Source organism: Gymnoscopelus braueri, assembly GCF_963280865.1.
Source record: "Gymnoscopelus braueri genome assembly, chromosome: 16".
NCBI lineage: Eukaryota > Metazoa > Chordata > Actinopteri > Myctophiformes > Myctophidae > Gymnoscopelus > Gymnoscopelus braueri.
In genome coordinates, this window is record NC_137616.1 from 821,297 (window position 1) to 893,385 (window position 72,089).

Here is a 72,089-nt window from a genome sequence, read left to right on the forward strand (position 1 = left end):
CTGTGCAGAAAGCTCACACACGGTCAGAACACTTCTCTGTTTACAATCGATCACTTACCTTCTACAATGAAGGTGCTTTACAGTAATGAAAAACACTATTCTCTCTGTGTTCCTGTGGTTTTAATAACTTTTTTTTGTTCCTTCAGTATTGTGTCCCTGCTGATTCCCACACACAAGTAGCGGCATCAGCCCGCTGCACATCGCCGCAGAGCACAATTGCAATAACATCATGGAACTTCTCCTGGAGGCAGGATTTGACCCCAACTGCCAGCTGTCTGAAGAAAGACGTAAAAATTATGAGGACAAACGCAGCACGGCGCTCTACTTTTCCGTCTATAACAGTAACCTGGAAGCCGCTGAGATGCTGCTGGAAGCTGGAGCCAACCCCAAAATGGACCTGTTCAACCCCCTGCTAGTTGCCGTCAGGAGAGAATCTATGGAGATGGCGTCCCTCCTCCTGAATTTCGGAGCTGACGTGAATGCCTCCATCTCCACCCAGCCCTCTGCATTTCCCTCTGCGGTGCTCCTTAGCATGGAACACCTCCCCATGCTCAAACTGCTGCTGGATTACGGCTGCAACGCTCGCTCCTGTTTCCACTGCGTTTACGGCAGCAAGACTCATCCCACACAAACACACAGTGAAGAGCAGAGGAACTGGAACCGTGATGCTCCATGGAGCCGTCTCCAGGTTAAACCACTCTTACGTTTCTATTCAAGGTCACTCTGTTTGTTTCCATTGTTGTCATAGTCATGGATTGGAGTAAGCAGAGGAAGCATGGACAGCAAACAACAGGTACATGGTCAGATAAGTAGAGTGCAGTGAGAACAATATAGTGCCTCAAAGAAACTAGGAGAGGGGAGTGCTAGGGGCTGAGGTAGAGTCTGAATAGGTGAGTCTTCGTGAAGCGTTTAGGGTGGTTGAAATCCAGGCGTGCTGTGACATTCTGGATCATTTGGAGGGTCTTACGTGAGCATGCTCGGAGGCCAATAAGGAGGGAGTTAGAGTAGTCAAGCTTGGAGATGACTGAGGCCTGGATAAGGAGCTGGGTATAGTCTCCTGTGTGAGGAAGGGTCTGATCCTTTGGATGTTACAGAGTGTAAACCTACAGGAAAGAGTGACTGCTGCAATATGTGTGTTGAAGGACAGCTGACTGTCCCAGGACTACACTCAGGCTCTTGGCATGAATAGAAGCCATCAGGGAGTAGTTGATGGAAACAGTGAGATCCTACATGGACTTACCTGGGAAGAAGAGATGATCAGTCTTATCTGAGTTGAGCTTGATGTGGTGGGAAGACATCCACTGTGTTAGATGTCAGCCAGGCATGCAGCGATGTACTCTTCAGCCTGAGTGGTGGGGAGGGGGGGGGGGGAGAACAACAGCATTTTCAAAAGTTTTTGTCAAAAGGACTTATACCAGTCAATAGTTCTTGATGTAAGAAGGGAGGAGAATGTGCAAAAGACACTGGCATGCTGGCTTGGAAGAGAGAGGGCAGTGACAGTCAAACACAGATGAAATAGTGGAGAGAAAGGAGGAGGTTGCAGAATCAGTTGAGATTGAGAGGGAGGGAAAGGAATCAGAGGAGGGGAGAGAGAGGAGAGGATAGAGGAAGAGAGAGAGAGAGAGAGAGAAAGAGAGACAGAGAGGATTATCTTAGATCTGTAGGGGGGTAACAGAGAGGTTAGAGGGATAGTAGCAGCACAGTTTTCTAGGCTGTCTGGTTGTGTGTTTTCTACTCTGTATAGTTTTGTGTTTTCTATCCTGTCTAGTTGTGTGTTTTCTATCCTGTCTAGTTCTGTGAGGCTGTGTCCAAGCCGTCCATCAGTCACTTGGTGGGGCCTCTCGTTTCTCTGCTGTTAAACTACATCAGCCACGTCAGGCTGTGTTCCAGACTGATGGAACATCTGGTCTCTTCTCCACTCTGGACCGATATCAAGATCAGAGCAGGTACGTTTATTATCTAGTCTCCAAGAAAACAGACAGCTGAGAGAGGCTTTTTAAAGAACTAGTTACAGTGATATGACATTATACTGTGTGTGTGTGCGTGCGTGCGTGCTTGCGGTTGTTTACAGTGCCTCCTCATCCTCTCATGCAGCTGTGCAGACTGAGGATCAGACATCTGGTTGGTGTTGGCAGGTTAAAGCTCCTCAGGGATTTAGATCTTCCTTCCAGACTCATCAAGTTTCTCTGCTATGAAGTGGACTGTTCACTGGACCTGGACACTTAGACAAACCAATGGATTAAACCACTGGTCATTCAAAGATCTCTGCCCACTGAAACGTCTCGGGTAATAAAATAAAACTAGAAAAAGTGCTCCTCGGAGCCACTTCAGGTCAGGTAGGTTATTGTGGGCCAGCAATGTTCAGAATTTGCCAGTCAGGATGGAATATAAAAAATCGTACGGAACCATCTTGATCACTTGCCTAAAGAGATAATGTGTACTGATTTGCATGATGTTTGGACAAACTTTGTAGGAGTAATATAAAAAAGAAAAATCGGCCTCCTGGTGGCGCTATAATAGGGCAATTTTAAAAGGGTGGCGTTTGTTCTTCAACGTAGTGCGAATGTACGTGCAAAGTTCCACCGCAATCGGACGCTGCGTTCATGATTTGCGGCATTTTGTTCAAAACGGGCCACTCCTGCAAACTTTAGATGTCAATGTTAGCCAATCAGGATGGAATATGAAAAATCTAACAGATCCATCTTGATCACATGACTAATTGACTATAGAGATCATGTGTACTGATTTGCGTGACATTTGGATAAGATCTGAAGGCTTAATCTCAAAATATGTATTTTACATAAGTCGGCCTCCTGGTGGCGCTATAAAGGCTAATGTGAAAAATGCAGGCCAGATGTTTTTCCTTGGCCTCTAGGGAGTATGCGTGCAAAGTTTCACGCAGATCGGTGCAGTTACAGTTAAAAACGAAATTTGGCCTTTTATAGCGCCACCATGAGGCTGATTTGAAAATTTTAAATGGGAATGTGAGTGTGAAATATCACGGAAATCGCAAGCTGCGTTCATGATTTGAGGCATTTATCCTGCAAACTTTGGAAGCCAACCTTAGCCAATCAGGATGGAATATGGAAAATCAGACAGATCCGTGTTGATCACATGACTATAGAGATACTGTGTAATGATTTGCGTGATGTTTGGATAAAATCTGTAGGAGTAATATCAAAAAATAGATTTTGCACAAATAGGCCTCCTGGTGGGGCTATAACAGGCCAATCTGAAAAATTTGGGCCAGAGGTTCTGAATTGGCATCCAGGGAGTATGTGTGCACAGTTTCGCAGCGGCCGGGCCAACGGTGCCGGAGATTAGCCGCTCGCAGACAGATGGACACACGGACGGACGGACGGACGGACACACGGACGGACGGACACACGGACGGACGGACGGACAGGGGGTAAAACATACTCTCTCGCCATGCCTTTCGGCCTGGCGGAGACAATAAACGTAATATTATATGATTTGTCTTCAAAGCAGTGGGCGTAGGTTTGTCAGCAGCTGTTCTCACCACTGTTCTAGCTCCTACTGTACATTTAATTTTCCCCAGATGTTATTAGGTGGAGATGTCTTATCATTTGTCTACGTGAGACTAGTAGACTAGTAGTCACTAAACCCTGGTCTTCTAGAACTGCTGGTTTTATATCCTACTAGTACTTCTAGTGCTGCTGGTTTTCTGTCCTACCAGGACCTCTAGTACTGCTAGTTTCTTATTCTACCAGTACTGTTAGTACTGCTGATTTACTCCTACTAGGACTTCTAGTGCTGCTGGTTTTCTATCCTAACAGGACCTCTATTAATGCTGGTTTTCTATCCTATTACTCCTTGTATTAGAGGTCCTGGTAGGATAGAAAACCAGCATTACAAGAACATCTTGAGGAACAGGGATAACCAGTGTTTTACAGTGAATTCAAGCAATTCTGATTTTTAAAATGTTTTATTAGAGCCTGAGCACTGCACCATTGCAAAGCCCTATTGAAATTTCAAAGATACTTCTTCTTATTATTAAGGGTTCGAGGCCTATAAGGCTCGAAGCCTTATTGCATCTCTTGGCTTTCTCTTTCTTCCGCCGTTTTTGCAGTTCTGGCCTAACCGTGTGGTCACTTTTTACGAAACTCAGCAATATGTTAGAGGGCTATGCCAAACGGCCAAGGCCCGAAACTCACAACCATTGGCCAAAGGGTGGCGCTATAGCACTCAATTGAAAATGCCAACTTTGAACAGGTACAACTCATGCCCTGTTTGACCTACAGCCATGAAACTTCGATACACACATGCGTCTCATCATGCCTGACAACTTTCATACTCTGACTTTTGACCTCTGACCTTTAGATCTCCCACCATTTTGAATTATATGAAATGCAGTTAAAATCTCCTCCTGGGATCTTTGAGCAATCTGCACAAAACGTTTTACACATGAGCTTTGGACCTATGCCGACAAACTGGGGACGCGGATTTTCCATAAGTGAAAAAATGAAGCTTTTATGAGCCAATGAATATTGCAGTTTTATGAAAATTATTCGTCTGCCCCTAACACATACATGCAGACTCACATTTGTTTGAAACTTTGCAGTAATGTAAAGGGTCATTCCAAGTATCACTGAAACCAATCTTACTCCAATTGGTCAAAGGGGGGCGTTATAGCAATTTTTTTGAAAATGCAAACTTTAAACAGGCAAAAGTCATGCCTCGTTTGGCCGACAGCCGTGAAACTTGCTTACACATGTGCCTTGACTCATGAGGAACACATCTAACACTTTGACCAGTAAGCTCCGCCCTTAGATTTTCTGCCATATTGAGCAGTTTGAAAAACATTTAAACCCAGGATTTCTGAGCAATTTGTGTGAAACTGTGTCATCAGTTTGAACTCCTTTTTCACCAGTTTAGGTCTGTTGGTCCAATGGCTGATTGGTAAACCATATGCCTTGCAACCACAGGGTCGCCGGTTCGAGTCCCACCTCATGCAGACTTCATCTCAATTGCATTGCACAAGGCATGACTGTATTAATGAATAAAAGTGCAATAGTTAGGGGAATTTTAGCAAAATATTTGGACCATCTGTGAAAAAATTTACTACCAATAGCTTTCTTCACCAATGTGTTCTTATAGGTGTCTAGAATCACCTCTCAAAAAGTGCAACCCCAAATCCTCGTGGAAAATCCTGGAGAGCCAATCAAAGTTAAGGAGCCCAGAGGGCTTGGGTGAAAAATATGAAAAGAAATAAAAGTCTTGTGAGGTGTCTAACTAGGGGTTTTCAGGGGTGCTGAACTTCAAGTCACCAACTTCAAGTCACCAGTCATCACCTCGTCGCTTTGCTCTCTGCATCAAACTCCTTTCAGTTGGTCCTGGTAGACATTATCAGGTGCACGATACAACTGCCGAGCTCTGTCTGGATAAAAGGTAGCCACATACAGTATGTGCATGATTAAATGATTCTACTTTGAGTGGAAGCCTACAATGAGGAGCAAGAAAAACAATTATCAAAATTCATTTGAATCTTACATACAAAAGTCTTACCAGGGTTTCTTTTCAATGTGCCAGCATTGATACCTTCATTGCAAAGGATGCAAGTATTATGGTAGATCAAGTGTGCCAGCTAGCACTTGAACTACTTGACCCAGACAATGCCCTGCGTCTTTTCTTCCTGTCTGGCCGTTGGTCTTGCTCATCTTGCTCTAAAGAATAGATTATGTTTAAAGTTTTTATTAAATTATGATGTCACTCACAACATAGAATAGGATTGAAATCTGCAAGTGGCAACTTTCATCACATTGAAAAAAACGTACGATTTCCAGTGGATATACCTCTTGCACGACTGTATAGCTCGGTTTTGCATTCCAAATGGTATCTTAGTTTGGGGTCATCTCAGTTTTTCCAGTCCTCATGTAGTCTTCTGATTATTGCTGCATCATCCACACTCTCAGAATAAGACAACATCTGTGCATAGCCTTTTTGGGTGACTTTTGAGAGCTTTTGAATCTCAGTCTCAGGACCACCACAGATGAAGCACCTTAAGCCACAAGCTACAGAATCCTCTTCCATGTTGTCTACTAAAAGACAAGTGTCATGATTGTTTAACTAATGATTGTTCAATGTAAGCAATAGGCTAGAGAAAATTGACATCTAAATTCACAGTAATCAAAAGTTTTGCCAGCAGAGGAAAATAAATGCCAAAAAGTAGATAAACTACCGTACCTTAAAATCGTCCAGACATATTTGCCAGGATGCAACACTCCCGCTCCTTCCCCACATGCAGACAGTGTATCCCACTGAGCATGTGCACAGTAGGTGTACACTCTTATCAAGTGTTTAGCAATATTTTCTTATTTTATTTTTCAAAATAGAATCAATTCAACAACACCCCAATCCCCTACCATTGATTATACACTGATTATACACTAACAATAACCAATATACCAATATTAGATGGCCAGGGAGACATTTTTACTCAAAAATAATGGTTGGAATGGATTCAGCACCCCTGAAAACCCCTAGTTAGACACCTCACAAGACTTTTATTTCTTTTCATATTTTTCACCCAAGCCCTCTGGGCTCCTTAACTTTGATTGGCTCTCCAGGATTTTCCACGAGGATTTGGGGTTGCACTTTTTGAGAGGTGATTCTAGACACCTATAAGAACACATTGGTGAAGAAAGCTATTGGTAGTAAATTTTTTCACAGATGGTCCAAATATTTTGCTAAAATTCCCTAACTATATGCACAGCAGCCATATTGGAAATAAATTGGGCCTCTAACTTACTTCCTTCACAGGTGTTACCAATGATACTAATGAAGGCTCTATTCCATTCTGGTCAGGGTGCTGATATCGTGCATGTTGGTTCACTAGAATCACTCCATTTTGGTTCCCAATTGGCCCCTTATGGTGGGTGTGTAACTCTGAGTGTACAAATGGAACCAAATGGACCTGTAAGGGTCCATTTGGTTCCATTTGTACACTCTCAGAGTTATGGGGGTCCTTGAAAATAAGACAACCACTATGCCACACTAAATGGAACAGAGCCATAATTAGTATCATTGGTAACACCTGTGAAGGAAGTAAGGAAGGGGCCCAATTCATTCCCAATATGGCTGCTGTGCATAGAGCTTGTTGTTAAATATAACATGAAACGCATATTTGAGAGTAGTTATTTTCAATGTATGACGTACTTCATTTTGTTTTGTTTTGTTCGATTCTCCTTTCTCACTGACTAAGGCTGTAGATTGAATAGCTCAATCAGTAAAGTGTTAGCCTCTTGTTCCGAAGGTCCCCGGTTTGAACCCCACTCAATGCAGGTTACATTTAAATTGCATTATACAAAGACATGACCCTGTTAATTCAGGCATGTGCAATTTTTAAAAAATAACATGAAATGCTTTTTTGAGAGTAGTTGTTTTTATACTTTCTTGTGAAAATAGCCGATCTACAATCTCACAACTTTTCGGTAACACTTTCTATGAAGGTCGCCTCTATAATGCTTCATAAGCTCATTTATAATGCATTATAATGCCCTTATAAGGCATTATAATGCTCGTTATAAATGTTTGTAATCATGTATAACGACTTATTACCACGTTTATAACGTATTATAACTGCTGGTCATAATGCATTATTATGCTCAGTGGAACAGCACATTATAACTACCCTAACTTAGTCAGTTGTAAAGGCTCATAGAGAAGTGCTGTAATGTGTCATAACGCATTATAACCAAATGTTTATTAAATGGAATAATGTCGGTAGCAATTATGAAGTATTATAATACTTGACATTATAAGTCATTATAACATGCTGTATAATGTGTTATGATTGCATTATACGTTGTTATGAGTATTTATAACTGTAATCATCACGTGTTATAAGCATAATACAATACATTTATACTTGAACTTATAAGTCATTATAACAAGCTTTATAATGTGTTATGGTTATGGTTATAAAGCATGATGATTATTTATCAGCTCTTATAAATATGATTATAAAGGATTATGATCAGATTACAATGCCTTATAAGCATGTGTATAAAGCGTTATACACATGGGATGCATAGCAAGTGCTACCAATGTTTTCCTGTCATGTTTTCCATAATACCATTACCAGGATCAACCCTGATTAACCCATATCAGTTTACCCCTATCAGCAACATTACAATCAACCAATAGCAAAGGAGTACAAGGATCAGATCCTAGATCAGTACAAGGTTCAGATCAGACATTGGATGAGGTGGGGTTGAGATGGGGTGGTGGGTGGTTTCTGATCTACTTGACTAAAACATATTTGTACACCATATTTCTGGCTGATTCTGAGTTGTACGGTAGTACTGTAAATTTGTGTGTGAGTGTGTGTGCGGGGGGGTTCTAAAACTCATGAGACATGCTGTGACATAAAACATTGTTGAATATTGTACATTATGCCACATTTTTACTGATTTTGACCTGTAATGCACCTACTGTAGTATTGTTAATTTTTTTGGCATTATTCATTTAGGCTGGGGCAGCATTTTGACTGAAATGAGAACAAAGTGTTGTTTTTAGCAGATGCAATCTGCTCTACAAAGAGGCAGACCTACTACTCATCATTCGACAGATTACAGATTTGCATTCGACAGACAGATTAGCATTCGACAGATTTGCGTCATTGGCTGTCCTTACAGATTTGCATTCGACAGATTTGCGTCATTGGCTGTCCTTTAAGCCAATGGGGATATTTTCCCATTTTCCCATACTCTGAACGGGGGCGGCCTCGTCCTCCCAAGCTATGGGACTAGACACGCCTCTTGCCTCTATGCCTAGTACTACACACGCCTGCTGTCGGATGCGCGCTTATACAGTACTTGAGTAAATGTACTTAGTTACTTTACACCTCTGTGTTGTAGGCAGACAGACAGAACATTTTCGCTGACGACTTCACATCGCTCGTCCCCGCAGGGAAGGGGGGTCCCTGGCACAAAATAGATATGAGGGGGGCCTGTGGACATATGGGGGGGGGGGCTGTGGACAAATACATATTAATCTGAGGGTACTTACTTACTTTACGCGAACGGCGTTCTCCTATTTCGCCGACTGTGTTTTTGACGGACAACAGATGCACGCTTATACAGTACTTGAGTAAATGTACTTAGTTACTTTACACCTCCTCTGTGTTGTATGCAGACAGACAGAACATTTATTTTTCGCCGACTTCACATCGCCCGTCCCCGCAGGGAAGGGGGTTCCCTGCCACAAAATAGATGGGGGGGGGGGGCTGTTGACAAATACATATTAATCTGGGGGTCCATGAACATGTTTGAGCACGCGAAAGGCGTTTTCCTTTCGCCTCCGGGGCACCTAAGTAACCCAGTAGAGACGTGAAAGGAGTTGGGGAGAGAGCCTGGCTGTGTTGTTGACGGACAACAGATGCACGCTTTTATGCGAAACAACAAAAATACAACCTGGCGCAACAGTTGCGTGCATTAGCGCAAGATGAGGACAAAGGAAACTTTTTTTATTTTCTCATTTGTTTTCCGAGGCGAACTTGTCCGTCCAGCCCAATACTTATGGAATACTTTCATTGCCGTAAGCAAGGAAATACTTCGTTTTGTTGTTACTTTTGGGTAAATGTATTTATGTATTTATTAAGTAGCCGTGTAATAAGTGGGATAATGCATGGGGAGGTAGTCATTATTGAAATTTAAAGCCCTTCAGGGCGATTAGGCGAGAAACAAGCAGGTCTATGATAACAATCACACACACACGCTGACAAGCCGCACACACACGGCGCGCACACACACACACACACACACACACACACACACACACACACACACACACACACACACACACACACACACACACACACACACACACACACACACACACAATACAGCATGCATCTGCTAATAATATGACTGTCAAGTCATATTCATTCTTGTTTATTTCTCTTCCTCTCATTACACAGTAGGTTCTGACATTTTGTATGTATGGAATGTGTGTTTAGCAAAATGTACCATGTGTAATGTTTATTTGTGTTTAAGGGTGCCAATCATACTACAGCTTTGCAACATTTTCACATAAAGATTAGTACGAAAGTCTCCTGGTTGGCTGGCACAAAAATTTCCCGTAGCCAGTGTTCCATACAAATACTCCAAATTGAACCTACCACTGGTTATGTGCACAGCGTTTCACTTGCCCTATAAGCATTCAGAATCTCAACAAAAGGTGACACAAAGTGTTTATAAAAACTGTACACTTTGACAAGAAAGAGGCAGAGGAGAAAATGGTAAAATCAGCTCGGGCAGTTTGGGCCTCCATGAAATTACTGCCCTGCTGGTTTCAGACATGTATTGCGGGAGGACCAATGATTGACAGTTATATCTGCCTCTGAAAATAAATGATGCTACGCCTTTGATATCAAAGCCTGGATGGAAAATTTACTTCCCTGGTTTCCGACACGTGAAACCATGACATGTGTTGTGGGAGGACCAATGATTAACAGTTACATCTGCCTCTGGAAAGAAATGATGCTACACCTTTGATATCAAAGCCTGGATGGCAGTACTTTTTTTTGTTTTTAACTTTTATTGATGGTAAAAACTGAGGTCATGAGTTTTGGACCCAGTGAACAAATTAACCTGGGCTCCCTGGTACCCTATGTGAAGTTCTATGTGAAGTCCACCATCAAAATGGACAGCACTTTTAAATAGGCTAAACATCAAATTTGCCTTCTTTCTGCTAGGCATTTATACGAAGGTCAAGGCCTTTTTATCTTTTGCTGATTTTGAAAGGGTTAGACATGCGTTCTATACAACTCACCTTGACTATTGTAGTGCCATTCAGGTTGCTATTAGTCAGGCCTCCCTTTCACACCACAGCTGGTACAAAATGCTGCTGCACATATTTTAAAAGTGAGAGCACATCTATATATATATTCTAATAGTTCTATTGGATTAGCGTCTGCATACACTTCTTGTGTTGTTCAAATGTATGTCCCCTCAATGTCACTTGAGTTCAGCTCACCAGTTGTTGTTTGGCATCCCTACCATGGGATGTTTTGAAATGTAGTTGGGATGTTTTGAATATAGTTGGATTGGATTGTATTGGTTAAAGGGTCTGAAATCATGTGACAGTCTAAGAATAAAGTAAGAGAAACAGAAACAGTCTGCAAGTCAGACAGAGAAGAGGAGAGCAACCTTCATTGTAAATGTAAGAACCTCTAACATTAATACTGTGGATAGTTATTAATAGTATGTTTACTTAACATTATCACTGTGGTTAGTTGAATACAATGGTTACTTAACATCAATATTGTGGTTAGTAGAGTTACTCTAAGATATTATTCATTATTTAACATTAATACTGTGGTTAATTTTGAATATTATTGTTACTTAAAGGTAGGGTAAGTGATATTTGTTGGTTAAAACAAAAAGTTTTTTGTTAAAAGGTTAAAGCACTTTAATCTGATAGTAAGCATTGCTATAGAGTGTTTGTTCAGTAACAGGGGTCTCCCTGTCTCTGCAGCTAATAAACAGAACATACATTTTAAGGTAGGTGACACAATTTCAGCCAATCAGGAGAGAGCACCCATTCATCAGCTTCATTTTTTATAGTGTTCCAGTTCCAATTTTGTCTGCTCATTTCTTTGTGTCATCACTTCCAATTTCACTTGTTTAATCTGTAGCTTGTCTGAGTTCTCTATCCTGATTGGATAAAATTGGTATCCTGACCTGAAAATGCATTTTCTGTTTATTAATGAGCTGGAGAGACATGGAGACCAAAGTAACTGAACAATCACTCTGTAGCAATGAGTACTATCAGAATATAGAGCTATTTAACACTTATTGCAACCAAAGAAAATCACTTACCCTACCTTTAACATTAATACCGTGGTTAGTTATTGGAACAGATGGGGTGTGGGGTTGGATCATGTCCTGAATGTGCAGGGGTGCCAAGCCCTTGATTGCCTTGTAGGACATTACCAGTGCGGTGCCAAGTCAATTGTTCCAACAGCCCATTATTCTGACGCCACGTTGGTCCGACTGGCCCCATTATAACTGACCCTATCCCTAACCCTAACCTCACACTAACCTAATGGTCAGAATAATGTCAGAATCATGAGCTGACCCCACCAGTGCTTTGTACTGGCTGCGGGCAGCAACCAGAAGTCAGTAAGAGAGCGAAGAATGGGGGGACATTCTGGATTATATGGAGGGGCTTCAGTGAGCTTGCCTGGAGCAGGAGCTCGACAGACTCTTGCGGAAGCGTCTGATCTTTCGGATGCTGTAAAGGCCGTACATCCGATTCCCGAAGGCTATGCTTTTCTTGTTGTTTACAACTAGGCTAGTGACAATGGCCCCCAATTTTTTTAAAACCCTATACTTGAGGTAGGCCCAAACACAACATTGTTTTTCTTCATCTCTAAAGCTGCATACACACCAAAAAAAAAGCTAAACATAAAAAAAAGCAGAAGTACAGTAGGATAAGCTTTTTTTTTTATCAATAATTGGGCGTGTCCAAAGGTCACTCAAGTCTCAGCTGTTGTGCCTGTTCGGCCATGCGAAGAAACAGGCCGTTTGAACAGGAGCACATTTTGAAATCTAAAATGTAAAATAGCTGCTGTAGATGAGAAATAAGTCTATATTTAGTTACTGCATAACCTATTTATGGATAAAAGAAAGTATAGAACTTTCATACACAAGCTGCTAAATAACTGAACGAGCCGTCTGCTCGGTACCACTGCCTGCTCTCCAGGGAGTCCGTCTGAGGAGACACTCTCACCTCGAAGCACCACTGTCCTTCCTTCCCTCTGCCAGAACCACTGTCCCTCCCCTCCGCCCTCTCCCCCACTGCCGACCGTTGTTCAGCAAGACAAAACAGGCTGTTTGAACAGGAGCGCATTTTGAAATGTAAAATAGCAGCGGTAGATGAGAAATAAATCTATATTTAGTTACTACGTAACCTATTTATGGATTCAAAATGAATAGAACGTAAACAAGCTGCTAAATAACTGAACGAGCCGTCTGCTGTCCCCCACGGCTCACCGTTCTTCGGGGGTGGGGGGGGGGGGAGTTCAGACCACCGCGGCTGGAGGTGCTCGACTCCTTGTTACATTGTTTAGTTCTATCGATCAGTGGTGTAAAGTAACTAAGTACACTTACTCAAGTACATTACTTAAGTACAATTTTAGGGTACTTTTACTTTACTGGAGCATTTCCAATTTTCATTACTTTTACTTCTTTTACTTTTACTCCACTTACTTTTACTCCACTACATCCCAGAGGCAAATATGTAACTAATATTTAGTTACTAGTTACTTTGTAGATTTTGATTATTATTACAAAACATACATTAACCACTTCAACCCTATTATACATTTCGCCCGTTTGAAAATAGCTGATCTACAAGCTCACAATGCGTCGCTTTGCGATGCATTGTGAGCTTGTAGATCTGCTATTTTCAAAAGATATGTATACATGTTGAACACTTGTCAAAAAGGACATTCTGCATAATGAGTACTTTCTACTTTTGGTACTTTAAGTACATTTTGATACCAATACTTTTGTACTTTTACTCGAGTACATTTTTAATACCGGACCGAGCAGGGTACACTGCTGTTTCCCCTGGAGCCACGCCACTATTCTCGGGTTAGGGGGGTGGGAGAGGTGGGCTGGTCACACAATGTGCATTGCAACCGATTTATTTTAGTCCTCTGTGCTCAGTGACAGACTTTGAGAGTTGGTTCAGAGTGATCACAGATCAAACATCTGATTAGGGCTGTCTCGATTACACATTTAAGTTTAACGATTTAATTGTGTGTTTGGCATTGAACATTGGGACGTATGAATACAAATTAAATTTCTGTTTGCCTTTTAGGCTTTGTAATAAAAAAATGCACAGGGGGGCAGTATTATGACAAATAACTTCAATATACAAAGAAATTATTGACATATTTAATAATTTTATACATGTAAAATATCAGAAATAGCTGATCTACAAGCTTACAACGTGTCATGAAGTGACGCATAGTAAGCTTGTAGATCTACTACAGAATGAGCTAATCCCCGCCATCTCAGATCATGCTGTGCACCGATTGGCTAGCCTTCAGCTTTTAAAAGCTGAAGGCTAGAAACCACTTTAAAAAGCTGCTTCAAAAATCTGGTCTAGGGAGAGAAAAAAAGCAAGCTTTTATATTTTAGCTTTAAAAGGCTGATGTAACAATTTAAATGCAGATTTGCATATAGATTACATTGAAATAAAAGCTGATTAATTTGTTTGCTTTTCTTGGTGTGTAGGGGGCTTAAGGCTTCCCATACATGAATTGGATTCTTGTATTATAAATATTTCACTGCAAAAGTGGTGAAATTGATATGTAAAGTTATACACCCCCAAACAAAACATAAAGCCTAGTTGTCTGGCGGGATGAGGCATATAAACTCATTCTATAACCGCCTTCCACAATTTATGGGCCCTGGGTAGATAACCTGGCTTGGCGGAGACCTGCGCTCCGAGGAGCACACTTTCCTAGTCTGTTTTGTTTCCTCATCATGGCCTTGTGGTTGGGGTTGACACACCTGCACTTGGTCGGATAAGCCCACGCAACGCTAAGCGTTGGATTTTGGGTGAACATGTGGTTATAATATACATGGTGGTTACATGATGACCAATCATAGACATGTGTCAATCATTTGTTTAGAACAGGTCAGTAATATCAGATTATTAGTGTGTTGTCTTGTTATTCTCCCTTATCAGCATCGTCATGGAGACAGCTGGACTTTCTGTGTCGGGGGCCTCTGGTCCATCGTTGGGGTTTGAAGACTATTCTGTCTTCACCAACCTGTCTGATGAGGAGCTGATCCAGATAGCCATCGAACGCAGCCTCAGTGAAGACCACAATAAAACTCCGTCCACAGATACCGGACAAACTCCATGTCCACCCGATGCAGAAGTCAGATGGCCCAGCACCCCACATCTTCACACCACCAGCACTCAACCCAGCACCCTACAAGATCACATTGTCAATGCTCACTACAGTTCTCCCAATCCTCCGACCACAAAGCGTGCTGATCGGTAGGTGCCTGATAGACGTCATTTTGTTCTTATTGACCGAACAAAGATGGTGTTTGGTAGGACTATGCTGCAGCTTTATCTTCAATGGGAACGTGACAGTCACGTGTGGCGTATTGCAGTGCTAATGGAAACAATAATACATGTTTCCCGAGAAACAGAGGAGTGAGTTGAAACAGACACACCAGTAACACAGACCAAATCAATAACACAATAAAACAACTTGTGTCCTCTGCATCCCATCCAAAGTATCCGGAACAGTGGCCACTACAGGGCCAGTGCCTCGGGGAGCAGTTAGGGGCTAAGTTACTTGCTCAGGGACACTTCGATACGTAGGACGGGGCCGGGTCCCGAACCGGGGACCTTTTGTTTGTTTCCCAGGTGGCCTCTCTACCCAGCGAGCTACGGCCGCCCTTTAAAAAAAAGGAGAAAAAAGATTATCCTCCTTGGAGGAGGTCAAGTAAAAGATCAAAATCAATTCAAAATGGCTTCCTGTTAGGTTTTTAGGTCATGGCATCAAGAGGCTTTTTGAAATCTTAATATGATACTGTGCATGTGGTTGAAACCGTATTATTAAAGTTTGATATTTGTTAGAGGGGGGGGGGTACTTTGCACTGTCCATTTTCGAGACCCATAAAATACATAAATCTTTTGGTGCAAAGGATACCCCTTGCATTTCAGTAGGGTTTCGCAGGGGTCATTACAGTGTATGTGGTGCATTGTTTTCTAGGGTGGAGGATCCTCTGTTAGCAGCGATAAAGACTGGTGACACTAACAGAGTCAAAAAGCTAGTTAACGTCCCAGGATGCAACCGGATGCCCAGTAAGCCTGGCTGGCTGGCAATCCACCAGGCAGCAGCCTATGGCCAGGAAGCCTGTCTCAGAGTGCTGCTGACAGGTAACACAAACGTTAGGATTCCGAACGTAACCCCTGTTCTTTGAATATTACGAGACAGAGGAGTGAGTTGAAACAGACACACCAGTAACACAGACCAAATCAATAACACAATAAAACAACTTGTGTCCTCTGCATCCCTGGCATGATCACAGGAGCTTTATTTATACACTCCAGACAATTCCATTGGCTGGACCAAGGTCTGGAGTTATCAGCAAGGACCACCACCCCTTATGCTATATAAGCACTTGCTTATATATTGGTGAATATCTCGCTCGTAATATTCAAATAACATTATTTTATCATATTACTCACTTAATATTCACTGGGATGGTTTGGTCAAAGATTTTATCCGACTGTAAAGGAAATTAATGTCTTTTGTGTCCAGCAGACTTGATAAACTCCCGTATTGCCCAGACTAATTATCTCAAAGTCTTGCCTTGACAGCCTCAAGAGGGAAGGTAATCCCCCTTTTATCTGGAGTTCACACTAAGGACTGCGTGTGCCAGAGGCGGTGCAGTCACATCTAGTCTGTAGAACTTGGCAAAAGCACATTTTGCCACAGCACAAATATCCTGAACAGTAAGCCTTTAAACAGGGCCCAGGAAGTAGATGCTCCTCTAGTGGAATGTTCACGGAGCCCTTCAGGCGGCCGTTGACCCTTACTAGAGTAAGACAATTGGATAGCCTCCACTATCCAGTGGGAAAGTCCCTGCTTAGTTATGGGCTTGCCAATATGTTGTGTATCATATTACTGACACAAATTTCATATTCACCCCTCTTAGAGGTTCAAATGGTGGTTGAGAGTGAGAATCCAATACCAAATCCCAGGATGGGACCAGGGGATTCGTCACTGGGTGAAGGCGACGGCCTCCCTTCATAAAGCGACATATTAGTTGCTGTGACACCACTGATACCGCCTTCAAAACCTACATGGCAGGCCGAGATAGCTAATACTTACACATTAACATTAAAATATCCAACATTTCTTGTAGAAAGGAGAGAATTTTTTTGGGGCGGTTCTGGGCGGTTTTGGCAGTTTTTTGGGGCGGTTCTGGCCGTTTTTTTGGGCAAAAATGGGTGGATTTTGTGTGGATTTTGTAACTGTTTTTTTTTAACTTTATTTCGGTTTTAAGGTTAGGGTTAGGGTTAGGTTAGGGTTATGTTATTTAATTATTTTGGGGGAGCCATTCTTCAAAATAACCTCTCTCATGTCTATAATGTCAGAAGAACCCTTATTTGCCACGGAGACATATGTTCCTGCTTTGCAAACAGTACACTCTGCTTCGCATTTGTCACGACCCAGACGAAAACACGGGTACTTTTTGCGCATTTCATCCGTGAAGTTACATTTGCGTTTCGGCATTTTCTCCGCCTCTGTCTGTCTGTGTAACTTTTTCGGGGAGCAATGATAGGCAGCGCTGAGCGCGACACTGTTCCGTGTGTGTCTGTGTGAGTGAGTGAGTGAGTGTGTGTGTGTGAGTGTGTGTGTTTGGTCACGTCTGCTGACAGGCTGCTGGAGGCACACGTGAGTCACGTGTGCCTCCAGCAGCCTGTCAGCAGCCGTGTTGCGAACCAGGGTTACGGAAGGACCATATTTAGCGCTTTCAGTGTAAAAAAATAAATAAATCCCAAAACACCGGACATTTGAAGGATTTTATAAACTCCCCCCGGACAGGCCGGACAGCACCTCAAAAGAGGACATGTCCGGGTAAAAGAGGACGTATGGTCACCCTATATGAAATTGATGGATTGAGGTGACATCAGTACGCTTTTCACTTGATTTATCATAAAGCCCACATGAGGTGACTTACCACCTCCCTGGTTTGTTCTCGAGCGGCCACTGCTGAGTCGACCAGCAAGAGTCAAACGTCTATATGGCTTAGTGATAAGCCAAACAGGAGGACTCTGTATTCGTATACTTGACCTTGGAACCCCAACCTCCGGAATGTCCTGTGTGGTGGGGATATTGGTATGTGGAAATACGCATCCTTTAGGTCTATTGATGTAAAATAATCCAGGTGTCTCACCATGCCCAGCAGGATTGAATTTGTCAACATTTAGAACTTGTACGTCCTTAGACAGCGGTTGAGGGCAAAATAATCCAGGATAGGACACAGGTACGAGGAAATACCGGGAGTAAAACCCGCAAAGACTTTGATATTGTCGCCCTTTTTGGCTGCCTGTCCACTGGCATGAGAAAAGAATACTTTCTTTGGGGGGGCTTTGAGGCAAACTGGAGTCTGTAACCCCTGGCAATCGTGCGTAGCACTCAGGGGTGTGGATTGCATTTTTCTCAGGGCTCTAGGTGTAGAGACAACGGGGAGAGTACCTACTCGTTCGAGGGAAATGCAAAGTGTCCTCTATCGACAGGGCGAGGTCGCACAGGCCTGCCTATTTGAGGGTGCTCACTGCTCATGTCCTTTCCACTTGGCCCTCAGGGACAGAGTGAGCTTCGCCCGTCACTACGGTGACTCTTCGAAACATTCGTAATGACGGGCTCATATTTCTGGGTTTTATCTCACAAATGTTTCCACCTCTACCCTTGACAACATGCCTGGCTGCAACAGGGTCATTTAATCTTAGTCTTAATGAAACAACATGGGTGGGAAAGACATTCGTATTTGACACATTTTGAACAGATAAATTGTGCAATAAAACAGTCTTTCTTTTCTTTGCTGGACTGTGATCCGTGATTTACGGTTTGTCCGAACGGGGTCGATTACGGCTCAAATGTAGAAATAATTGTAAATTAATTCTGCTTATTTGTTGGCTCGAAAAAATTACAATATCGACTTTTGCAGCACAAGCGTTAGCTTTCGATGCTTAACATTGGATGCTTAACATTAGAAACTCTTCTCTAGAGCGAAAATAGCTTTTTGCAAACTAGAACCCAAGGTCTTTGCGGCACAAGTCTCGTGAGTGCTAATCGGTAGAGCTCTGAGTCCAAGATTCGACACTTGTCTCACAAGCTGTTGAGCTACGCAATGGCTGAGAGATAAGGTGAGAGTATGCTCTGTGATTTCAAGAAGGGAAGTTTGAATGATGCGGCTGGCTTCAGCAAGTGCTTATAGCATACGGTGGTGGTCCTAGCTGATGACGCAAGGCCACAACCTTGGTCAAGCCAATGGAATTGTGTGAAGTGTATAAATAATGCTTCTGTGATCACACCATAAGCGAATATTGAGTGAGTAATATGATAAAAGAACACTTGTTTTCTTTTTGTCCTGCTGAAGAACATGTGGTTCTTTGGGGATTATTATTATTATTATTATTATTATCATTATTATCTTATCTCAGTTTAGTTGAGTGCGTCTTGTTTCTTCCAGCCCAGCCTGGCATGTTGAACAAGAAAACAGAGAAGGAACAGACAGCGTTGATGATAGCGGTCAATAATGAGCACGCAAGCTGTGTTCGTCTGCTGCTGCTGAGAGGAGCTGATCCTGAAATTGTGAATCGAAATCAAGATACTCCTCTCAGTAAAGGTACAAACACCACAGTGTGTGCTGTGTTAGTCATTGATAATGCAGGAATTAGCAGTGTTATGTCTATTCAGTGGTTCCCAATGCTGTTCCTTATTGAACCCTACTACTGCTGGTTTTCTCTCCTACCAGGACCTCTAGTAAATGTTGCATGCTCAATGTAACCAACAAGTTAATTATATTCACATAGGGTTCTGGTTGTCATTCTACATTGCTGATTACTAAGGGACTAGTAATGTAATTTGTATGTAGTGCCTTTATCAAAGCACTTTACAATGTGCATTACATTCACCCATTCACACACACATTCACACAGCTATGGCAGAGCAAACCATGCACCAACCTTCTCATCAGGAGATTTAATTGAACCGGGAACTTTCCAGTTCCCAAGTAGCCGCTCTACTATTTGGGTATTTTAGGACCAGGGTAGAAAAATACTGGTGAATCCTCCGTTAGTTCATGTACAAGCTACCTGCTCATCTTAAAAAGAAAAAGTATCATTCTTGAAGAAAAACACAATAAACTAGTATATTGACTTGTGACTAAAGGTTTGAATGTTTTGAATTTTCAAAACATTAGCCTCTGCATGCTAATTTTCAAATCAAATCACAGACAAACAGTACAGCCTAATTCAACAGAGGCTATTGTACAGTTTATGTTTACCAAACAGTGTCTGTTCTCCCCAGCATGTGAGAGGAACAATACAGACCTGGTGGCCATTTTGTTAGGCTACGGAGCAGCAGTCAACACCCCATGTATCCAGGGATATACAGCGCTGCATGCAGCTGTTTCTCAGAACAACGTGGAGATCTGTGAGATGTTGTTTAAAGCCGGAGCCAAAATCGGTGCAACCAGCAACTACGGCATGACTCCTCTCTCCACTGCTGCTCAGGGTGGAAAGTTAGAAACGCTACGCTTCCTTCTCAAACACGGTAGGTACATGACGACCTAGTACTGATGGTTTTATATCCTACTAGGACCTGTAGTACTGCTGGTTTTCTAGCAGTACTAGAGGTTATATCATAGGTTGTTGGACAGAGGGGCAGAAAGACAGACAGACTGTGTTCTATTGTGTGTTCAGGTGCCGATATTAACGGTGATGCATCTGACGGTGCAACGCCGCTCTCTGAAGCATGTAAGAATGGTCATGTGTCCACCGTGGAACTGCTCCTGTCTCTCAAAGCAGACGTCAACAGATCCACCAAGTCTGGTCTTCTGCCCATCCATGTTGCTGTGCAGAAAGCTCACACACGGTCAGAACACTTCTCTGTTTACAATCGATCACTTACCTTCTGCAATGAAGGTGCTTTGCAGTAATGAAAAATACTAGTCTCTCTGTGTTCCTGTGGTTTTAATTTAACTGCTTTTTGTTCCCTCAGCATCGTGTCCCTGCTGATTCCCGTCACCAGCCGGAAAAGAATGATGAGAAGCGGCATCAGCCCGCTGCACATCGCCGCAGAGCGCAACTGCAATAACATCATGGAACTTCTCCTGGAGGCGGGATTCGACCCCAACTGCCAGCTGTCTGAAGAGCGACGCAAGATGTATGAGGACAAACGCAGCACGGCACTCTACTTCTCCGTCTACAACAGTAACCTGGAAGCCACTGAGATGCTGCTGGAGGCTGGAGCCAATCCCAACCTGGACCTGTTCAACCCCCTGCTAGTTGCCGTCAGGAGAGGCTCTATGGAGATGGCGTCCCTCCTCCTGAAGTACGGAGCTGACGTGAATGCCTCCATCTCCACCCAGCTCTCTGCATTTCCCTCTGCGGTGCTCCTTAGCATGGACGACCTCTCCATGCTCAAACTGCTGCTGGACCACGGCTGCGACGCCCGCTCCTGTTTCCACTGCGTTCACGGCAGTAAGACTCATCCCACACAAACACACAGTGAAGAGCAGAGTAACTGGAACTGTGATGCTCCATGCCGTCTCCAGGTGAAACCACTCTTATGTTTCAATATTCATGACAAAAGTAAAAGTTTGTTTCTATTGTTATCACGGTAATAATCCACCAAACTATTTACAATGCAAGCATTTAGCAGAAGCTGTTATCAAGAGCAAATTACAAGAGTGAGATCAGAATAAGCAGAGTAAGCATGAACAACAAACAACAGGGTAGATGATCGCACAATTTAAGTACTGAGAGATCATTTTGGTGCCTCAAAGAAGCTAGGACACCAGGTAATCAATTAACCTATCATTTGTCCAAACAACTTATCTAACAATCTAGGGGGCGTGAAAAAAGGGAGAAAATGCCAGGCATGCTGCGGCATTCCGGATTATTTGGAGGGGCTTCAGTGAGCATGCCAGGAGGCCAATAAGGAGGGAGTTGTAATAGTTAAGCATGGAGATGACTGAGGCCTTGATAAGGAGCTTGGAAGACTCTTGGATGAGGAAGGGTCTGATCCTTCGTATGTTATAAAGTGTAAACCTAAAGGATGGAGTCATCGCTGCAATGCGTGCCTTGAAGGACAGGTGACTGTCCAGGACATTAGTTGGAACAGAAGCCATCAGGGAGTTGTCAATGGAAGTGACATCCTGCAGGGGGGAGGACTTAGGAACTTGCACAGTGCTGAGATTTTGTGTAGAACAAAAAAAAGGAAGGTTTAAGTACAGATTGACGTGTTAGCCTTACACTGTGTTTGCTATACCCTGTCTAGTTGTGTGTTTTCTATCCTGTCTAGTTCTGTGAGGCTGTGTCCCAGTCATCCATCAGTCACTTGGTGGGGCCTCTCGTTTCTCTGCTGTTAAACTACGTCAGCCACGTCAGGCTGTGTTCCAGACTGATGGAACATCTGGTCTCTTCTCCACTCTGCACTGAAATCAAGATCAGAGCAGGTACGTTTATTATCTGGTCTCCAATGAAACAGACAGTGTAGGAGAGATAGACAGTAGGACAGTTGAGAGAGACCGACTGTAGAAATCTTTGTTGGGTCTGAGTCTAGAGTCTAGATCTGCTGGGTCCATGTGGTGCTAGAAATGGTCTTGGCCTTTTTCGAGAACATGTTACAATATTATACACACGTGTGTGTGTGTGTGTGTGTGTGTGTGTGTGTGTGTGTGTGTGTGTGTGTGTGTGTGTGTGTGTGTGTGTGTGTGTGTGTGTGTGTGTGTGTGTGTGTGTGTGTGTGTGTGTTTGTTTACAGTGCCTCCTCATCCTCTCATGCAGCTGTGCAGACTGAGGATCAGACATCTGGTTGGTGTTGGCAGGTTAAAGCTCCTCAGGGATTTAGATCTTCCTTCCAGACTCATCAAGTTTCTCTGCTATGAAGTGGACTGTTCACTGGACCTGGACACTTAAACAAACCAATGGATTAAACCACTGGTCACTTGGTCTCAGAGATCTCTGCCTTCTGACACGTCTGGGAAAATCTAAATTCAATGTATGGGCTAAAAGTAAGTGGAAACAATTCTGAGATTTATAAAATAATTTCATTGCAGAACCAGTGACTTTGATTATAATTTTTTTTTATTATAATGAACACCTCACTGTTCAACATTTCCCCAGCTAATTCCACCCCCTGCCCCCCTTTTGTTTTCTTCATTCCACTGTTTTTTATTGATTTTATTCCTTAGTCTTAGTGTTTTTCCTCCTTAATAAAGTTGTTTGTATTTGTTGTTTTCTCATGCCCCCTATGTAAAGCATCTTTTGGTACTCAGAAAAGCGCTATATAAATGTGAGATATTATTATTATTAACATTCATTTATTGACATCTTTATTGTAAAAATTCACATTTAATAAACATATTTGTACATATCTGTCAAAAGAATGAAACACAATAAAACTCAAAAGTTAATTATCTTTGTGGTCCTTTTATTGTCTCCGCCAGGCCGAAAGGCATGGCGAGAGAGAGTATGTTTTACCCCCTGTCCGTCCGTCCGTCCGTCCGTCCGTGTGTCCGTCATTCTGTCTGTGTACAGCTAATCTCCGGCACCGTTGGCTTGCTCGCAGTGAAACTGTGCACACACACTCCCTGGATGCCACAGCAGAACCTCTGCCCCAAATTTTTCACATGGGCATTTTATAGCGCCATCTGGAGGCCGATTTGTGCAAAACATGTTTTTTGACAGTAGGCCTACTCCTACAGATTTTGTCCAAAAATCCCGCAAATCGGTACACAGTATCTCTATTATGGAGTCAGAACAGTCTCATAATGAGTAAATGCACAAGTCCTAATGAGTAAATGCACGAGTCCGGTTCACACATTTGATTTTTGAATGAACAAGTTCTGGTTTGCATGTGTTTTTTTGGTTCAGCACTACAAATGCGATGCTTTGCGTTCGTGTTTCAAGTCCACAGCTTTAAATCCACAGTCTGTGTATTAAAGTCACGTTTGTGTTTTGTGTTTGAAATCCACAGTTTAAAATTCACAGTTTGTATTTTGTGTTTCAAATCCACAGCTTTAAATCCACAGTTTGTGTATTAAAGTCACATTTATATTTTGTGTTTGAAATCCACAGTTTAAAATTCACAGTTTGTATTTTAAAGTCACATTCCAGATGCTCTGCTTCACAAATATAATTCTCTATTTATCTCCAAAACACTCAATTTACAAATGCACATTGAATTAACTACAACACAAATCGGTTGGTGTGCATTTACACACTGCTTCTCTGTGGTGGATCTCCTCTGTGCATTCACGAATCTTTTTGAGACTGACCTGACGGTGGGCGTAGACGAACGTCGTCATTGGCTGATAAATATGTCAATCAAAATCATGATTCTGATTGACAGGTTTATCAGCCAATCAGACGGATTCGCTTTCAGCCAATCATAAGTGCTCTTACGTTTTCTCCGACAATCAAATGGCCACTATACATCCACACGGCGTAGTGTCATCAGTGGGTTGTACCTAGGGGGGCGGAGTTGCACTCGGGGGAAAACACAGATTTCCCCCAGCTGGTATAGACGGTGGGATGCGGGGTTTTCAAACTCATATGCTGTAAAAGTATACTGATCTAAAAGCAGGCGTCATGGCTTGCCAGATCACAGGCACAGAACCTTGTTGCCACTCGACAAGGAATGCTACATTAGCAAATTAAACAAGAGTCCGACTGGAATGTTGTCCTGACTGGACAAAGGATCCAACACAACACAATGGCCCGAGGTTATCGGATTTAATCGCCTGGTAAGAGACACTATTACATTTTCTATAGATATGATCAATTAAACTCATCATAATATCAAAAAGCAAAAGCCATTCATTCATCAATGATGTTTATAGAACACGTTTTAGTGAATTCCAAGTACAGGAGACATCGCCATTACAGTTTGGAAACGCAGTCAACAATCAACATGCAGCGATTTACACACAAAACAAGCCAAACCCTAGACTATCCTCGTTTAAAAACCTACAGAAAACACAATTGTTAATCTGGCAATGAACACGGAGCTAAAGCAGTGTGTAAATCCTGCATGATATTAAATGACGCACTTCGCCAAATCGTAATGGTGTCGGTGCTGTTCACAAAACAGTCTCTAAACTGTACTTAAAATTCACTATAAACATTATTGATGACTTAATGGCTGTTGGGTTTTGATATTATGGTAAGTTTAATTGATCATATCTTGTAATAGTGTCTCTACCAGGCGATTAAACACGTGTGCATATGTAAACATGTTTGGTAACAAAGAGGACAAAGGAGGTAACCAGAAGACTCGCCCCAAAACACCCTCGCCCCCATTTTTTCACCGACCAGCGGTTCTTGTATTTGTTTTACAGAGGATAAGGTTTGAAATAAGTTCAGGGTTAGGCATAGTTTTACTGAGGTTCAGTTTAGTAATAAGGTTATGTTTTGGCACAGTTTTACTGAGGTTACGTTTAGGAACACCAGGTGAATCCCGGCGGGTTTGCCCCGGGGCGACTTTGTTTTGGGGCGAGTGTTTTGGTATTCAGACGGAGATGGAAAGAGGGTTTCCCTCTTTCCATCTCCGTCTGAATACCAAAACATCTCAGTGGTGCTTGTGCTGAAACTTGACTCATGCAATACGATATAAAGATAATCTGATAAACCACATGAACCCCAGCTTACGTATTCTGGGGGGAACATAAACCAAACATTGCCAATCTAGCTCAGCGCGTCGCGTTCCGACGCGCTGTGAGCTCATAGATTGTCAATGTTTGGTCTTTTTAGTCACATATATCTTAATAATAAGTCAACTTTTCCGAGGGCGAGTGGACGATTGTGTTCCAGCTGTCCTTCTGATGGATTTTTCTTAGCTGACAATGTTTCTATCGTCCATAAAATAGCTCTGAAAGTTATCCAAACGATCGTGTATGATGTAACTCTATGAGGCAGATCGTTCGGTTTTCCCCCGGGACAAAATCGAATGGGCGTTCCTGGGCGTTCCCGTCTATCTCCGTGTGTATGTATAGAGGATATGCAAGTGCGTCACGATTCCGCTGGGACACGCCCCCCTCTGCTGACTGAGTGGCAAAACAATGAAGCATGGCACGGTGTAGTAATGAAACCGGTATCAAAACAAACGAGTATTCGGTTAAATTGCTTGGGCGTTCTTAATAGCTGGATTTGTTGGCGAAATTAAGGTGACCTGGACACCGAAGGATATTCTGGTTGTATGTGGACAGGTGTGTACTTTTTTAAACTTGTAAACTTTTATTGGAAATTTGTAATATAGCATTCTAGCTCTACTTTTGCAGTAACACGTCTAGTAATGACCGCCAGTGGTGTAACTAAGTACATTTACTCAAGTACTGTACTTCTCACAACGCGTCGCCTGATCTCGCACAGTGACCTGTTGTGAGCTTGTAGATCTGCTATTTTCAAACATTTTAATACTTTTGCTTTTGGTACTTAAAGTATATTTTGATGCCAATACTTTTTAGTAGGGCAGTTTAGAGGCTCCATGAGCACCCCAAAAACACATCTCTGTAACCTGTTTTTTTAGGACCCTAAAGGTGTCTAGTTATGAGTTCTTCTTGTTGCCCTGGTCAACTAATGTTCCATGGGGTTTATTTTTAGGACATAGGACTCTATTTCAGGACATAAACAGCCAAAAACTGGCAGAAAATGTTCAAATCACAATTATTACATCTATATTTCTCTTTGTACTTAACTTTTAAGGTGTATTCTTTTTTACCATATGTTTTTTAGGACCTTTATGGTGTCTAGTTAAGATTTATTCTTGTTGCCCTGGTCAAATAATGGCCCATGGGGTTCATTTTAACCCTTTCTTACACATACTGTATTCCCAATCAAATCATAAAATGGAGATAACAGAAAATACCATAACTCTTGAAGTAAACAACCTACAGAGACAAATGAACACATTCTTCTATATCATTTGGACCCAAGGAATTCATTGAAGTGGTTAATATTAAGATTCAAGCACATTTTGACTCTATTTCAGGACAGAAACAGCAAAAAAAATAGCAGAATATTTGGAAATCACATCTATATTTATCTTTGTACGCGTGATATTTTTTACCATATGTCTTTTTGGACCCTACAGGTGTCTAGTTAAGTTTTAATCTTGTTGCCCTGGTCAAATAATGTCCCATGGGGTTCATTGGGTGACCATTTTAAATCGATGTCCACAGGAGTGGCGTTTTCATATCTGAACCAGACAACGTACAAAGACAAATAAACCCACTTTTTCATAGAATGTTTACACCAGGAATCTAATGGAAAGGTCACTGACATGGTACAACCATTCTTTATTGGTGAAAAACACACAAATATCAAATTCTGGCTTACATTTAGGCATAATATAACTTTCTTAAATAATCAAAACATAATTTCACTGATCAGTATCATCCATCTCAACCTCTTCCCTCTTATCATCATCGTCATCATTAAATATTGTTAGGATGATCATACACCAACCTGAAAGCCTTTTGAAATGTGGGGTTCTTCTGGAGCCTTTTGAGTGGTGCCACCTTGCCCTTGCCCTTGAAGGAACTAGTACAGCCCTGACCACTGAATACATGGTACCCAAGCAGGGTGCTGCAGTATGGCTGCCCAAGAGAGGTTGCTAGCTCCGTGACATTTACCAGCTGTCAGTGACCTTTCCATTAAATTCCTGGTGTAAACATTCTATGAAAAGTGGGTTTATTGGTCTTTGTACGTTGTCTGGTTCAGATATGAAAACGCCACTCCTGTGGACAAAATGGTCACCAAATGAACCCCATGGGACATTAGTTGACCTGGGCAACAAGAAGAAATCTTAACTAGACACCATAAGGGTCCTAAAACATGGGGTAAAGTAGAATACACCTTAAGTATTTAATACAAGGATTAATATAGATGTGATTTGAACATTTTCTGTTCGTTTTTTGCCGTTTCTGTCCTGAAGTAGTCAAGACCTGCTTGAATCTTAATATTAACCACTTCAATGAATTCCTTGGGTCCAAATGATATAGAAAAATGTGTTAATTTGTCGCTGTATGTTGTTTACTTCAAGAGTTATGGTATTCTCTGTTATCACCATGTTATGGTTTGGGTTGGGGGTAGGTGTCAGAAAGGGTTAAAAATAAACCCCATGGGACATTAGTTGACCAGGGCAACAAGAAGAAATCATAACTAGACACCTTTAGGGTCCTAAAAAAAAAGGTTACAGAGATGTGTTTTTGGGATGCTCACGGAGCCTCTAAACCATTGGTTCTCAAAGTGGGGTCCGGGGACCCCCAGGGGTACTTGAGGGGATACCAGGGGGTCCCCAGCTAAATGATGTATAGGAACCAAATGGACCCTTATGGGTCTGTAACTCTGAGAGTGTACAAATGGAACCAAATGGACCCGTTCCATTTGTACACTCTCAGAGTTAAATTAACATTGATTTTACAATATGAATTGGGGTCCCAGAGATAGAAATGCCATTAAATGGGGGTCCGTAGCCTAATGCATGTCAAACTGGGGGGGTCCTTACATTACAATGGTTGAGAATCACTGCTAGAAATCTTCTCTTATGGGGGTCCTTGGCTTATGTTTTCAAATGGGGGTCCGCAAGCTAATAAGTGTCAATTTGGGGGTCCTTGACATGAAAAAGTTTGAGAACCACTGCTCTAAACTGCCCTACTATTTGTACTTTCACTCAAGTAACATTTTTAACACAGGCCTTTTACTTGTAACAGAGTATTTTGGTATTGATACTTTTACTTAAGTAAAATATCTGAGTACTTCTTCCACCACTGCCAAATGACTAACGTTATGTATTTGTGCAGGTAAAACACAGCCAGCGAATGAATGAGACACCACTGAAGCCTTTGATAGCTGCAAATAAGATGGGGACACTTTTGACAGCCCATTGTAACTGCATGGCACGACTTTCAGAGACATGTTCACATGCAGCAGCGTTGATGTTTGCTGTTGAGTCCATAGTTATGAGGCGCGATGAAACGCCTTGTACTTCACTGCCATGTCAGTGGCTAAATGGGAGTGCTTGATTAATCTTAGCTGTAGGAAAAAGTGTTTAGGGTAGATAAATTGCACTTTGCCCTAAAGCAACAAAGTTGTCAGTGGCTAAATGGGAGTGTATATATGGGAGAGTATAAAGGGCAAGTGGGAAAGGCACTATAGCACATACTAGCACTATCCTTTGTATTAGTGAACAATTTGAAACACACACACACACACACACACACACACACACACACACACACACACACACACACACACACACACACACACACACACCCCTATCTGTCTATCTATCACTATGTATGGAACAAATGCGTGTATGATAAGAAGGCATATGATAAACAGAAAATAAATATGTAATCATGAGAAACAATATAAATGAACATGTGAGAGTATAAAGGGCAAGTGGGAAAGGCAGTCTGTCTTTACCATAGTGGGGTCCAGGTCAGGCCAGAATAGTTAGATCTATCTATCTATAGATGTGTTTCACATTGTTTACTAATCAAAAGATGGGGCTATATAAAACCTCTCATAAAACATACTGCAGAGTAATTATAGACATGTATATTTATGCACCTAACTTAATGTATGTTTTATCAAATATTTCTAGCTGGGGTATTCGTCACGAGACCAGGGCAAAGGAGAAATACATCCAGTCTGAGTCATCAAAACACCTCAATTTTGATGTTACCCCCACTGGATTCTACATTTCTCCACAGTGCCCTCATCTTAGTGCGTCACCTGATGGGAAGGTGTGTTGTGACTGTTGTGGCTCTGGGTGCTTGGAGATCAAATGTCCCTACTTGGCACAAGACAAGACACTCTTAGAACTGTCCCAAAAAAAAGGATTTTGCTTGGTTGCATCCTCACCCTCAGATGTGACACTGAACTATTACTTTCAAGTGCAGTGCCAGCTTCATGCTACACAATCACCATACTGTGACTTGTGTGTGGACACCTTCAGAATTACACATTGAGAGAATAACCCCAGATTCACATTTTGAAAGTTATGTTATGAAGGTAACAAGGTTTTTTAAGTACGCAGTGTTGCCAGAATTGCTAGGAAAATGGTTTTCACGAAATGGGAGTGCTTGATTAATCTTAGCTCTAGGAAAAAGTGTTTAGGGTAGATAAATTGCACTTTGCCCTAAAGCGATTTGATGCTCACATTGCACTGGGAAAAAAGGTCCCACAAAAAAACTACTGTATACTTGAAAATTTGAAACACCACATGTTATTGGCTGCTACTTACAGTAGGCCCGTACCGTTACCTGATAGATTTGTTTGAACAGAAGTAGAAGATAACACTGATTAGACATTTGTGATTCATTTCATTGCTGTTTTATTCAAGGTTTTATTCAAGGTTCCTTGACATTTACAGTATTACCGTTATTGTACATGAAATACTGTACATCTGTTCAGAATGTTATTTTATTTAAGACCTGTTAATGGTGGAAATTGAGACATTAGCACATCTATACACTTGACATTGTAAACTACTGAAATAGTAAAAACTGCCATTTCAGCAGACCAGATCTTGAAGAGTATGACTTTATTTGTCAAGCTTGCTTTACAAACATTTCAGTCGATTTTCAAGCATTACAGGGATGTAATTCAACATGAAACCCTTGTTACTGTTACATACAGTTACCCGAAAATGTGAAAATAAACATTACTCTGAAAATTATGCCATGTCAATTTCATATTTACACATTTCTTTACCTGTCTTATAGATGAAATGATGAAATCAAAGATCATGTCTCAGGGTATAAAAATGTCACACGTGAAAAAAAAACAAACACACATTTTAGACCAGGGGTCTTCAACAGAGTTGCTACAGAATCTTTGTGAAAATGGCATGGGTAACTGTCTGAAAATACACATTAACATGAAATTCATGAATCCAACATAGTAATAGAAAAGGTAATGTGTGTCAAACAAGTCTATAAAGCTAAATGAAATCTATGAAAATGTTTAATCTGCAACACAATTTTATAAAATATGTAGTTGGGGTCCCTGCTTCATCTCTCTCTCAACTAGGGGGTCCTTGACCTGAAAAAGGTTGAAGACCCCTGTTTTAGACTGACAGTGAGTCAAAATATCATGGGTTATTCATTTGAATAACATTGAAAATGAACTGATATTCACTTCAATCTGAAGGCACTATAACTTCACACAGATTACAAAGAGCGCAACATGAGATCACAATCTTGTCTATAAGACTGTCCTCCACTGTGTCATTCTGTTTCACTCTAATGAGATTTACAGGCAGAGTTGAGCTTAGAATTGAATATTTTTGCCTCAAAAGTCCAATGACTCTTTCAACATGGATTCTCACACGAGAAATTTCTCGAGCATGTTCAATCTCTCTTTTTTCAAGTTGTTTCTTTCCTCGTGTGAATGGAGGTGTTATTAGTTCAGCACAATGTAAGCCAACACTATCCTGTACTCTGAAACCCCGGTCAGCCAGTACCAAGTCCCCTAGCAGGAGCTTGTCAAGGAACCCACTCTGTTCAGTAAGGTGTTTGTCTGTAACACGTCCACCCCAGGCCTTTGACACAAAGGAGATGCTTCCTTGTGGAGTGATTGAAATAAGACATTTTATAGTGTTGTGTTGTTTGTAGTTGCTCCATGTTTGAGCTGGAGCTTTTAAATCTGAAGGACGCTCTATGAACACCTCAAAGCAGTCAATGATGCTCACACATTTCTAGAAAAAAATCCAAAAAGACATTGGTAAGCTGCGTCTTCTGTCTTCTCTTTCTGGCCACAATATCAGGGGATGAAGCCTGCTTGCCATAACATCAACCCAAAGGTGAAAGATTCTAGATACGGTTGACTGGTGAATGTTAAAGAGGTAACCTAAAAGTTTCTCAGACAGATTGAGCCGCAGCTTCATCAGTGTAAGCAGAAGTCTCTGAGTATCACTAAGTGACTGTTTTGTAGTAGGAGGTAAACCTGATGACACAAAACTGAACAACAACATGAAAGTCTGTAAATTTGGTAGTCCTGTGAACATTTTCATTTTGCTGTCACCAAACTGTGAAGGATCAAGAGTACGATGTTTCAACTCACTTTCTAATGTTTTAACTTTATCCCTAAGTGATTGACATTCAGCGTTTAAAGATTTAATCTGTTCATGTAATGAGGCAATGTCTTTGTGTGTTTCCTCTGTCTGGACCTCAATGCCTGGGACTTCAACCTGTACCTCTGCAGCTGATGCCTCTGCCTCTGATGCAGGATGTAACAGAGGTTACTGCTACTACTTCTAAAGGACCGTATTTCTTATAGGCTGGCTACGTTCTATTGACCACCGCAAGTGCTTGACGGGGAGGCCCGGATATGGGTCCTTAATCACACACCTTGATATGGTGAAAAGGCCTGATATTTATATAGGTATTATTACTATTACTGCTATTGCTACTTATGACTGCCGACGCTGTCCTGTCTGGGAGTCGCGATATTTATAAGTAGGATATGACGTGAGGCGACGTCACGCTACCGCTATGTGTCCATATACGGCGTAGTGCCGGACATCGCCGTCCTTTGTAACACAGGACATTGCTGCAGGTTCAGAAGAGCTGTGGCAGCTAGCTCTCTACTTGAGTTGACAAGTCTTTTCTCAGAAACTTCTTGAGATTGCAGATATCTGTCCAAGTTGTTCACAGCCCGGGTTCGATCGGTGGTGGAGGTGAAAGCGAATAAACTTGGCACGTAGTCAGGGTGTAGCGGATCATCACTCTTTTTTCCTTGAACAACAACAAAACTAAAAAAACATTTAGTAGAAATATAATATTAATTTGTTTACATCTAAGGGTGTTTTCACATATGTCCTGTTTCAGCCCTCAAAACTCAAGCCGTTTAGGGGGAATTTGTTGCACATAATGTGAAAATTCAGACCCATTTGAAGCGAACCGTCCTAGTCCGGGACCCCTAGGGGGGGCCACCAAATCTTTGTGTGATAGGATTTTTTGTTTTGTTTACATTAACCACTTGAACCCTAGCATCCCTATTCTGGAGGGAACATTTGCAGAAAATAGCAAATCTACAAGCTCACAATGTGATGGGTTGAGAGCTTGTAGATCGGCTATTTTGGCAAAGAGGTTTGGTGTAGAGGGAAAAAAGAGCAGACAAAGTACAGAGCCAAAGGTCAAGTTTAAAAAGTATTGAGGGGTAAAAGTGGTTAAATATAATTATGAAAATTCACATAAACATGAATCCAACATATCAATAGAAAAAAACATGTATAAATAAATAAACAAAAATATGAATTTACAAAACACAGATGATACTCTATGAAGCTTATAGTATTATGAAAAAGTTCTGCAAATCTGCAATAGTTTCTCTCTCAGCTAGGGGTCCTTGGCCAGAGAAATGTTGAAGACGTTGTGGATATCATATGATCCATCAGGTATTAATTATTGATAGCCACTCTTATGGTTTGTTGACATTTTACAGTACAATGTAGCAATAAAGTGTTCAAAAAAAGTTTTGTAGCAATAAAATATGCATTGCCATTTATCCAATATTTTAGCATACAAAACTGCACTGAAGTGCGTTGCCTGAACCAATGTCTACTGTATATACATTAGAGCCGTGGTTCTCAAAAAATGTCATGTTAAGGACCCCCAAATTGACACTTATTAGCCCGCGGACCCCCATTTGAAAAGATATGCCAGGCAGGGACCCCCATAAGAGAAGATTTTACGGCTCTAGCAGTGATTCTCAACCATTTTAATTTCAAGGACCCCCAGTTTGACATGCAAACCCCCCATGTAATTGCTATCTCTGAAACCCCAATTTACATTGTAAAATCAATGTTAATTTAACTCTGAGAGAGTACAAATGAAACCATTGGGTTTTATTTGTACACTCTTACAGACCCATAAGGGTCCATTTGGTTTCATTTGTACACTATTACAGACCCATAAGGGTCCATTTGGTTCCTAACTATCCATCATTTAGCTGGGGACCCCCTGGAACTCCCTCAAGGACCCCTGGGGTCCCTGGACCCCACTTTGAGAACCAATGCATTATAGAAAGTACATATTAGCTGTGGTACATAGTGTTAGAAGGAGTCAGAGTTAAGGAGAACTCATGTTAACGCTATGGACCAGAGAAGTACATTAAGGTAAAGCAACCACCAGTTTTCAGGTGAAAACTACCCATAATAAATCATATCAGGTACAGGTCTGAGCTCTACAGAAATTACATGAGGGGTCAGTGGACATAAAGGACTGAAGCCCCATCAGAGCTGAAGTGGACCAGGGGCCTGTTCCTCAAAAGGTGAATTAGAGCTAAAGCCTGGCTTTACCACCTATCCTGGCTTAATTTAGCCAGGATTAGAGCTGAGTCGGTTCCTCAAAAGGTGAATTATCTTGAAGATTAGTTTAGCCAGTTCGCCCTGGCTAAGTTTAGCCTTATCCCATTCCTCAAAAGAGAATTGAAGCAAGCCTAGCTTAGTTACCATGGCAATTTAGCTGTGAAGTTAGCCTGGTCAGGAGCAGGCTAACAGCCAAGCTTACTTAATCCAATGCCTTGTTCTTCAAGTTTTTCCACAGTTAATTCAACACATGTGTTTGAATATGGACTCATTTTAATGACATTGCATTCAAATAAAATGAAATAAATACAATAAGATATAATCAATTTAATTATATTACTGAAATAGTGTGTGACCATGAATCATAATTGTTTCACAATGACTCATGTGATATGTCATTGTCACTCTGTTAACACTATAGTTCATATTGTTGTTAGATGTTTGATAATATATATATATTTTTTTTAAATATTATAAAAAATGTCTAACACATACATATACATATACACATATATATATATAAATACATTTATTTAAATATATATATAAATGATTAGTTACAGGTTTAAAGGAGCCTCTTTGTAAGTCAATAAGGAGCATATTTTAAATTATCAATTTCTAGTCAATGGAGAAATTATTTTGTATTTCTTGTCCACCTTTGGAGTTACATCATGATGGCAAGGTAACTACACAACCCAAATCTCTACCAAAGTGGTCTTGCAAATGTGGGGTTATTGCGTGTCTCGTCCCGTCCCCCGTTCATCCCGTCGCGGTCAACCCCCCTGTCCCCCCGTCCCGTCCCGTGCGTCCCGTTGCGGCCCCCGTCGCAGTACACCGCCCTCCCCCCCATCCCGTCCCGTCCCGTCCCGTCCCGTCCGTCCTGTTGCCCGTCCGTTGCAAACACACACACACACACACACACACACACACACACACACACACACACACACACACACACACACACACACACACACACACAAACACACTCGGTGTGTGCTTGTAATACTTTGCCACGCTTTCTCCCTGGATCTATTTATTGCGGTCGCGTTTCCTTTTCTGTTGATAACATGTTTCACTTCCTCATATGCTTGCATGAGCTGCTGCTGTTCGGCCACAGAGAAAAACGCTGCTCGAGTTTTGTTCCCTGATTGGTCAAGTTCAAGGAATCTGCGCTCGAGTTCATGGTCTTTTATAGAAATACGTCGCCGGGGAATCGCCGCCCATTCAGCCTGGCTTCATTATCCTGGCTGGACACAGCCTGGCTTGACATAGCCTAGCTCGACAAAGTTGCTCCTTTTTAGCCTGGCTTGGCGTCTGAGGAACGGAATAAACGAGGCTTTTCGGACCCGACTTTGTCAAGCCTGGATTTGGCTTAAGGCCAGGCTTTTTTAATTCACCTTTTGAGGAACAGGCCCCTGAACTCTTTCAGGTGAACTGACAATGTTTACAATGTTAGTCCACTTCTTGGTCCACGTGAAGATTCGGTTCGTTTAAAACGGGACATTATGTGAAAAGGCCCTTTTACATTTAACGTAAGGTTTTACAACAAAAATAAACATACCTGACACGAAATGGCACCCGCAAATCCAGGTTTCTGTGTCCGGATCTGGATTCCATTTATTTCTTTGAAGTGCGTGGATCCATTTCCCTCTTTTATCTTTGCCTTTCGGCAGTCTGTAAAATGATATACTGGAGTTCTTTTTGAATCGGTTGGTACACTCAATAGCACAACAGCTCTTTCCCATTTTTAAAGCTTTTTGGCGGTTTTATAGTGTTTAAAAGCTGCGTCGCTACTGTGTGTACTGCGTAGAAAATAGTGTTTTGCCACTCAGTGGGCGTTCCCTCAGGACTTCCGCGTACGGTGACGTCACGTGCATGATTGTCGGAGAAAATGTAAGAGCACTTATGATTGGCTGAAAGCGAATCCGTCTGATTGGCTGATGAACCTGTCAATCAGAATCATGATTTTGATTGACAGATTTATCAGCCAATGACGACGTTCGTCTACGCCCACCGTCAGGTCAGTCTCAAAATAATCTCTCAAGAACAGATTCTGCTCTGCGTTGGAATCTGTCGTGAAGGTTCGTCATAACGTGTACACACTGGGCTACAAGTGGGCGTGCCTTCAGATCAGGAAGCAGGCCGCGCTTTACCCAATCAAATGTAGTGGGCGGGATTTACGTGTCCGCCGATCCTTCCCCACTCGAAACCAACCAAAACTAATTTAACAATAGCGTCCGCGGAGCAGACAAAACCACGAAAAGATATTCACATTTTAACTTGCTCTTTCATCATAGAAACAAGTGGGCTTATAACCAAAACGATCCATGTTCTCTGGGAGAAGTGGTGTTAGTGTTCCGTGTAGAAATATTGTTAGTGGGAATGAAAACATAGTCGCACCACCGGAAGTGAAACGCTGAAGGCAGACCAAAACCCCGGTTTCCTTGCGCACGGGTGCTACGTCGTCATTGTCCCAGAGCCAAGTGAGATAGTACAAACAGCAGAGGGCGCTGTTTTTCCTTCTCATTTGGTTCTGGGTTCCCAGATTGGTCTCAAAAAGATTCGTGAATGCACAGAGGAGATCCACCACAGAGAAGCAGTGTGTAAATGCACACCAACCGATTTGTGTTGTAGTTAATTCAATGTGCATTTGTAAATTGAGTGTTTTGGAGATAAATAGAGCATTATATTTGTGAAGCAGAGCATCTGGAATGTGACTTTAAAATACAAACTGTGAATTTTAAACTGTGGATTTCAAACACAAAATATAAATGTGACTTTAATACACAAACTGTGGATTTAAAGCTGTGGATTTGAAACACAAAATACAAACTGTGAATTTTAAACTGTGGATTTCAAACACAAAACACAAACGTGACTTTAATACACAGACTGTGGATTTAAAGCAGTGGACTTGAAACACGAACGCAAAGCATCGCATTTGTAGTGCTGAACCAAAAAAACACATGCAAACCAGAACTTGTTCATTCAAAAATCAAATGTGTGAATACGAACCGGACTCTTTTTTTTACTCATTAGGACTTGTGCATTCATTATGAGACTGTTCTGACTCCATACTCTATAGTCATTCAACGAAAAGGGTCTATCACATTTTTCATATTCCATCCTGATTGGCAAAAAATGTCTTCCAAAGTTTGTAGGAGTTTTGAACAAAATGTCTCAAATCATGAACACAGCATGCAATTTCCTTGAAATTTTCCACGCATATTTCCACTATGCCCAGGAAGAAATGCCACTTCAACATTTTCAAATCAGCCTCATGGTGGCGCTATAACAGGCCGACTCGTGTTTTTACCTATAACTGCACCGATCTGTGTAAAACGTTGTAAGCGCACTCCATAGAGGTCAAGGAAAAACCTTTGCCCTGCATTTTTCACATCTGCCTTTTACAGCGCCACCTGGAGGCCGACTTATGTAAAACAATTTTTTTTATATTACTCCTTCCGATTTTATCCAAATTTCACGCACATTGGTACACATGATCTCTATAGTCATGTGATCAAGACGGATGTGTTTGATTTTTCATTTTCCATCCTGATTGGCTAAGATTGACATCTAGTGGCTTGTTTTGAACAACATGCCACAACATGTCACCCTTTTAACATTGGCCTGTTATAGCGCCACCAGCAGGTCTAATTTAGCAAAATATTTTTTTTGAACAAAATGCCTCAAATCATGAATGCAGTGTCCGATTGCCATGCAAGGCCTAAGAAGAAATGGCACCCTTTTCACATTGGCCTATTATAGCGCCACCAGGAGGCCACAATAACCTACCTGACCTGGCGGAGACCTGTGCTCCGAGGAGCACTTTTTCTAGTTTATTATCTAATTACTGTTTTCCATAGCATAATGGTTGTCTTCTAATTGTATGCTGGAAAGAGAGTAATATGTAGCAGAGCCTGAAAACCAAAAATCTAATATGATTTGTAGGCCCTACACATGTTTTCCAGTCAATATGTGAATGAGAACGGGGTAGAAAGGTTATTTAAGTGACTTTGTACATAGCATGGTAGTTGGTGCCAAATGGGTTGGTCTGAGTATTTCAGAAACTGCTGATCTATACTGGAACTTTGATGCACAACCATCTCTAGGGTTTTTACAATCTTCGATTGGCCAATTTTGGTGAGAAGCCTCAGTTTCTGTTCTTAGCTGAAAGGAGTGTTGACCGGTGTGGTGTTCTGCTGTAGCCCATCTGTCTCAAGGTTCCACCCGTTGTGTGCATCCAGAGATGCTCTTCTGCATAACTCGGTTGTAACGAGTGGTTATTTGAGTTACTGTTGCCTTTCTGCATCAGCAAGCCATATCTGGGCACAGAACTGCTGCTCACTGGATATGTATCCACAAGCTTGTAGATCTGATATTTTTGGCTAATGTTACAACACAGAATAGATGCGAGGGTTCAAGTTGTTCATGTAAAAGACATCATCCTATCACACAAAGATTTCTTCTCCATTCTGATTCCTGACAGCGGATCGTCTTGACCATGATGATCTTCCGTGCTGCCTTGGCATTTTTTACTATTTTGAAAAACAATTTAAAATAGTTCAAATAGCCGATCTACAAGCTCACAACGTGTTGATGTAGATCGGCTATTTGAACTATTTTAAAATGTTTTTCAAAATAGTCAGTAATGCCTAAAAAGTGTAGGCATAAGGGGTAAGGCAGCGTGCAAGATAGGGCCCATGTCTACAGGCATAAATGCATTGAGTTGCTGCAATATGATTTTCTGATTAGAAGCTTGCGCTAACATGCAGTTGGAGAGGTGTGTCTAATAAATTGGCTGGTGAGTTCATGTCTCCTTAACGGCTCAGCTGACCAGTTGCTGCTTGTCGTCCCTAAGATGAGACTCAAGGGAGGGGGGAACGTCAAACTTTGGACCCCCCCTCCCCTTTAAACTAGTGTGAGAGTTGTATCTATATTTGTTTTATTGTCCTTTTATTTTATTTATTGACTGTACAGTCAACTTGGACCATCTAAGTTGTTGTCTCCGCCAGGCCGAAAGGCATGGCGAGAGAGTATGTTTTCCACCCCGTCCGTCCGTGTGTCCGTGTGTCCGTGTGTCCGTGTGTGTGTCCGTCCGTCCATCTGTGAACCGTTGGCCCGGTCGCAGCGAAACTGTGCACACACTCTCCCTGGATGCCAATTCAGAACCTCTGGCCCAAGTTTTTGACATGGGCCTGTTATAGCGCCACCAGGAGGCCGATTTGTGCAAAACATATTTTTTGACAGTACTCCTACAGATTTTGTCCAAAAATCACGCAAATCGGTACATAGTATCTCTATAGTCATTAAACGAAACGAGTCTTTCAGATTTCTCATATTCCATCCTGATTGGCTAAAAATGTCTTCCAAAGTTTGCAGGAGTGCTCCGTTTTGAACAAAATGCCTAAAATCATGAACACAGCATGCAATTTCCGTGAAATTTTGCACGCACATTCCCATTAGGCCGAGGAAGAACTACCATTTGAAAAATTTCAAATCAGCCTCATGGTGGCGCTATAACAGGCCGATTCGTGTTTTTACCTATAATTGCACCGATCTGTGTAAAACTTTGTATGCACACTCCCTAGAGGTCAAGGAAAAACCTTTGCTCTGCATTTTTCACATCTGCCTTTTATAGCGCCACCAGGAGGCCGACTTATGTAAAACACATTCTTTTATACTACTCCTTCCAATTTTATCCAAATTTCACGCAAATCGGTACACATGATCTCTATAGTCATGTGATCACGACGGATGTGTTTAATTTTTCATATTCCATACTGATTGGCTAAGATTGACATCTAAAGTTTGCATTATTGGCTTGTTTTGAACAAAATTCCGCAAATCATGAACCGTCCAATTGCGCTCAAACTTTGCACGCACATTCACACTATGTTGAAGAACAAATGCCACCCTTTTAACATTGGCCTGTTATAGCGCCACCAACAGGTCTAATTTGGCGAAACACATGTTTTTAACAAAATGCCTCAAATCATGAATGCAGTCAGTGTCCGATTGTCGTGCAAGGCCTAAGAAGAAATGGCACCCTTTTCACGTTGGCCTATTATAGCGCCACCAGGAGGCCACAATAGCCTACCTGACCTGGCGGAGACCTGTGCTCCAAGGAGCACTTTTTCTAGTTTGGAAATGTGCTTTATAAATAACGTTGGATTGGATAAAGTGTCGGTGTCATGTGCAGTGGTGGAAGAAGTACTCTGATATTTTACTTAGAAGTAGCAATAATATAAAAATACTCAAATTAATTTACTTACAAATTAAAATATTCTATACCAAAAGTAAAAGAACAAATGTTTGAAAATAGCCGATAGCCTAGCTCACAACGCGTCACATCGTGCCTATGTATAAAATAGGGCTAAAGTGGTTAATGCATGTTTTATAATATAATAATTTATGTCTACAAAGTAACTAGTACCTAAAGTTTTCAAATAATTGCAGTGGAGTAAAAGTACAATATTTGCCTCTGAGATGTAGTGGAGTAGAAGAAAAGGATTGAAAATTGAAAATACTCCAGTAAAGTAAAAAAAAATACCTCAAAATTGTACTCAAGTACAGTACTTGAGTAAATGTACTTAGTTACTTTGCACCATTGGTCATGTGACAGTCTAAGAATAAAGTCACAGAAACAGAGACAGTCTGTAAGTCTGACAGAGAAGAGAAGAGAGATTAACCACAACCTGTGTAAATGTAAGAACCTCTAACATTAATACTGTGGTTATATTAGTTATGAATGCTACGATTACTTGACATTATCACTGTGGTTAGTCATGAATAGTATGGTTATTTAACATTAGCACTCTGGTTAGTTATGAATAGTGTGGTTACTTAAAGGGATATTTCACTTTCAAACACGTTAAGGGTCATTTTAACGTCTACTCTGGCTTTTGGGAGCACCCCAGACAGTTTTTAAGTTGCTTGATTCAGTAATTAGATATTTGATATTCATTTTATCAGACACGCCCCATTCCTAAACAAACCCATTGTAACTTCAACTCCGTTTTAATCATGATAGATTCATCGAAAACACCCGTCCTTGGTTCTGGTGACTGATATTGTCCTTTTAATGCATGAGCCGGCCGTGTTTTTCAATTACTTTGTTCATATATTTGTATAATTGTTTGGGAAGTTATTGAAAAAACATGGCCCCTCACGTATTAGGAGGGCAGTATGAGTCACCAGAACCAAGGACTGGTGTTCTCATTTGTTTGGAACAGGTCAGGAATATCATATTATTTCTGTGATGCTTGTTTTTATCCCTACAGCATCACCATGGAGACAGCTGGCCTTTCTGCCTCTGGTCCAACATTGGAGGACTATTCTGTCTACACCAACCTGTCTGATGAGGAGCTGATCCAGATAGCCATCGAGCGCAGCCTCAGTGAAGACCACAATAACACTCCATCCACAGATACCAGACACACTCCATGTCCACCCAATCCAGAAGTCAGACAGCCCAGCGCCCCACACCTTCACAGCACCAGCACTCAACCAGGCACCCCACATCTGCAGCCCAGCAGTATCATCGCTCACTACAGTTCCCACAATCCTCCGACCACAAAGCCTCCAGATGTGTAGGTGTCTGTCAGACAAACTAATTAACACTTCTATTCATTTCAAATGACATGACGTTTTAATGGAAGTATAATAGAATCATTAGCAGGAGAGAGACCCCTAGTGGCCAGACGAATATGCATGCTGACTAACTCCAGCATACTTCAAATAAACAAAACATCCCTGCTGACGCTGAACAAAAGTTCTTATAATTCCTAATGTCTAGTTTTGAGTTGCGAACGCTAGTCCTTGCCCACTCAGTAATCTGCTTAGCAACTCTGCAGCTTGCTCCGTCGCTCGAGACACTGAAGCATTGTGTACAGTGCTGGAACCGGTGGTTTACCAGCTGGGTCTCCCTCAGATGTATTGTGGCAAGTTTGTCACGGAGGTGACTTTTGCCATTTATTGCGACAGGTTGTGTTTATGGTCACTCAAAGATGGATTACACAGATGAGAGACAAGCCAGGATGCACGTATAGGTCAGGATGCGAACCGGGGACATTCTGTTTCCCAGGTGGCCTCACTCATCTGCGGCCGCCCCAAACAGAGTAATTCATGTTGCGCCTAGTTGGCGCTAGACCTTTAACTCAATACTGCCACCTTCTTTACTGCCACCTTAAGGCGATGACTCTTATCAAATGTGAAGTTTGGGGCAGATTCAACCATGTACAGCCGAGTTACAAAGCACTTCCTGTTTAGTGGTGAAACATGGACATTTTACGACAACTCATGCTTTTTATAGCCTCTTAGGTCTTTCATGTACACTTTGCAAGTTTGAGGTGAATCTGATTATCATCCTAGGAAGAGTTTATTAAAGTATGGCTGTAAATGCCATAAATTGAATAAAATACCACAATTAATTCAAAATGGTTGACTTCCTTTTTAAGGATTTCAGGTCATGGCATCACGGTTTTTTAAAGTACGTACCAGATTTTGTGCATGTAGGTGAAACCGTATTGTGGGGCTTAAACCATTTTGTACCACCCATTTTTGAGACCCATAAAATATGTACATTTTCACCAGTTCTGATGCATGTGCAAAGTGTTTAGACCCTCAAAAATTTGATTTATTGGTGAAAATGCTACTTGCATTTCATTAGGGCTTCGCAGTGGTCCAGTGCTTGGGCCCTAATTAAAACAATAAAAAAACAAGTCAACTGAAAAAGAAGATAATTTGAGAAGCATTCAGAACAACAGATTCATAATCGTTCCATGGTCGGCATGAAGAGTCAGTGTGTTAAAGTATAATGTGGTGAATTGTTTTCTAGGGTGGAGAGTCCTCTGTCTGCAGCGATAAGGGCTGGTGACGCTAACACAGTCAGAACGCTAGTTAACGTCCCAGGATGCAACCTGGTGTCCAGTATAAAGCTTGGCTGGCTGGCAATCCACCAGGCAGCCGCCTATGGCCAGGAAGCCTGTCTCAGAGTGCTGCTGACAGGTAACACAAACACTTGTTTTCTTATTGTCCTGCTGAAGAACACTTTGACACGAGATGCGGTTCTTCCAAAGAGTTCAACACTTGTAATCCCTATCGAAGTGGATTTTTATTTTATTTGGGGTGTAAATATATTATTTGATTAATCAAACTTCAATTTCTTATGAGATCATTCTATGATCACAGATTGGATATTGTTGCTGTCAGGCAGAAACCAGCTAACTCGTGTTTGACGCTTTTGCATTTTTTTCTCATAAATCAGTGCTATCGAATATTGAACCAATGAAAAGTATTAAAAAGCGCTGCTGACAAAACCAGCTAACTCCATTGGATCTTCAAAATTTCTGCTAAACCAGCTAACTGGTATCTGGTTTTGCTGACTCCAGGCTCCACCCCCTTTTTACCTCCAACCTCATTGTGAGCTTGGAGATCCATTTAGCTTTTTTTTCCTCCTTTTTTTTATTTCCTGAAAAATGTACATTTTGGAGTTAGATGGTTTCTGCCTGACAACAGAGATATGATAGTGATCTTGTTTCTTTCAGCTCAGCCTGTTATGTTGAACAAGAAAACAGACAAGAAGGCTCAGACGGCACTGATGTTAGCGGTCGCCAAACAGCATGCAAGCTGTGTCCGTCTGCTGCTGGAGAGAGGAGCTGATCTTACACTTGTGAATAGCCATCGAGAGACTCCCCTCTATAAAGGTAGAAACACCACACTTAGTGCTGCAGTTTGTCTTCGATGATGCAAGAATTAGCAGCGTTATGTCTGTTAATTGTGTAGTTCAGTGGTTCACAACACTGTTCCGTAGTGACCTGAAGATGGCAGTCTTTTCAAAGCCTACTTCAACAGAAGCTATTGAATGTGTTTACCAAACAGTGTCTGTTCTCCCCAGCGTGTGAGAGGGGCAATGCAGAGCTGGTGGCCACGCTGCTAAACCATGGCGCATCAGTCCACACCCCATGTACCCTGGGATGTACAGCGCTGCATGCAGCTGTTTTACAGAACAACGTAGAGATCTGTGAGATGTTGGTTAAAGCTGGCGTCAAAATCAATACAGCCAGCATCTACGGCATGACTGCTTTGGCCGAAGCTGCTCAGAGTGGAACTTTAGAAACACTACGCTTTCTTCTCAAACACGGTAGGTACATGACACGCCAGCACTGCTGGTTTTCTATCCAACCAGGACATCTAGTACTGCTGGTTATCCTACCAGAACCTCTAGTAATGCTGAATTTACTTCCTAACAGGATCTCTAATACTACTGGTTTTCTGTCCTACCAGGACCTCTAGTACTGCTGGTTTTCTAGCAGTACTAGAGGTTATATCATAGTTTATTGGACAGATGGGCAGACGGACAGACAGACAGACAGACAGACAGACAGACAGACAGACAGACAGACAGACTGTGTTCTGTTGTGTGTTCAGGTGCTGATATTAACAGTGCTGCAGCTGACGGTGCAACACCGCTCTATGAAGCATGTAAGAATGGTCATGTGTCCACCGTGGAGCTGCTCCTGTCTCTCAAAGCAGACGTCAACAGATCCAAAAAGGCTGGTCTTCTGCCCATCCATGTAGCTGTGCAGAATTCTCACTCACGGTCAGAACACTTCTCTGTTTACAATCTGTCACTCACGTTCAAGAATGAAAGTGATGAGTAATGAAAATATAAAACAATGTATAAGCAGCTTTATGCTTATATTAGTACTATTAGCACTATTGGGCAGCGTGTGTGTGTGTGTGTGTGTGTGTGTGTGTGTGTGTGTGTGTGTGTGTGTGTGTGTGTGTGTGTGTGTGTGGTGTTTCGATCAAAGCCAAGAGTCAGACAGTGGTGGTACAAGCCCATATATGGATATTTATTTAGAAAAATTGCACAGAGGTACTGCATAAACGTTCAAATCATAAAGTGAGTATCTAATAATAATGAATAATTATAACAGAGGTTCTTCCCAGGTTTGGGGCCCAGTCCATTCGTCAATTATTCAGGTTTTGTATGATACTGTTTTGAAGGGGCTGCGGGGCTCCAGCTCACTCCTCACACTCAGAGAGTACTGTTTATACTTTTAGGGCTATTTCATGGGAAGGTCCATTCCCTGGTTGGAGGCCCGGTCCTGTCATCACATTATCGTCACTGTTTACACATGTTCCACACGGTTGCCTATAATATAAAAGACACAGGCTTTTAGATATCATTTCACTTTAGAAGGGAAATAGTGGAGTGTATCGCCTACCGCCTGAGCGCCCGTCTGTTCATGGAGAACCAGTGAATACTGTGAGAGAGCAGAGAGTGTTTGTAGCCGACGCCTGGCCGGTCACGCAGGTGCGCTGAGTTGGGGTTGATCGAGGAGGTAGATTGGAAGGTACCGCCCCTCGATGACGTGGCCTAGGCTGCAGTGCTGTCTCCTGGTCCTCTCTCTGTCTCTCATCCACTGTCTCCCCATGGTGCGGCGCTCACCTGATAGGCGGTCCCCTAGCGAGACTCCACAGTGTGTTGGCTGGGAAAGCGGATGAAGGCTGCAGCAGAAATGGGCCCTGAGTCGCATTGGACTCCATGCCACTGTATCCTGACCCAGATCTGTCAAGGACCATTTAGCTGTCCGTGCACCAGTCTCCCTACGTTAAAGCCATGTACAGGCGTCCTCCATAAACGGAATCCATCCTAACAATCCGGATTAAGTCCTGTGGTGAACAGCAAGTGGTGATGGGCTCTGGGAATGAGGAAGAAATAACCCTTCAGTAACTGCAGCCTCTTTAGGGAAGAAGGGGCTAGAAAAGGTGCACTAAAATAGCTTGCCTCAAACCCCAGCTTTCTATCTTCTAACACTGACATTGACTCCGAAGTCAACCATCATCTGAGTTGTGCCAGCGGAGCATACAGTATGCCAGACTCGGGTAAATAGTCTTTAAAGACCAAGGCCCACACCAAACCTGGTCTACAGAACCGTTGTCCTCCCCACCCTGCTGAGCTGAGTCATGATGATGATGGTGGGGGTGTCTGTCTGTCTGTCTGTCTGTCTGTCTGCTTGAAAAAAAAGTAAAACTTATGTGCATTGCATTATTATAAAATAATTTACTGTTTCAAACTGAATGATCAAATTCTTGTCATAATTATCACACCAGCCTGTTTGTGTTCCTGTTGTTTTCATGCTTTGTGCTCCATCAGCGTCGTGTCCCTGCTGATTCCCGTCACCAGCCGGAACAGAATCACGAGTAGCGGCATCAGCCCGTTGCACATCGCCGCAGACCGCAACCGCAATAACATCATGGAACTTCTCCTGGAGGCTGGATTCGACCCCAACTGCCAGCTTTCTGAAGAGCGACGTAATAATTATAAGGACCACCGCAGCACAGCGCTCTACTTCTCCGTCTACAACAGGAACCTGGAAGCTGCTGAGATCCTGCTGGGGGCTGGAGCCAACCCCAACCTGGACCTGTTCAACCCCTTGCTGGTTGCCGTCAGGAGAGGCTCTATGGAGATGGCGTCCCTCCTCTTGGAGTATGGAGCTGACGTGAATGCCTCCATCTCCACCCAGCCTTGTGCCTTTCCCTCTGCGGTGCTCCTTAGCATGGACTACCTCCCCACACTCAAACTGCTGCTGGACCACGGCTGCAACGCTCGCTCCTGTTTCCACTGCGTTTACGGCAGTAAGACTCATCCCACACAAACACACAGTGAAGAGCAGAGGAACTGCTTGATCGCGGTTCGTGATGCTCCATGGAGCCGTCTCCAGGTGAGACTACTCTTATATTTATATTCATGATAAAAAAAATCATTTTTGTTTCTCTTGTTATCATGGTAATAATCCACCAAAAGAATTACAATTTAGCAGAAGCTCTTATCAAGACCAACGCACAAGTGTGAGGATATCAGAATAAGCAGTTCAACAAACAACATAGTAAATAGTCATGCAAGTATAGTGCAGAGAGAACAATCTAGGGCCTCAAAGAAACTGGGACACCAGGTAAGCAATGAACCTATCATTTATCCAAATGGCATTTATGGTCAAGAAGGGACAAAAAAGTAACCAACATAACGTATATCTGCAAACTAGTATATCTGCAAACTAGACCAGAAGGGATACAAGGAGAGATGAGTCCTAGGGGCTAAGGTAGAGTCTGAAGAGGTGAGTCTTCAGACTACGGTGGAAAATTGGGAGTCAGTCTGCAGTTCTGACTCCAGGGGGGAGTTTATTACACATTTTGGAAGCCAGGAGGGAGAAGATTCTAGGGCATGTGGAGTGTTGTCCTGGGTGTTTTAGGGGAAGCTCTAACAGCCTATCAGTGTTAACTTGAACGGACGAGGGTACCATGCCTTTAGTTGCCTTGTAGGCCAACACCAGTGTTGTGCACTGGCTGCGAGCACAAACTAGAACCCCATGATGGGAACGAGACTTGGGGGAAGAAATTAGAAATACCACGCATTCTGGATCATTTGGAGGGGCTTCAGTGAGCATGCCAGGAGGCCATTAAGGAGGGAGTTGTAATAGTTAAGCTTGGAGATGACTGGGGCCTGGATAAGGAGCTGGGCAGACTCTTGGTTGAGGAAGTGTCTGATCCTTTGGTTGTTATAATGTGGAAACCTCCACCAGGATGGAGTGATTGGAGTCATCGCTGCAATGCGTGCCTTGAGGGACAGCTGACTGTCCAGGACAACACCAAGGCTCTTGGTAGTTGGAACAGCGAGGGAGTTGTTGATGGAAATGGTGAGATCCTGCAGGAGGCAGGGCGTACCTGGGAAGGAGAGAAACTCAAGCGGGCTACATGCTTCCCAGCCGACGACCTAGTTCAGACAGGGTAGGTTCTAACTACAAAATTACTCCAACAAGAACTTCTGATGAGTGGTCTCACAACTTTTGGACGCTCCTGCAACCCTTGCCGTCTTTACTTATGGGATTCAGACAGCGTGATTGGTCAGAAGTCGGGTGGTTGTGATATACAGTATATTCATTCAGCCCAGGCTTCATTCAGCCAGCAGTGAAAGCAGGGGACGTTGGCTGAGGAGAGGAACTAGTCTCAACAAACACCTCTGAAATCCATCTCTAGTGACCATGCATACACACAAACTGTCGCAGGAAATAGCAAAACCTCCATACCTCCGTGACAAATGGTTCCAACAGGGCGTTGGAACGATATCCGGGTAAATAATCGTACTGATTGTACACACATGCTTAGAGACAGGGTAAGCTGCACAGCTGTTATTCATTGAATCAGATCATCGGGCGTGGTCTGCCTCTCAGGACAAAGAGCAGTTCTTTATCTGAAGAAATGTCTTTAAAAATGTATTTTAAAAGCATGTAGCTACCTTCAGTGTTATCTGCCTTGAGGTGGTGAGAAGACATTCACTCTAAGATTTCAGGCAGGCATGCAGTGATGCACTCTTCAGTCACAGAGGGAGGGAAGGATACCTACAGTTGAGTGGAGGGAAGGATACCTACAGTTGAGTGTCATTAGCATAACAGTGATGAGAGCTTGTGAGCTGAAATGATTCCCCCTTCATACACATTCTTGTCCTGACATTTTCGCCTTACATTGTATTTCCTACCTTGTCTAGTTGTGTGTTTTCTATCCTGTCTAGTTCTGTGAGGCTGTGTCCAAGCCGTCCATGAGTCACTTGGTGGGGCCTCTCGTTTCTCTGCTGTTAAACTACGTCAGCCACATCAGGCTGTGTTCCAGACTGATGGAACATCTGGACTCTTCTCCACTCTGGACCGAAATCAAGATCAGAGCAGGTAAGTTTATTATCTAGTCTCCAATGAAACAGACAGTGCAGGAGAGATAGGCAGTAGGACAGCTGAGAGGGAGACAGTCGAAGGCTCTGGTGGGATCTGATTCTAGATGGTCTTGTCCTTTTTCGAGAACTAGTTACAGTGATATGACATACAGCCGTGACGGTGTATGTGTGTCTGTCTGTCTGTCTGTGTGTGTGTGTGTACGTGTGTGTGTGTGTGTGTGTGTGTGTGTGTGTGTGTGTGTGTGTGTGTGTGTGTGTGTGTGTGTGTGTGTGTGTGTGTGTGTGTGTGTGTGTGTGTGTTTACAGTGCCTCCTCATCCTCTCATGCAGCTGTGCAGACTGAGGATCAGACATCTGGTTGGTGTTGGCAGGTTAAAGCTCCTCAGGGATTTAGATCTTCCTTCCAGACTCATCAAGTTTCTCTGCTATGAAGTGGACTGTTCACTGGACCTGGACACTTAAACAATCCCCTGGTTCATGTGTACAGATTTGCATGAGATTTGGACCAAATATTGGAGTAATATTAAAACTTCGGCTATCCGGCCTGCCAGACACAAAGAGCAAGAGGGGACATAAATGTATCCTACCTGAGCTCCTGAAAATGTTTTTTTTCTTCCCAAAACAAAGTGGTTAAAGGCTGTGCCATTCATACATCTCATTAATTTATTGGGGAAATAAACATAGAAGTCATGTTACTGCAATAATATCAAAGTTACGATGTCACAATGCAAAGTCTTAATAAAATACTAATGTTTCAACAACAGTCTCTTCTTCATTTGATAATATATCATTTATAATATAAAAGAAATCCACTCTTTTCCCCCCCGTACATTTCCTTGCCAAAAATAGCAGATCTACATTGTGAGCTTGTAGATCTGCTATTTTCGCCGAATGTTTGCTCCAGACTAGGTGGATGGGGTTCATGTGGTTATGGAGATTGAGCAATGTGACTGAATGGAGAGATGGCATTCATGTTTAAGTTCAGCCTGGCAGATCTTCAAATATTTAATATTTAGTATATATTATCCCTCTGCGACACAGCCCAAACCTCCTCTGGAGACAGCCAGATAGTCTGTGAACCGAGTATGTAGAGGTAATTGTGGTTATGATCCAGCTAACTGTCGATGGGTGGATTCCAAAAACAATATGCAAGGTCATCTTCTCTGGAACCCAAGGCCAGGTAAGGAAGAAGAACAGCAGATTCAGAATGTGCCCCTGAAAGACATGCATGGTTCAAAATGTCTTAGACAATTATTATATCTCGCTAGGGTTTTACAGAATATAATATCGATGACTTCGGTGTAGGCAGTGGTGGAAAAGTACTCAGATATTTTACTAAAGTAAAAGTATCAATACTACAATGTAAAAACATACAAGTAAAAGTCCGGAATTAAAAATTTGCTTGAGTAAAAGTACAAAAGTATTGGTATCAAAATGTACTTAATGTACCAAAAGTAAAAGTGATGCGACGTGTTGGGAGCTTGTAGATCGGCTATTTTTGTATAAAATAGGGCTAAAGTGGTTAATGTGTGTTTTATAATATAATAATTGATAATTGCAAAGTAACTAGTAAGTTTTCAAATAATTGTAGTGGAGTAAAAGTATCACATTAGAAGTAGAAGTACTGACAATTGGAAATACTCCAGTACAGTAAAAAATCACACCCTGTGTGAAGTGGGCGGTGTCTTGCTAGCTAATCACAATACTGAATGGAGTCAACCAATCATGTACAAAAGATAAATACATTTATTGAAACACTCTTTATGATGGACGAAACCATAACTTGAAAAAAACAAATATTTGGTTTTTTTCAAGTTATGGTTGCTTATATAGGGCTATGCACATGTGTCATGTGACACTGGCAAATCACAGTCCTGAATAGACTGTGATTGGCCAATCACAGCGCAGGATAATTCTACTAATTTCCTGGGCCCAGATCACAGCGCAGGAGAATGTACATTTTTCCAAATCTCACTTATAGGGGCGGTTTCACCGCCCAAAAATACCTCAAAATCGTACTTAAGTACAGTACTTGAGTGCATGTACTTAGTTACTTTACACCATCTAAACGGGTACACCCCCGCATTCCTAAACCCCCCCACTTATACACACCCCCATTCCGAAAACCCCCCCCCCCCCACTCCTACACCCCCCCACTCCGATTTTTTTTTTCGGAATGGGGGGGTGTAGGAGTGGGGGGGTTTTGAAAATTTGAAATAAACCCTGCCATTCCGAAAAATAGATATAAAAAAAATATATATATATAATTTTTTTTTTTTTTTTTTTTTTTTGTGGGGCTCCCCCAAGTTTGGGAGCCCGGCAAAAAATAAAGTTTTTTTTTTTTTTTTTTTCAATAGAAAAAAAAAACGAGGAGGGAGTATTAATATATTAAAGTATTCTGGCGCAGCTGTTCACCTCCCCCCACCTGCGTGCCCCCCCCCCCCACCGGGACCCCCCCAGGACCCCCCCCCCAGGCCCAAGGTGTCACTCATAATAATTTTATATTTTGCGCTTTGACACAGAGCGGTTGAGATTTCATTAAGCCAGATCTTTGTCAATTTTACTTGAATTCTTATCATTTTAATGTTTATATGATCTGTAAAATGTAGATTTTCATTTGGTAGCAGTCATGCATTTATTGTAATTTATTATAATTTATTTCTTATTTTCTGTCATTTATTTCCACGCACGTAACATTATCTATCTGTCTGTCTGTCTGTCTGTCTGTCTGTCTGTCTGTCTGTCTGTCTGTCTGTCTAGTCTGTCTAGTCTGTCTGTCTGTCTGTCTGTCTGTCTGTCTATCTATCTATCGCGCTACAGAGCTCGTAGATTGGCTATTTTTTGGTGTCTGTCTGTCTGTCTGTCTGTCTGTCTGTCTGTCTGTCTGTCTGTCTGTCTGTCTGTCTGTGTGTGTGCGTGTCTGTCTGTGTGTGTGTGTGCGTGTGCGCACAGACAGACAGACACACATCTTTCCTCTACAAATGAGACTAACAAGTAAGTCGAATCCCATGCTATGAGCTTGTAGATCTGCTGTTTTTGAAAGCATCAGAATCACGTGCGCGAGGAGGGAGCGCGCACGCGCGCAATATTAAAGTCTTCTGGCGCAGCTGTTCATCAGACCAAGACCACAACGTCATTTGTTATTACCATTCAGGTTCAGTCCATTAATATTGTATTCAGAATAATAAAAAAAATATTATTATCATGCTATTATCATTATTAATGCGCACACGTTGATTGACGGGTCAGTAATCACGTAGGCCTACTCTCAGAGACGCTCACATGCTCAGGTTCCTCAGATGTTTTCTCGTTAATTAACCCACATCTCGTCACATCTCACATGAAGTAATATACGCATCAGTGGTGGAAAAAGTACTCAAATGTTTTACTTAAGTAAAACCTTTGAGTACTTTCTCCACCACTGTCCACTTCAGCCTGTTATGAAAGTAACTAACTACACTTTAGTCCTAGTAGTTAGGCTACTTTGCAGTTGCAGATGTCAACTATTAGCCATATTAACCACTCCAGACATATTTTATAGGCTTGAAAATAGCCGATCTACAAGCTCACAACTTGACAGACAGACAGACGTCTACCACCGATCTACCACAGCCTGGGTGTCTGTCTGTCTGTCTGTCTCAAAAGTCAGCGGCCATAATGCACAAACAAACACACGCAGTTAACCCTGACGTTACTTAAAACCGTCACTTTTGCCCATATATCTATCTATATATCTATCTATCTCTATCTATCGAGTTCATCTCGGAATTAAATGATTATATTATTATCTATAATATTATAATTATTATTAATCAGTACTGATAAATGTGCCACGTTTCTCTGAACCAACTAAGATCTAAATATCAATCTAGCAGCTAGGGGATACATTAATTCACGTTAATTTAGTCACTCTACCCAAATACGCTCTCTCTCTCTCTCTCTCTTTCTCTCTCTCTCTGTACAGACACATGCTCGCTCTACCCCAGTGCGCTCTCTCTCTCTGTAGAGACACACGCTCGCTCTACCCCAGTGCGCTCTCTCTCTCTGTAGAGACACACGCTCGCTCTACCCCAGTGCGCTCTCTCTCTCTGTAGAGACACATGCTCGCTCTACCCCAGTGCGCTCTCTCTCTCTGTAGAGACACATGCTCGCTCTACCCCAGTGCGCTCTCTCTCTCTGTAGAGACACATGCTCGCTCTACCCCAGTGCGCTCTCTCTCTCTGTAGAGACACATGCTCTCTCTCTCTCTCTCTCTCTCTCTCTCTCTCTCTCTCTCTCTCTCTCTCTCTCTCTCTCTCTCTCTCTCTCTACTGGCCTTTTTTACTGACACACACAAACACACTGACAAATATAATAATAATAATAATAACAGTAATAATAGCATAATAGTAGTAGTAATAATAATAACTTAATACTACTACTACTACTACTACTACTACTAATAATAATAATAATAACAGTAATAATAGCATAATAGTAGTAGTAATAATAACTTAATACTACTACTACTACTAATAATAATAATAATAATAATAATAATGACACTATGTTTTTTATTATTCTGAACACAACATTTATGGACTGAACAGAATGAGCTGAAAATATACTTTTATTCAAATAATTATTAACCCACCTCATACATGCATGCAAGTGTAGCAGGGCGGTATGAATAATTATATAATATAGCCAACACCTGGGGAGTAGCACCCCAGGAAATATTTATAATGTAAACCAACCACCTGAACATATATTACTCCTCACACAAGTTCGTTGTACAATTATAAAAAGGCAGAAAAGTAAAAAGTACAAAAAGCTTTATTGTAATAATGGTAACAGGGTAATCTCATCAATAATAAAAGTAACAAAACATTTAATAAGAAAAAAACAATCGGGCAATGCACTTAATAAAATCTATTTGCCTATAGGGCCAGTGCTGCAAGTTATAATAGAATGCCGTCTGTAGGCCTACAATCTCATGAAAATAAACCAAACCAAAGAAACAACACTAAATAAACAATAACAAAATAAGCAATAACACTAAAACAAAATAAACAGGGAGGCTGGCTGTGAGCCTGAGAGTGTGGACCAATGCGTCAGAAAATAATACGTTCACCCATATAAGGGCATAAGCTCAGCTGGAGGGGAACCTCAGAATGGATTATCAGTGTGAGAGGGTTCTTAATGCGTGGGTTATTGGAAACCCGCAAAGCAGCAGTGGAGTATCACGGTGCCCGAAAGGACAAACGGCCGTGTCATTCTACCATTTACAGTATAATACTAATATTCATTAAGACGGGTGACAGGAGCAGAGAGAGACAGTCACGTACCGCGGTGCAGCAAAGGCGTAAGCCACAATGGACTGCCTGCAGCGGCGAACACCGGTAGGAGACAAACTGTAATAATAAAGGGCCATGGTTATTATAGTGCCTGAAATTAACTTGCTATACTGCGGAGAAGGAGGACCACCAACGTACCCGTTGTGCAGCATGAAGCACTGCACGCCCGGCGCAAAACGCCAACAAGATGGGTTGACACACCAGGGCTACAAAGGACACAAACGCTCATGGTCAAGTTCAAGACCATGCACTACGCAGCATAAGACAATTGCATAAACAGCAAGATGGAGAGACATACCTGCGCTAATGCGCGATGAGAACACAGGCGGGCCCAACAGGCCAGCCTGGACTGATAATAGACCAGTGTGGAGAGACAGACAGCTAACTGTGTTTGGAGGTGCGTTGCTTTAATACTGTGCCAATCAGCCCACTGATGAGTGGACGGCAGCTAGGGGGTCCTTGGGCTGAAAAGCCTTGTGACAGATGAATGATAGATAGATAGATGGATAGATGGATAGATAGATAGATGGATATATAGATAGATAGATAGGTCCCGGTGGGGGGGGGGGGGGGGGGGGTGAACAGCTGCGCCAGAAGACTTTAATATTGCGCGCGTGTGCGCTCCCTCCACGCGCACGTGATTCTGATGCTTTCAAAAACAGCAGATCTACAAGCTTATAGCATGGGATTCGACTGACTTGTTAGTCTCATTTGTAGAGGAAAGATGTCTGTCTGTCTGTCTGTGCGCACACGCACGCACACACACACACAGACAGACAGACAGACAGACAGACAGACAGACAGATAATGTTACGTGCGTGGAAATAAATGACAGAAAATAAGAAATACATTATAATAAATTACAATAAATGCATGACTGCTACCAAATGAAAATCTACATTTTACAGATCATATAAACATTAAAATGATAAGAATTCAAGTAAAATTGACAAAGATCTGGCTTAATGAAATCTCAACCGCTCTGTGTCAAAGCGCAAAATATAAAATTATTATGAGTGACACCTTGGGCCTGGGGGGGGGGTCCGGGGGGGGTCCCGGTGGGGGGGGGGGGGGGTCACGCAGGTGGGGGGGGTGAACAGCTGCGCCAGAATACTTTAATATATTAATACTCCCTCCTCGGTTTTTTTTTTCTATTGAAAAAAAAAAAAAAAAAAAAAACATTTTTTTTGCCGGGCTCCCAAACTTGGGGGAGCCCCGCAAAAAAAAAAAAAAAAAAAAAAAATTATATATATATTTTTTTTATATATATTTTTCGGAATGGCAGGGTTTATTTCAAAATTTCAAAACCCCCCCACTCCTACACCCCCCCATTCCGAAAAAAAAATTCGGAGTGGGGGGGTGTAGGAGTGGGGGGGGGGGGGTTTCGGAATGGGGGGGTGTATAAGTGGGGGGGTTTAGGAATGCGGGGGTGTACCCCATGTAAACAACATGCTAAGAAACAATGCTAAGAACATGCTAAGAAACAAGGTAAATGGCAAGCAGAAAAAAGCTACCTCGATGACAAAATTGAGGAAAATCAAAGCAAACCACGAGAGCTTTCGAAGCTACTCAACAACCAACTAGGCTGCAGCAAGAAATTGAAAACCAGGTTTGCAAACATAAGCCTCAAGGTGAATGAAAATCCTCAACATATTCTTTACGACCGTGGCCTCAGAACTGGTTGAAAAACTACCCCCTCACTCTGGGAGACATGGTAAAGAGTATGTTGACACATTTTACGAAAAACAAGGTGTACGCAAAGATGATTTTAGACTCTCCCCTGTGACAACAGATGAGGTGTTTAAAAAATTGAGTTCAACAACACAGAGCCACAGGACTCGACAACATCCCGCCAAATTTCTAAAAGACTCAGCCGCCTCATTGCGCCAATCATTACTCACATAATAAACCTCTCCATCATACAGGGACGGGTCTCTAACGACTTAAAAAAAGCAAGGGTGACCCCTCTGTACAAAAAAGGAAACCAATTAGACCCTGGCAACTACCGCCCTATTTCTATTCTTAGCTCCATCTCGAAAGTCATGGAAAAAATATTAACAGGTTGATAAGTACCTTGCCGAGAACAATCTAATTTACAAATTCCAATCTGGTTTCAGAACAAACCACTCCACTGACACATGCCTTCTCTATTTGAACGACTCTATCAAACAAGATGTCGACAAGGGCAAATATTGCGGCATGGTCATGCTGGACCTCCAGAAGGCCTTTGACACCGTTAATCACCCAATTATGATCAATAAGCTCAAAGCAATAGGTTTTGATGATACGTCACGTCGGTGAACTGGATGAGATCCTACCTGGAAGGGAGGGAGCAAGTGGTGGAAGTAAACGGCACCCAGTCCCCTCCCCTCCCAGTGACTTGTGGTGTTCCTCAAGGAAGTATACTAGGACCTTTACTGTTCCTGATATATGTGAATGATAATGTCTTCAGCTTGCGACTGCAGACTGTTCCTGTTCGCAGATGACTCGGCTCTGCTGGTCTCGGACAGGGACAGGTTGAGAAAACTCTCAGCACTGAACTCAACAAGATCTGCATCTGGCTCTCCGACAACAAACTTTCATTACACCTGGGTAAAACTGAATCCATCCTCTTTGGGTCCAGTCCTAACCTTAGCAAGACTGAGAGTTTCACGATCAAAGTGGGTGATGATGTTATCACAAGAAAGGAGGAAATTACCTACCTGGGTTCCATCTTGGAGGCAAACCTCTCCGGTAACAAAAACGCAGAAAGAGCGATCAAAAAGGTCAACCAAACAACACGCTATTTGTGGAGGATTGATCGTCTAGTCAGTAAGAATACTCTTACTGACTGATTCTTGCAGGGGCCCTCATACAAGGTCATTATGATTATGTATGCACTTCATGGTATCACAACTCCTCCAAGGCCTTAAAAACAAGGCTCCAAACATCCCAAAACAAACTTGTAAGGCTACTTCTTGGCCTCAATCACAAAACCCATCTAACCCCTGCTCATTTTGCTAGGATTGGATGGCTTAGGGTTGAGGACAGAGTACAGCAACTTGCTATGGGCCTGGTCTTCAAGATACACCACAACATTGGGATCCCCCTGTATTTGTCAAAATACTTCCAAAATGTTAATGAAGTCCATGATCATAACACCAGAGGCAGCTCCACAAATCATGTTCAACTAAACCCAGATTTGGCTCAACAAAGGGAATGAACTCGTTCTCATGCTATTCATCAAAAATGTGGAATGCCCTACCAAAAGGAGTAAAGGAGTGTAAAACCCTACTCACTTTCAAAACTGCCCTAAAGATACACCTTCAGGAGGCTGCAATTCAAAAACGGCCCCTGTCCAAGTCCTAACCTACCCCATGTCCTAACCTAACCTACCCCCCTACCTCCCCCCCTCTCTCTTTCTTCTTTTGTACATATTTTTCACTCTTCATACCAGTAACCTATAAACTGATTGTATGACATTCTGTATAGTAGTGTGTATATCTGTCTGTCTCTTATATGTCATCATGATTTGTGTGCATGGGGTTCTCATCTTAAACAAGCTTAGTGCTTAATGAGATTTCCAGTTTAGTAGACCTTGTATTGTGAATTTGTACTTCCATGTACTGTTATGTACTGTCATGTACTGTTCACATGTCTTACTAAATAAAGTACATCAATCAATCAATCAATCAAATCAATCAATCAATCAATCAATCAATCACCACTGGGTAGGCCTACCTTGGTCAAGGGCAATGGCATTATTTATGTACCTAGCTCGCATGCATTAACAAAAAGACATGCATGCTATGTACATAAGCCTGCCGTTGCCCTTGACTACGGTCCTGGCAGTACCTTAGTCAGGCGCTGCACTGTGGCTGTTCAGTGCTCCTATGTAAGTGCTCATAGGTAGCAAATCTTAGAGAAAAGTTAGGATACAGTCATTGTTAATAAGTAAGGTTTCATGGCATGGCATTAACATGAATTAATAATTATTTATATGAAATTGGTATGTTTTGTGCAAGTTATATTCACCTTGTGAGGGCTTTCTATGAGTCTGACCCTTCGCTCAACTTTAGCTGGAAAGAAGTGAAATCTCATGGAGGAGAGTTTATGAAGAACAAAGAGGGACTGAGCAAAACTCTGTAGACAGATCGATGCAGTTTAATATCCAGCGATTAGGGAGACACTTTACTCCTCACTTTTGCGGTGTGCAATGTCTTTTTTGTAGATATTCCAAGCATCAAGTGTAATAAAGAGCCATAGCGAGTTATGGGCCAAAACATAAAGCAACCTAGTACCTATAGCGCCACCTTGAGGCAGATTTTTGGGGTGAGTGGGGACAGAATTTGGGGTGAGTGTCTTCCTTGGCCTACTGGCAGTGTGCATGAACGTTTGACGCTGATCAGCCCAGAGGTTTCTGAGATAACCTGTTCACAGACAGACACACACACTGACACGTGTAAAAAACCTAATGCAGGAAAGAGGCAGAGGGGAAAATGATCAAATCAGCGACGTGTTGTGAGCTTGTAGATAGGCTATTTTCAAATTGCCAAAGTATATAGGTTTGAAGTGGTTTTGTAATAATCAAAATCTACAGTAACTAGTAACTAAAGTTTTCAAATAATAATAGAGGAGTAAAAATACAATATTTGCCTTTGCGATGTAGAGGAGTAGAAGTAAAATTATTGCAAATTGGAAATACTCCAGTAAAGTAAAAATACCTCACAATTGTACAGTACTTGAGTAAATATACTTAGTTACTTTCCACCACTGGCCACAGGGCATATCAGGTTATAAGTGTCAGAAGGCCAAGGGGCACAGGAGCCAATGGCCTTCATGAAATGACAGCCCTGGTTTCATGCATGTGCTGTGGGAGGGCCAAACGCAGATCAAGTGTCTGTGAAGTCATGTGTCAGTCCAAGAATAGTCATAAACAGAGACCGTCAGCAAGTCTCACAGAGAAGAGAAGAGAGATTAACCACAACCTTCAGTATACACGTAAGAACATCTAACATTAATACTGTGGTTAGTTACGAATAGTTTGGTTACTTAACATTAATAATGTGTTATTAGCCTTTGTGTTTTATGGAAGGTTCGAACAGACTTCCTCACTGTGTCAGTAAACCCCACACCCATATATCCCACTCACTAGTGGAATATATGGGTGTGGGGTTGGACCATGTCCGGTCTATTAGCATCATATGCAGGTGTGTACAGTATTTATGTTCTTTTAGAAACATTAGCATCAGCCTTGCTGCGTAATTCTGGTTCAGTGAGCATGCCGGGAGGTCAAAGAGGTGGGAGTTGCTATAAGCCCTTTGCATAACTGTAGTCCCACTTTTCAGAAGGTGGCAGAACCGTTCCCTGTTCCTGTTAATTTTCCCATAGCTTCATTTGATTGGCTCAGCAGCAGATTTGAACTGGAAACACATGGGAAGGTGTTGTGTGTTTCCGGGTCAAACTTGCTGCCGAACCAATGAAGTTACGGTCACACAGTCGCGGCAGAATGCCGCATCTGAACGCAAGCCCATGTGGCACTTCTGCCTATTTCCGTCCATTTCTTTGTTATCTTCCGGGGCTTTCAGCAACTGGTGGGCAGTGCAACAAAGTGCCGGTTTTCCGGATGTGTATCTTTGACTAGCACTATTTGTAGAAGTGAAGACAGAGGAATGTCCACTAGCAACCTGAAAACATATGCACATGCAATATAAAATAGTAATATTATCCATAATATCCAGCTATATGAAAACATTGGCGCACCTTACCTTGACAAATATGAAAACACCATACATCATTAGGATGATTAACCAAATGAACCCCGGCATGCCTATTCTGGGGGGAACATTCATCAAAAATAGCCTATCTACAAGCTCACAAACCCGCCCAGTGGTGTCAACGTATGGCACATCTGTCCTATTGGTTGGTCCTATCACTGCCGGGTCATGGTTCATCAATGTTGAACCCGATGTGTTGGACTTCACGCTATTGCACGCGCTTAAGCTCCGTCAACTCAACTCATCGGGCGGTCCTTCCGGTTTTTCATATAATGGGAGTGGATGGAACTTCCGGCCACCAAACACATATTATGTGTGCCCGGCACCGGACCTGTATGCACAGAGCCTATAGTCAAGTCCAGATATGACTGAGGCCTGGATAAAGAGCTGGGCAGACTTCCTGATGAAGAAGGTTCCGATTTGCATGGCTGTCATCAGGTGTGTGTGTGTGTGTGTGTGTGTGTGTGTGTGTGTGTGTGTGTGTGTGTGTGTGTGTGTGTGTGTGTGTGTGTGTGTGTGTGTGTGTGTGTGTGTGGAGGGGGGGGGAGGGGATCAGGGCACTCGCGTGACCTAAACGCAGTGGTTCTGAAACTTTTTATCTCAAGACCCAAAAGGGGAATTAAACATTTTGCCCGGGACCCAAACTAGTGAAAATAGCAGATCTACAAGCTCACAATGCGTCGCTTAGCGCCGCATTGAGAGCTTGCATATCTGCTATTTTCACTACTTCTTAAACATTGCTTTTATGTATCTATGGAAATGATTAGATTTTTTAAATTTTTTAATACTTTAAAAATGTTGGAATTGTTTTTAATTTAATAAGTTGTGATTTTTTTGTTTAAACTTTTTAAAATCTTTTGAAACAGGGGTTGATATTTACTCGAGATCCATACAAATTGGTCCGCGACCCAAACATGGGTCCCAACCCACTGTTTGGGAAACAGCACCCTAACGCATTGTGTGGGATGTAGACAGTCACCTCCATGACCAATGTGTGAATGTGGTTCACCTATTAGGGCGCCTACCAATTGCCAACATTTCAATGTCAGCGTTACAGATACGCTCCTTTACCGCTACATGTCCAGGCAGGGAGACACCATCTGGAACAAAGACAGCAGTGTGTGCAGACTTCAGTATTTTTCATGTTGGCCATCCATTTGGCCTGCACCTGGACACCAAAGTGTCTCCCTTTATAAACCCTATTTAATAAATGCTATTTCATGGAGAAGGACCATGCATAATGGAAAAGTTATACATTGTAAACAGGGGGTGTATGTAGTATATTTATCATGGCTGGAGGATGTACTTGTGCATCGGGCCGCCTCATGCTACAGAAACAGGAGATGGGCCAAATGGCTCGGCATGGCTACTTACTTGTTATTCTCCCTTATCAGCATCGCCATGGAGACAGCTGGCCTTTCTGTGCCAGGAGCCTCTGGTCCCTCGTTGGGGTTTGAGGACTATTCTGTCTACACCAACCTGTCTGATGAGGAGCTGATCCAGATAGCCATCGAACGCAGCCTCAGTGAAGACCACAGTAAAACTCCATCCACAGATACCAGACAAACTCCATGTCCACCCAATGCAGATTTCAGACAGCCCAGCGCCCCACACCTTCACAGCACCAGCACTCAACCAGGCACCCAACATATTCACAGCACCAGCACTAAGCCCAGGCCCATACAACAACACAATGTCACCGCTCACTACAGTTCTCCCAATCCTCCAAGTACAAAGCGTGCTGACCGGTAGGTGTCTGACAGACAGATGAATGAACACTTCGATTCATTTCAAATCCCATTACAAGCAACAGTCAATAGCTATATGGCTTAATGGAAGTATAATTGAATTATTAGCTAAAGGGAAACCCCTAGCTGGCATATTAATATGCATGCTGAGTCTGACTAACTCCCTGGTCATGTGACAGGAAGACGTTTAATAGCACGGTGAGTAATGTCATGACGTGTTATAAAAGACGAATGGTGGCGTATCGCAACAGTAATGGATTTATTTTACGGAACAAATCAATAACATCAATAACAAATCAATAATCATCAACACATCAGTAACACAGCAGTACATCATGTAGGTGAAACCGTACTAAGGTTGTAGGGGGCGCTATTGAGCCCTAGCCATTTTCGAGACCCATAAAATATGTAAACTTTTAACCGTTCCGAAAAATATGCAGCTTTTGAGCACCTTTAGGTCCTTATAACATTTATTTGTGCAAAGAATAATTTAATCCGTTTCAATTTGGCTTCGGACTGGTCCAGTGCTCAGGCCCCCTAATAAAAAAATATATAAAAAAAAAACTTAAGAAGAAGAACATTCATAAGGGCTCTTGAACAAGAGATTGATCGGCATGAAAAGTCAAGTGTGATTGTAAAACATTAGAGTGGATGTGGATGTGTATTGTTTTCTAGGGTGGAGGATCCTCTGTTTGCAGCAATAAGAGCTGGTGATGTTAACAGAGTCAGAAAGCTACTTAACGTCCCAGGATGCAACCTGGTTTTGCCCACTAAGCCTAACTGGCTGGCAATCCACCAGGCAGCCACCTATGGCCAGGAAGCCTGTCTCAGAGTGCTGCTGGCAGGTAACACAAACACTTGTTTTCTAGCTGAAGAACACTTTAACAAGTGACATGGTTCTTCTGGGAATTATTGGATCTGCTCTCTGTCTAGTTTAGTGTGTCTTGTTTCTTCCAGCCAGGCCTGGTATGGTGAACAAGAAAACAGAGAAGGAACAGACAGCGTTGATGTTAGCGGTCGATAATGAGCAGGCAGGCTGTGTCCGTCTGCTGCTGGAGAGTGGAGCTGATCCTGAAATTGTGAATGAAGACCGAGAGACTCCGCTCTATAAAGGTATAGAAACACCACAGTTGTGCTGAAGTTTGTCCTCTAGTACTGTTGGTTTTCTATTTTACAATCACCCCTAGTATTGCTGGTTTTCTTTCGGACCATGATTATTGCTGGTTTTCTGTCCAACCATGATGCCTTGCTGGTTTTCAATCCTATACCAGGATTTCATTATGCTGAATTATACTACTGTTTGTATACAACCAATAAGTTAATTGCGTCCACGTGGGCTTCACTGTACTAGACTACTAAGGGGCTAGTTAGACCTGGGGCAACAAAATGATGCAATCAACTAGCTGGTTTGCAGGAATCACTTGCGGACCAAGGTTGAAAACCACTGGTGAATCCTCCTTTACTTCATCTGTACCTTCACCCTCTTAAGATCAACATTACTCTGCATGTTAACCCTTTAAAGCCAGGAACACATCTGTGTCATTTATTTGGCTATTTAAAAAATAGCAGATCTACAAGCTCATAGCGCGGCACCGAGTGCCGCGTTATGAACTTGTAGATCTGCTATTTGTTTTAAAGAGTCGTGGAAATTTCTGCAAATCTTTGAATATATATATTTTCCAAAGCGAACATTTAAACTCAAATCTTTGCTTCTGGGGATTCAACAAATGTCAGTTTTTTTTAAATAAATGATGTTGCTATAATATCAGTGGTTCTCAAACTTTTTTCATGTCAAGGGCCCCCACAATTATATGTATTTGGCCACAGACCCCCATCTCAAAATATGTTGTTCCAGGGACCCCCCCAGAAGCAAAGATTAGCAAAGTTAAAAATGTTCGCTTAAAAAAAAAAAAAAACATATATAAAATATTCAAATATTTGCACACATTTTCACAATTTTTCAAAAATAGCAGATCTACAAGTGCTGCGCTATGAGCTTGTAGATCTGCTATTTTTGAATAGCCAAAGAAATCTTAAAATTACACAGATGCGTTCCCGGTCTTAATGGGTTGATTAAGTAGCAGTAGTTCTGCTATTTTTTAAAAAGAGTCGTGGAAATTTCTGCAAAACTTTGAATATATATATTTTCCTAAGCGAACATTTAAACTCAAATCTTTGCTTCTGGGGATTCAACAAATGTCAGTTTTTTTTAAATAAATGATGTTGCTATAATATCAGTGGTTCTCAAACTTTTTTCATGTCAAGGGCCCCCACAATTATATGTATTTGGCCGCGGACCCCCATCTCAAAATATGTTGTTCCAGGGACCCCCCCCCCCCCAGAAGCAAAGATTAGCAAAGTTAAAAATGTTCGCTTAAAAAATATATATATATATAAAATATTCAAATATTTAATTTTGCACACATTTTCACGATTTTTCCAAAATAGCAGATCTACAAGTGCCACGCTATGAGCTTGTAGATCTGCTATTTTTGAATAGCCAAAGAAATCTTAAAATGACACAGATGCGTTCCCGGTCTTAGTGGGTTGATTAAGTAGCAGTAGTTCGGAAATGGTCAGCCCACTTCAACAGATGCTATTGTATAAGTTACCAAACAGTTTGTGTTCTCCCCAGCATGTGAGAGGAACAATGCAGAGCTGGTGGCCACATTGTTAAGCCACGGCGCAGAACTCAACACCCCATGTATCCTGGGATTTAGAGCGCTGCACGAAGCCGTTTGTCAGAACAACGTGGAGATCTGTGAGATCTTGATCAAAGCCGGAGCCAAACTCAGTCCAGCCAATGACTATGGCATGACTCCACTGTCCGAAGCTGCTCAGACTGGACGGTTAGAAACGCTACGCTTCCTTGTCAGACACGGTAGGTACATGACACCATAGCACTGCTGTTTTCTATCCTACCAGAACCTCTACTGCTTCTTTTTCATCCCAATAGGACCTATAATACTGTTTGTTTTCGATCCTACCAGGTCCTCTAAGATGACTGGTTTTCTATCCGACCAGTACCTCAAGTACTGCTGTTTTTATATCCTACCAGAACCTCGTACTGCTGCTTTTATATTATACCAGGAGTACTGGTTTTCTATCTTATCACATTTTCAACTGCATTCACCCTTTTATTCTACAGTAGCTTTTGAAGAGACAGAATAGTCCCGCATTACAAGACCATTAGATCTGTCTATGTTCCAGATATCTGTATCTAATGACAACTATTGAAGAGGTTTAGGGCCGCCCCTTAAGAAAACAACGCAGGCCTCTTTAGACCAACTACTGATGAGCCATGGACTTCTGTTACAGCTCAGCCAATCAGAGGCTTGCCTGTGATTTTCTCTAACAAAACCTGGACATGATTGAGACTAATAAAGGACTGGCTCGACCTGGGTCAAGAGTCAATGACTGGGGGGCACGGTGGCGCAGTCGATAGGTCCTGGGTTCGATTCCCGCCGGGGACGCTGTGGGCGTGTCTTCTCCTACGCATCATCAGCGCCCATACCCTAGGTGGGTTTGGCGAAAGGGCCTACTCTGTGTGGAGTTTGCATGTTCTCCCTGTGTCTCCTAGGGTAGGGGGATGAGCCGTACCGTAGTGCATTCTGTGAGGCCAGCGATGAGTACATGGTCTGTAGACCATGTACTGTACGACATGGTCCGATCTACAATCTACACTGTATGACATAATGCTCATACCCCATTCATTAACACAGAGATGTTATTAGACACAAAGCTATCCATGTCAACACGTCTTAATGTTCTAGGAGTCTCAACAGTTATAAGCGACTGCCGTTTAATCTAGCTGAAGAGGCAATTCATTGACCACAGTTTTGCACAACCTTAACATCCCAGATCGATAGAAATATTAATCCACTGTGCTGACTAATACACCATGACATAGGAGTACAAAAACGTTGCATAGTGAATAAGTACGTAATCACATTGTGGTTGCACTGTAATGCAACCATGTGCTATAAAGATGTAATCACAGGGCTATCTGCTTGATGTACTATAATTAAAAGTGCATTCAGGTATTATGAATCTATGAATTGAGTGCTAACTTTGTATGTAAACATACAACAGGACAATTTAAAGGTGAAACAGTAAGCACAGCGCTGCAGGGACTCGAACCCTGTTCCCAGCAGAAACCAGGAGTACCTACTACCAGTGCTTTTTTGCCATGTTCACACCATGCCCTTACTTGCATGAAAATGTATGAAAAGATATGAATAACCTGGCTTTACCAACACAGCTTTCCTTTAGTGTTTACTGATTGACCTGTAATCACACTATACAATAGCACAGTGATTCTCAGATTTGATATAGTATAAAAATCAGCTAGCCACTATAAACCCTATATACATCATCTATTTGAAAATAGCCGATCTACAAGCTCACAACCCCTCACAGGTGGTTATTGTCTGAAAAATACCCATGAACATGAATCAATAGAAAAAAATCATGTGTAAACAAAAAACATGAATTAAGGAAACACTGATGATAGTGAAAAAGTTAAATCTGAAAGAGCCGTTTTGTTTAATGACTATAGAGATACTGGCCCTCATTTATCAACGCGGCGCAGACCAAATAATCACCGCAACTTTCGGCATTTATCAATATAACCTGACGATGGCTTCATCCTACCGTACGCTGAGATCTCACGTCTGGTCGATAGCTGTTGTTGACGTTGGCTGCGCCCGTTTATTCCATTCTAGACCTGCGGAGAAGCATTGTCTGACTGTCTGACAGGCATCTGGACACATAATCCACTCCTAAATGTATATCTACACTAATAAATAATCCCTGTGAAAATATAACATTTTATAAAGTAATTTAAACAAACTGCTTTAACAGTCATTCGGTTAAGCTTGCAGATCTGGCTGCATTGGCTATTTGAAAATAGCAGATCTACAAGCTCACAACAGGTCCCATCCCGATGCGTTGTGAGCTTGTAGATCTGCTATTTTCAAAATATACGAGCGCTTCTGCAAGAGCATTTTCGGGAGCCCCGACCATCTTTTCATGGACTACAAACTTACAGTAGCTTGTCCTATGTTATGGAGTTATGTCATAGAGAGTTATGTAGGCTACACAACCTGGCTGGGTTAAGGATATCAACCCGACGATCGAATCTCTTATTAACGTGGCAGCACGGGATCACTGCCGCCCGTCCGAGTCTCACGGGGAATATCCTACATGACTGCGTGTGCACTGCTCGGTATGGGTATGGTTAAATTAATATACAAACCCCATTCATGGCAATGTGATTGGTATCATTATGTAATTCATGTAGGCTACAAGCCTATGTGACAAAGATTGTACCGTTACGGATTACATGAAAGACACAGTTGGGTGTGTGTGTGTATGTGTGTGTGAGACAGAGAGAGGCGTGTGTGTGTGTGTGCATGTGTGACTTGACAGGCAGCGAGGCGAGGCAAGCCGGCGAAACTCTTTTGGCTTCCCATGCTTTATTTGGTCGTATTCTGGTTCTCCATGTCGTAAAATCAGGGCGTTTCGAGAATATTTAAGGGCGTGTTATTTAAATGGCGCTTGGTTTCAGCCGTGACATTTATCAAGGCTCCGACCCAATGTACGCTAGGATTGGCTGTGTAGGATTCGTTGATAAATGTGACTTCGACGTTGGTGTACGGCCGAATATATGGAAAAATATAAGCCGGTTTATACGCTCCGTTGATAAATGAGGGCCACTGTGTACCGATTTACGTGACGTTTGGACAGAATCTGTAGGAGTACTGTCAAAAATGGGTTTTGCAAAAAGCGGCCTCCTGGTGGCGCTATAACAGGCCCATGTGAAAGGGGCCTGTTATAGCGCCACAGAGGGGCAGAGGTTCTGAATTGGCATCCAGGGAGTGTGTGTGCATAGTTTCGCTGCGATCATGCCAACGGTCCTGGAGATTAGCTGGTCAGACAGGGTGCAAAACATACTCTCTCGCCATGCCTTTCGGCCTGGCAGAGACAATAATATGGAACTGGAAATGGAACCAAATGGACCTGTGAGGGTCCATTTGGTTCCATTTGTACACCCTCTGTTTGAGAACCACTGCCCTATCATGTACACTAAACAAGAGCATAGGAGCCTAGACATAAATAAATATCTCAGATACAGTAATTTGGTTAGAATCAACATATCTGCAATGCATATTGTCTAAAACAGTCAATCACTCATTTGATTTCTCACCATTTCCTCTGCTGTAGCATTTGGCCTATAATCCATGTTACACATTTTAGCCACTTTAAACCTTTCATCACCTGGTTGAAAATAGCCGATCTACAAGCTTGTAGATTGGCTATTTTCAAAAAATCTTAATGGCCAAAAATATATTCATTTTGAGTCCTTGACATGAAAAGGTTTGAGAACCACTGCAACAGCACAGGATGAACATGTATTGAACAGCTTTCTGCCTGTCTCTGTCAGTCCAAAGCCAATAGGCCTGCACATCATTTAATATCTAAAATAATATGAACACACACCAGGGGATATCACATGTTCTCTAAGAGCTGGATTTCGACTGCAGCTTTAGCACCACACTGTCATGTTAAATAATTGTACTGATGAACTGTACAGGGGTCCCCAAAATGTGTTAATATCTATAGCATCAAAATCAGCAAGCTACTATATACCCTATATACATCAGCTATTTGAAAATAGCCAATCTACAAGCTTGTAGATCGGCTATTTAAAAACATTAATGAAGTGAAAAGTGAATGTGGAATATTTGCATAAATAACTGTCTCAAATATGAACACACAGTATCCCCTGTCACAGTGGTTCTCAAACCTTTTAATTTCAAGGACCCCCAGTTTGATATGCATTAGACCACGGACCCCCATTTGATTTTTATCTCTGGGACCACAATCTATACTATAAAATCCTAACTCTGAGAGTGTACAAATGGAACCAAATGTGTTAACTGGACAGCGTGACAACTAATTGAGTGATAACATTTCATGTAAACATACAGGACAAAGGTGAGACAGTCAGCAGGGTACAGCACTGCAGGGACTTGCACCCTGAAACCAACATAAGCTAGAAGTACTAACTACCAGTGCTTGTTTGCTTTGTGACACCACCATGTCCCTACTTGCATGTGATACAGAAAATATTAAAAAGACCTGTGGTCAGGGGACCCCCAGGGGTTCTTAACTCATTCCCTGCCTAGAACGACTAAAACGACTTCTGTCCTTTAAAGGACAACTTAGTTTTTTTTACAACCAAGGTTTATGTTTTAGCTTGTAATTAAAGTAAATAAAAGATGAGTGTTAAACTTTTCTATAGTTTTAGCAATTTTCGTGATCTTTTTTACAGTGGGCGGGGGCATTCTGTCCGGTGGCTAAATATGTATTTTTTTACACAATAACCCGGTGTTTTCTTTATTATTATTGACAGTAGCTCTTCTAGCCCCCAATAACTCACATCTGGCCATCCAAGACCACAGGACCTTTTTTATTGTGTAAAAAAGGCATATTTAGCCACCGGACAGAATGCCCCCGCCCACTGTAAAAAAATATCGCGAAAATTGCTAAAACTATAGAAAGCAGTAAATGAAAAGAAAAAAACACTCATCTTTTTTTTACTTTAATTACAAGCTAAGATATAAACCGTGGTTGTAAAAAAACAAAGTTGTCCTTTAAGCCCTGTCTGCCAAGAACGACTAAAACGACTTTAAATAATACAAAAAAAAATTTAACCCAAAGACCAAGGAGATATGATTTTTTGAAGATCTAGACTCCCATCCAATTCCTTGTTAACTTAAAACTTATACATTTTGTATCTCGGCTCCTGAGTACTTTTTTTTTTCAATGAAAAATCTCTGGCAGTGGGCAAACGCAAAAAAAAAAAAGTTCTGGCAGTGAATGAGTTAAGGGGGTTCCAGGGGGTCTCCAGGAAAATGTGTTAATATAACATCAAAATCATCAATAAACCCTGTAGTCAAATGCATATTCATTTGGGGGTCCTTCACATGAAAATGTTTGAGAACTACTGTAATAGCACACACATATTGGATGAACATTTTATTCACATAAACAGCTTTGAGTCTCTCTCTGTCCAAAGCCTCAACTCTATTACACTAGTTGGGAGCATAATGAACACACAACATCCACAATCATGTAGGCCTTTATGTATAGTCTACATTGTAGACTATACATAAAGGCCTACACATAATTAAATATCTCAAATAATATGAACGCATAGTATGCGCTATCACAGAGACCCCTATTTGAACATTTTCTACCTCTGGGACCGCAATCTATACTATACAATCCTAACTCTTAAGAGTGTATAAATGGAACCATATGGACCCTCATGGGTCCATTTGGTTCCATTTGTACACCCTCTCTTTGAGAACCACTGCCCTATCATATTATTAAAATAACTGTAGGCCTACTGATGAACTGTACTGGGGTCCCCAGAAAAGAATTGACATAAATAAACAGATCAGATACAGTGATTAGAATCAACATCTACAATACATTACATTGTCTGAAACAGTCAATCACTAATTTGATTTCTCCTCATTTAGCATGTGGGTTGTATAATATCATGCATGTTACACTGAGCAGTTTACAAAACCCACACACCCCAGATGGAGGTAAACATGTCTTGACCAACACACCTTGACCCATGACCACAAAACATTAAACTGTCATGTTAAATAACAGTACAAAAACGGAGCTAGAGCTCTTTCCCTCAAACTGCTATATAATAAACAAAGCTAAAAATATTTTAAATAATATGAAATATAAAATCAAGGCTTTAATGTTGATCAGTGATGTTCTATGAATAATGATATGTGTCTAGCATGGACTGTTTGTTAGCTTTAAGCAGCTCTCAGCCCACATTTAAAATCATATTCAATATAAAATCGGGTCTTCCTTAGGGACTAAGGGGTATAATGATCAATGATTATGTTCCATTAGCACAATTAGAGCCATTAAACATCTGTTTACAAGGCACCTTACCTGTCTTCTGATGCTGCTGCTGTCTGACATATGCTCTCACCATTGTTTGCAGCCAGGTCTGCTTTATTATGTCCCCCAAGATTTATTTGAAAATAGCAGATCTACAAGCTCACAATCCGTCACGATGTGACACGTTGTGAGCTTGTAGATCTGCTATTTTCAAATTGACTATGTATACAGTAGGTTTAAAAGGGCTCACACCCAGTCACTCGTTTCTCTCACAGAACCTGGCAACGCTGGCTGTGACAGGAGTCTGTGACATAGATGTAAAAATCGACGCCTGGATGTCATCAAAAGCATATAAAACATCAAATATAAACGTTATTGGGTCTCAACCAGCACAAAGAGACCATCCGTGGGGGCTCCTGTGGCCCATACAGTCGCTTCTTTTGGGCTTTGTTTTCCCAGACCGGGTTGCTCGATTCTCTCGCAGAGTCTGGCAACTCTTACTGCTACAGGCTGGGAGAGAGACGTCCAAATCCAGGCCTTAACGTCATCAAAAACATATAAAACATAAAATCGAAATGTTATTGGGTCCCAACCAGCACCAAGGGACCATCATTGTTTGCTTGTGGGGGTCTATAATGAATTAAAAAGCATAGAGTGTTCCTGTCCATCTAAATGCAAACAAAGATGGCTGCCGTTGAGAAACTCAGAGAGCAGTGAAGGGGGCGGGGACAGGCAAATGAGAGAGATTCTCAGGAAGGTGGGGGCCTCTGGAGACTGGAGAGTGAATGGAGGTCGATGAGGGGGGCGACTGGAGACAAGGGGGCCCCCCCCGACGCCTGGAGACCGACTGGAGACATGGCTGGAGACTGTCTCCAGTCACTTGCACCTCTGTAGACTCAAGCGTAGTTAATACCCTCACAAAAACATGTAGTAATCCTGGTCGCTATACCGCCTCCCCATGACAGCCGGGGCGCCTGATGGAGGGGAAAGAAACTGGTTGGAATCATGCATTGAAGGAGGCATGAGCTCGGCCCTGGGCTCCTTAGGCTGGCGGGGGGAGTGTAGCGCAGAGGATCACTTAGAAAAATTGGCACCGGGTGAAAAAGGGTTACAAAATCGTGGGATAGAAATGTAAGTTAAAAAAAAGAGTCAATGACTGATGGGTAAAATGTATCCTGTCTGTGTACCGGATGACAGCAGGTTTCGGACACATTACTGGCAGATAGGAAGATAACATAACATTATAACCTCATGAGACAAATTGTGTGAGGTGAAAGTGTGATCATGTACAGGGAAATATGTCTTCATCCATTTGCTGGTGTGGATCAAATGTTCATATTGTACATTTTTAATAATCCAGGTGCTGACATGAACAAACAAGCATCTGATGGGTCGACAGCCCTTTATGAAGCAGCAAAGAACGACCATGTGGACATCGTAAAGCTTCTTCTGTCCC

The 72,089-nt window shown here is 42.1% G+C and overlaps 4 protein-coding genes across 5 annotated transcripts in view; 3 read left to right on the plus strand and 1 right to left on the minus strand.

Annotated features, from left to right (window-relative positions):
• Window positions 1–14,734: 14,734 nt before the first annotated feature.
• LOC308103970 (ankyrin repeat and SOCS box protein 2-like) lies at window positions 14,735–22,600 on the plus strand (the record flags this gene model as incomplete). The annotated part of the gene is made up of 8 exons (XM_080454207.1): window positions 14,735–15,045; window positions 15,773–15,939; window positions 19,266–19,421; window positions 20,105–20,350; window positions 20,500–20,671; window positions 20,798–21,353; window positions 22,103–22,256; window positions 22,596–22,600. The coding sequence occupies 8 exons, from the start codon at window positions 14,735–14,737 to the stop codon at window positions 22,598–22,600; spliced, it is 1,767 nt and encodes a 588-aa protein (XP_080310333.1).
• A 7,592-nt stretch (window positions 22,601–30,192) lies between these two features.
• LOC308103725 (uncharacterized protein) lies at window positions 30,193–35,931 on the minus strand. Its single transcript, XM_080453857.1, has 3 exons — window positions 35,682–35,931; window positions 32,352–32,546; window positions 30,193–32,034 (listed from the first exon to the last, which is right to left on the minus strand). Exons 1-3 carry the CDS (start codon window positions 35,863–35,865, stop codon window positions 31,508–31,510), a joined length of 906 nt encoding a protein of 301 aa, XP_080309983.1. The 5' UTR covers window positions 35,866–35,931; the 3' UTR covers window positions 30,193–31,507.
• Window positions 35,932–40,769: 4,838 nt separating this feature from the next.
• On the plus strand, window positions 40,770–49,563 carry LOC308103722 (ankyrin repeat and SOCS box protein 2-like). Of its 2 annotated transcripts, none has more exons than XM_080453852.1 (9): window positions 40,770–40,828; window positions 41,404–41,712; window positions 42,960–43,129; window positions 43,669–43,827; window positions 44,019–44,264; window positions 44,552–44,723; window positions 46,287–46,854; window positions 48,699–48,852; window positions 49,161–49,563. In XM_080453852.1, exons 2-9 carry the CDS (start codon window positions 41,411–41,413, stop codon window positions 49,313–49,315), a joined length of 1,926 nt encoding a protein of 641 aa, XP_080309978.1. In that variant the 5' UTR covers window positions 40,770–40,828; window positions 41,404–41,410; the 3' UTR covers window positions 49,316–49,563. The 2 variants fall into 2 exon arrangements, with proteins under 2 accessions (XP_080309978.1, XP_080309979.1); XM_080453853.1 differs by having other exon boundaries at window positions 49,184–49,563.
• A 9,523-nt stretch (window positions 49,564–59,086) lies between these two features.
• Window positions 59,087–72,089, plus strand: part of LOC308103718 (ankyrin repeat and SOCS box protein 2-like) — a 17,179-nt gene continuing 4,176 nt past the window's right edge. The window contains exons 1-6 of the mRNA XM_080453847.1: window positions 59,087–59,169; window positions 61,340–61,693; window positions 62,369–62,538; window positions 62,651–62,806; window positions 64,329–64,574; window positions 71,994–72,089. The exon at window positions 71,994–72,089 is cut by the window's right edge and continues 76 nt beyond it. Of these exons, the coding sequence (XP_080309973.1) occupies window positions 61,347–61,693; window positions 62,369–62,538; window positions 62,651–62,806; window positions 64,329–64,574; window positions 71,994–72,089 (1,015 nt within the window). The 5' untranslated portion in view covers window positions 59,087–59,169; window positions 61,340–61,346. The remainder of the gene's footprint in view (window positions 59,170–61,339; window positions 61,694–62,368; window positions 62,539–62,650; window positions 62,807–64,328; window positions 64,575–71,993) is intronic.

Coding starts and splice junctions, on each gene's coding strand:
- LOC308103725 (XM_080453857.1), bottom strand. CDS start 35,865: ATGGGAAAGAGCTGTTGTGCTATTGAGTGTACCAACCGATTCAAAAAG. Junction 32,547..35,681: donor CGGGTGCCATTTCGTGTCAG/GTATGTTTATTT, acceptor TTGTTGTTCAAG/GAAAAAAGAGTGATGATCCG. Junction 32,035..32,351: donor GAACCTGCAGCAATGTCCTG/TGTTACAAAGGA, acceptor TGTTACATCCTG/CATCAGAGGCAGAGGCATCA.
- LOC308103722 (XM_080453852.1), top strand. CDS start 41,411: ATGGAGACAGCTGGCCTTTCTGCCTCTGGTCCAACATTGGAGGACTAT. Junction 46,855..48,698: donor CTCCATGGAGCCGTCTCCAG/GTGAGACTACTC, acceptor TATCCTGTCTAG/TTCTGTGAGGCTGTGTCCAA. Junction 48,853..49,160: donor CGAAATCAAGATCAGAGCAG/GTAAGTTTATTA, acceptor GTGTGTTTACAG/TGCCTCCTCATCCTCTCATG.